Source organism: Zingiber officinale, chromosome 8B (genome assembly GCF_018446385.1).
Source record: "Zingiber officinale cultivar Zhangliang chromosome 8B, Zo_v1.1, whole genome shotgun sequence".
Classification (NCBI taxonomy): Eukaryota; Viridiplantae; Streptophyta; class Magnoliopsida; order Zingiberales; family Zingiberaceae; genus Zingiber; species Zingiber officinale.
This window is the reverse complement of record NC_056001.1, coordinates 102,196,454-102,268,329: the sequence shown is the minus strand read 5'-3', so window position 1 is coordinate 102,268,329 and position 71,876 is coordinate 102,196,454. Positions and strand designations below refer to the sequence as shown.

At 42.5% G+C, this 71,876-nt stretch overlaps 4 protein-coding genes and 1 pseudogene across 4 annotated transcripts; 2 read left to right on the top strand and 3 right to left on the bottom strand.

Moving 5' to 3' along the window:
* Positions 1-608: 608 nt before the first annotated feature.
* On the bottom strand, positions 609-729 carry LOC122018181 (annotated as a pseudogene).
* A 40,575-nt stretch (positions 730-41,304) lies between these two features.
* Positions 41,305-42,283, top strand: LOC122014108 (UDP-glycosyltransferase 82A1-like). The gene has a single exon (XM_042570292.1). It carries the CDS (start codon positions 41,402-41,404, stop codon positions 42,281-42,283), a length of 882 nt encoding a protein of 293 aa, XP_042426226.1. The 5' UTR covers positions 41,305-41,401.
* A 50-nt stretch (positions 42,284-42,333) lies between these two features.
* On the top strand, positions 42,334-46,514 carry LOC122017362 (probable beta-1,3-galactosyltransferase 12). Its single transcript, XM_042574955.1, has 7 exons — positions 42,334-42,825; positions 43,888-44,040; positions 44,124-44,206; positions 44,285-44,384; positions 44,486-44,599; positions 45,660-45,802; positions 46,093-46,514. Exons 1-7 carry the CDS (start codon positions 42,386-42,388, stop codon positions 46,197-46,199), a joined length of 1,140 nt encoding a protein of 379 aa, XP_042430889.1. The 5' UTR covers positions 42,334-42,385; the 3' UTR covers positions 46,200-46,514.
* A 1,456-nt stretch (positions 46,515-47,970) lies between these two features.
* Positions 47,971-50,925, bottom strand: LOC122016115. The gene is made up of 3 exons (XM_042573309.1): positions 50,272-50,925; positions 49,585-49,715; positions 47,971-49,011 (listed from the first exon to the last, which is right to left on the bottom strand). Exons 1-3 carry the CDS (start codon positions 50,467-50,469, stop codon positions 48,279-48,281), a joined length of 1,062 nt encoding a protein of 353 aa, XP_042429243.1. The 5' UTR covers positions 50,470-50,925; the 3' UTR covers positions 47,971-48,278.
* A 659-nt stretch (positions 50,926-51,584) lies between these two features.
* LOC122016116 (dihydroceramide fatty acyl 2-hydroxylase FAH1-like) lies at positions 51,585-54,300 on the bottom strand. Its single transcript, XM_042573310.1, has 8 exons — positions 54,095-54,300; positions 53,279-53,356; positions 52,911-53,003; positions 52,638-52,834; positions 52,433-52,538; positions 52,078-52,224; positions 51,859-51,978; positions 51,585-51,764 (listed from the first exon to the last, which is right to left on the bottom strand). Exons 2-7 carry the CDS (start codon positions 53,327-53,329, stop codon positions 51,859-51,861), a joined length of 714 nt encoding a protein of 237 aa, XP_042429244.1. The 5' UTR covers positions 53,330-53,356; positions 54,095-54,300; the 3' UTR covers positions 51,585-51,764.
* Between the last annotated feature and the right edge of the window lie 17,576 nt (positions 54,301-71,876).

Below are 71,876 nucleotides of genomic sequence, written 5' to 3'. Positions count from 1 at the left end.
ATTCTTTTATTTCTTTGACAACTATCGCACAAAACGTCAAAAGGGGATATTAAGTTGTTGGGTTGATCAACCCCTAATATGCCTTGTTAGTCGGCCGACTAAGTCCCCTTGGTAGCCTGATCGGCTCTTGTTCGTAGGAGCAATTGGGGCGGATACAAGATGGATGTCACTCTAAAGGACCTGGTCTAAACCTATCCTCCATACTTAGATAAAGACCTCCGTTCGATTGGGTGGTGTGTCTAGCATGTCTGATCGGACCTTCATTCCGATCTGCCAGAGCATTCAGTAGGGACCTTTGACTTAGCTTCGGATAGCACTAATATGGCTCGCAACTTCATCGACTTTGAGGGATTTGGGATCCGACTAGACCAATGGTCCAATAGGCTAGGTCGCTCGAGTGAGACAAGCAACCGTGTTAGCTCCGAGTGTTGACTCCTTTTTTATCTTGATTTCCATATCACTTGACCTCCTTGACTTCGACCCGACTTAGGGTGCCCCATCTTATTCGCCGTATCATTAGTCATCGCGCACACGTGTTGTATGTGCTATTATAATACATGAATATGTGTAAATTAGTGCCCCAGGCCGATAAATTGAACCTGAAAAGGGTACGTTAGACTTATGCAGTAGTGCAACGCTCAAGAATCCTAGCAGCAAACTACTATAATAGACTTTTCCTTATAAAACAGATACTACACTTGATCTTAGCTAAAAGGCCGAGAACGATATGCTTTCTAATATCACCTACCTAAGGAATTTATACAAGTTTCTCTGTTTATGGTGTTATCAATTTTAAAATATGAGATTAAAGAGAATCATGGTAATATATATTTTAAATATATAAAAAGATATTAACTTAATTTTATTTTAAATTTCACTAAAATTAATTAGTAAAGTGTCCATATTTTTCATAAAATAGTAAGATAGTAGGATGATATAACTCTTCTTTTGAACTTGTCTCCTATCTAAATAAGCATGATAATAATTATAAAATCATAATTTAATCTAAGTTAAAAATTATGATTTTTTAAAATTTAGAATTTAATAGTGGTGTAACTATGAAATTCATAGTAGTTATTACAACCATATAATAACTAGGGATTTGTTGTATCGATTTAGATAAGAAAAAACAGAGATAATAATAAAAATAAACTCCTATACACCGTGGAGGGTAGTTAGATAATTATCATTCATTTTACTTTGCTCATTAAAATTTATCTGGTATTATAATTGCAATTTTGTAATTCCATATATTTGAATGGGCAAACGTGTTAAAAACGCAAACGCAATCTCAGCCGCCTCCCGTCCGAATTATAAATTGCGGTGGTTCATGTTCTTCCATTTCGATCAATCGATCGAAATCGAGTAAAAATCAAGAAAAAAGGGGGTAAAAATTGGAAATGGGGCGGCACTCAAGATCGCTGATCGTTCTCGTGCCGTTTCCGGCTCAAGGCCACGTCTCCCCCATGCTCCACCTCGCTGTGCACGTGGCTTCGCGGCCACACTGGACACGTCGGACTTCATCCACCGCCGCCTCGTCGCCCGCGCCGATGGAAGTTGCCGGCTGGTCTCAATCCCTAGCGGCCTCGACCCGGCGGATGAAGAAGCCATGCCGGACTTCGCCGCCATCAAGCGAGCAATGGAGGGCTACATGCCGGCGCAACTGGAGCGGCTACGGCAAGCGGAGGCGGCGGAGGTGATGTGCGTGGTGGTCGGGTTGGTGGCCTCGTGGCCGATCCCGGTCGCAAAACGCTGCGGCGTGCCCGTGGCGGGGTTCTGGCCAGAGATGCTCGCCACATTCCGAATCATCGCCGCAGCTGATTCACAGGGGTTTATCCCTGAAAACGGTATTAGTTGTTCTTTTGCGTGTCGATTGAATCAAACAAAAATACCTTAAGTTGATCTCTGATACGGTGCATAGAGATGGAGTCCGATAAAATCAAACAATTAAAAGTCAAGGGGGTGTGGCAGTCAAGGGCAGTCAATAGTCAAGGGGGCATAGCAGTCAAAAGTTAAGAAAGATGTGATAGTCAATAGTAAGGAGAAAGAGAGAGTTAAACCGCCTCACGTCATCAGCCGCATAATTCCTAGTCGGGCACAGACAGGGCAGGTACCCAGATCTGAGACATAAGATGGAGCTCGTACTAGTTCCTGACCTACTCTCAACTGATCGGACTTCCCTAGCTCGGGTCATGTAGCCAGACCTAGTACTTTCATTAAGACAACTCCCAATCGGCCTTTTAGCGATCAAGGTGTGAAAGATGGGTCCCTCACCATAGCTCCCCCTCCTCATCAAGACTCAAGCCGGGTGGGACATCTAAACGATCATCCTGAGCTATCTGTAGCTAAACCCGGGCGAGACGGAAAGCGCTAAGCGACAGCAATAACAGGGAATCGTAACCTCCTGTCAGAGAATAACTGACATACGTCAGGGAATATTCCAGTGGTCTACTACCACCTGCGAATGGAACCTTCCTTCCACCAATAGGAGGCCACCGTACATCCTCTCTCACCCGACAGACCCTGACACCCGACATTCTATGATAGCATGCAGGCTCTGAAGGTACGCAACGTTATATAAAAAGGGAGGCCCTCTTCCTTAGCCAAGTACGCGCACATACGCATTCGTGTTCATGTTAGCAATTCGAGCCGCAAAAATCACTTTTTACGTTGCAGAACCCCCGAAGCTAGCCACGGATCCGTGCGAAGATATATTTAAAATTAAATCATGTACATGTTTCTACACTTAGATCTACATGAAAAGAGAATATACCTTTGTAGCGAAGCCCTTCGCTTATCCCGCTCATCCAAGAGTTGTCGGATCTCGTAGGGTGTCAAGTGTACACCCCTCTATATGTATCCACATGGACAAAAGGTGGAGAAAACCCACTTAGAGTGTGCTAGCACTCTTGGTGGTCACGACAATAGAGGAAGAGAGGGATAAGAGAGTGTAGAGAGGAAGAAGATGATGGATTGAATGAGCACACAATTGCATAAACCCCCCCCCCCCCATCAAGTGGCTGGCCACTTATTGTTTTAAACCTCCATGTAATACCAAGAGTCATGACTCTTGGTCTTCCTCATGAGGTGACACACAATGATGTGGCCTTGATGATGTGGCCTTGATGATGTGGAACACCATCATTAGCCGGCCCATGCCAAGTCACAAATGAGATGGCATTTGGTCAAGTCAAACTTGACCCTTCATCTTCCTTCTCAAGTCAAGTCAAACTTGACTCATTTATCCCCCATAGTTGATCAAATCTAACCATTGATTCAAGTCAATTTGATTTAATAAATCTCTATTCATTGAATTAAATTGATTCAATGAGTCATAATCTAAATTAGACTCATTCAACACATGAATCAAATTGAGTCCAACACAATTAGTCTAATTTGGATTACTCTTAATCCAATTTGATTTATCATATGAACCTAATCCTCTTGGTCCATCATATGAATCTATTCTCCATCTAATTGCCCTTTGTGTGTGACCCTATATGTTCTTGTAACGTTGGCAATGCTCCTAAACCCATTTAGAAGCATAAGTAATGAGCGGTATCTAGCAACACATCATTACTACCCAAGTTACAAGAATGTTGAGATTCAACATCACCTTTGTGACTATTAATTGTGACTCTCACAATATGTGGCAATGTCCTTCTATCCTTGACATCTAAATTGATCAAATGAGTCATAGACCGTGTCATCCTCTAATCAATTTATATCTTGAACTCCAAGTAGACTCACTCTAAACAAATGAGCTCAATATCTCATATTGACTCATTTGGACATGGCCATGCACTTAGTGGTCTCACTCTATCAAGAATCATGATGTCTCTCCCATCATATAGGAGGGATACATCACTCACATCCCTCCGCATAATTTGTTGCATACCCAGTAATCGCCTTTATAGTCCACCCAGTTACGGGTGGCGTTTGACGAAACTAAAGTATGCAACTCATTATGTAGGGAACCATGGTGACTTCAGGTCCAAGGACTGATAGTCATACTAATAGTCACATGAGAAAGTATATGACACTCATATAACGATCCATGATACTTTCTCATGGCGGGTCATTCAGTATACATTCTCCAATGCATATCCATGTATCAACTTGATATCTCTATATCCATGACTTGTGAGATCAAGTCATCGAGTTGATCTACATGCTAGTCTCATCGTATTAAGATTGTCCCTGAATGTTAATACTTGACTAGGAATAATTAAGAGTAATGTTCTCTATATCATCTCACTATCAATTCAACCAATCGATTGATATAGATAAGAACCTTCTACTCAAAGACACTATTATACTTAGTTATTTGGTACCAATATAAGTAAGTATAATAACCATAAAGAAATACCTTTATAAATATATAGGAATATGATACATCGAGTCCATACAACAATTATCATATGATTGACTCTAGGGCTCTAACTAACAATCTCCCACTAGTACTAGTGCCAATCAGTGTAGGCTCTAAGGCCCAATGACCTAGTGTGACCATCATTCTTTCTCTGTACCAAAGCCTTGGTCAAGGGATCAGCCTCTGTGGGTACTCTGCAAATCTTCACATCTCCTCTATCGATGATCTCTCGAATGAGATGGAAGCGTCATAGTATGTGTTTGGTCTGCTGGTGTGAGCGAGGTTCCTTAGCCTACGCAATTACTCCATTGTTGTCACAATAGAGCTCTATAGGATCAGCTATGCTAGGAACCACCCCAAGCTCAGTAATGAACTTGCGGATCTAAACTGCCTCCTTTGCTGCTTCTGATGCAGCAATATACTCGACCTCTGTTGTAGAATCAACAACTGTGTCCTGCTTCGAACTCTTCCAGCTCACAGCACCACCATTCAAGCAAAACACGAACCCAGATTGCGATCTATAATCATCCTGGCCAGTTTAGAAGCTGGCATCACTGTAACCCTTTACAGCTAGCTCGTCATCGCCTCCAAATATCAAGAAATAGTCTTTAGTCCTTCTCAGGTACCGCTATCCAGTGACGCTCACCTAGATCTGACTGGTATCTGCTCGTCATGCTCAAAGCATACGAAACATCAGGACGAGTACATAGCATGACGTACATGATAGATCCTATGGCTGAGGCATAAGGGATCTTATCCATGTAGTCTCTCTCCTCTCTAGAAGAGGGACTTTGAGTCTTCGAAAGACTCACACCATGTGACATCGACAGAAATCCTTTCTTGAAATTCTGCATGGTAAACCGTAGTAATACTGTGTCAATATATGTACTTTGGCTTAGGCCAAGCAATCTCTTAGATCTATCTCTATAGATCTTTATGCCTAGAATATAGGCTGCTTCACATAAGTCCTTCATTGAGAAACAATTCCCCAGCCAAGTCTTTACAGACTGCAGCAAAGGGATGTCATTTCCAATGAGTAGTATGTCATTCATATACAATACAAGGAAAACAACTGTATTCCCAATAACCTTCTTGTAGACACAGGGTTCATCTTCATTCTTGATGAAACCAAACTGTTTGATCGCATCATCGAATCTAAGATTCCAGCTCCGAGAAGCATGCTTTAGTCCATAAATAGACTTATGCAGCTTGCATACTCTGCCAGTATGCTGTGGATCTACAAAACCCTCAGGTTGTGTCATGTACACATCCTCGAGCAAGTTTCCATTCAGAAATGCGGTTTTGATATCCATCTACCAGATCTCATAATCATGGTATGCTGCAATAGCAAGCATGATCCGAATGGACTTAAACATCGCTACTGGAGAAAAGGTTTCATCATAGTCAATACCATGAATTTGCTTGAAACCTTTAGCTACCAAGCGACCCTTATAGGTAATAAGTCCATCCATGTCAGTCTTTCTCTTAAAGACCCACTTACACCCAATGGGTTTGACGCCTTCAGGTGGATCAACCAAAGTCCATACTTGGTTGGTGTACATGGATTCCATCTCAGATCTCATAGCCTCTAGCCATGACTCAAAATCTGGGCTCATCACAGCTTCCTGATAGGTGGTAGGCTCATTCTCAACGAGCATAATGTCATCATGGTCAGACAAGAGAAATGAGTATCTCTCAGGCTGACGACGTACCCTATCAGACCTGCGAAGAGGTAGGTCTACTTGAACTGGTTGTTGTTCCTCAACTCCTTGTGGAACAATCTCATCATCCACAACACTTTGTGGTTCCAGTTCAACTTCCATTAAGGCTTTAGTGCTATTGTCCATATCTTGAACTTCTTTAAGATTGAACGTACTCCCACTAGTTTTTCTAGAAACAAAGTCTCTTTCTAGAAATACTCCAGTCTTAGCCACAAACACTTTGTGTTGACTGGGAATGTAGAAGTAATATCCCTTCGTTTCCTTGGGATATCCTATAAAATAGTACTTATCAGATTTGGGTCCCAATTTATCCGAGACTTGACGTCGAATGTAAGCCTCACAACCCTAAATCCTCATAAAAGACATCTGGGCATCTCTCCCAGTCCATATCCTATATGGTGTCTTTATCACCGCCTTGGATGGGACATGATTAAGTGTGAAGACTGTTGTGTCTAGAGCATATCCCCAAAAAGACATAGGAATATCTGTGTGACTCATCATAGACCGTATCATATCTAATAGGGTACGATTCCTCCTTTCGGATACACTATTCCACTATGGTGTTCCAGGAGGAGTGAGTTGGGATAGAATCCCACACTCAGCTAGATAGTCACGAAACTCATGGCTAAGGTATTCACCACCTCGATCTGATCGAAGTATCTTAATACTCTTGCCTATATAGTTTTGTACCTCATTCTTGAATTCTTTGAACTTTTCAAAGGATTGTGACTTATGTGTTATCAGATACACATAACCATATCTACTGACGTTATCAGTAAATGTAATGAAGTACCTATAACCACCTCTGACAACGACATTGAAAGGGTCACATACATCACTATGTATAAGTCCTAACAAGTCATTCACTTTTTCGCTGTGTCCACTAAAGGGAGTCTTGGTTATCTTGCCTAGTAGACATGACTCGCATGTCTCATATGATTCAAAATCAAATGAGTCCAGCAAACCATCTTTATGAAGTTGGGATAAGCGATTCTCATTTATATGACCTAAGCGACAATGCCAGAGATAAGTTTGGTTTATATAATTTAACTTGAACCTTTTGGTACTTATGTTATAGATGGGGTTCTCTAAGTCTAGAATATAGAGTCCGTTCATCAGAGGTGCACTACAGTAGAACATATCTTTTAAATAAACAGAACAACATTTGTTCTTTATTACAAAAGAAAAGTCTTTCTTATCTAAATAAGAGACTGAAATGATGTTCTTTATAAGAGCAGACACATAACAACATTCATCTAATTCTAGTACAAGCCCAGAGGGCAGAGATAGATAGTAAGTTCCTACAGCAACAGCAGCAACCCGTGCTCCATTGCCTACTCGTAGGTCCACCTCGCCCTTCGTCAATGCTCTGTTATTTCTCAGCGCCTGCACATTAGTACAAATGTGAGAAGCACATCCGGTATCTAATACCCACGATGCAGAAATAGATAGATTAACTTCTATAACATATATACCTAAAGTAGAAGTCTCACTTCTCTTCTTCTTATGATCTTCCAGATATACTTTGTAGTTCCTCTTCCAGTGCCCGGTCTGACCGCAGTGGAAGCAGGTAGCATCCTTGGCAACCCCTCCTTTAGGTTTCATTATCTTGCCTTTGCCCTTGGCTTGGAACTTTCCTTTACCTTTAAGCTTGCCCTTGCCTTTATGCTTTTGCACCATCAAAATGGAGTTGGGCTTTACCTTCCTAAGGTTGAGCTTAGCAGTTCGCAACATGCTAAGCAGCTCAGGCAATGACTTGTCAATTTCGTTCATGTTGTAATTCATGACAAATTGACTGTAGCTCTCTGACAAGGATTGCAAGATCAAGTCAGTGGCCAGCTCTTGGCCAAGTGGGAATCCCAACCTCTGTAGGTTCTCTATGTACCCAATCATCTTGAGCACATATGGACCTACGGGAGTCCCATCTTGCATCTTGCACTGAAACAGTGCCTTGGAGATCTCGAATCTCTCGTGCCTCGCTTGTCCTTGATATAGTTAACGAAGATGTTCAACCATATCATAAGCAGACATCAACTTGTGTTGCTTCTGAAGCTCAGAGTTCATGGTCGTGAGCATGAGGCATGACACATCTAATACATCATCCTGATGCTTCTTATAAGCATCTCGGTCGGCTCGCGTGGCAGTGGCAGGAGATGCCTCCGGAATGAGCTTCTCCAGGACGTACAATTTTTTTTCTTGTGTGAGAACAATTCTCATATTCCTGTACCAGTCCAAGAAATTAGTTCCATTGAGCTTGTCCTTGTCAAGGACAGAACGTAGGGAGAAGGTGTTCGTGTTTGTCGACATGACAATCTACAACAGAAATAATGCAGAAAATAAATATCATATTCCATTTATCATTTAATTAGGCCTTTAACTAAATGATGCTCCCACTGTCTCGTGGGACAAGATCCACATCATACTATGACTTGAATTAGCTTTGGCTAAATCGTCCAAGACTTAGTATGATCAGTAGATAACGAATTATCAATTACATCTTTATGCAACTCTTGCTTATAGGATCAAGATCCTCATTTATAAGAAAACTTGGGTTAGCTTTGGCTAAATCACCCAAGATTTAGTATAAATGTGATTTGTATCCTATCTTCCAACCGTTGGAAAATGCCTATGGTTATACCCGATCAAATTGAGTTAACTAGTTATACTCAATTTAATTGAGTTTGTACTCACCCAAGCTTTGATAGGCGGGACCAAGATTGTCCCTCCGCACCCTACCAAGATAATAAGCGTTGCTCTGCTTTGGCAGATTCAACAACAACAAATGATCGAGGTAGTGATGGGTATCAAAACTTGGTAGGCATCTCGAGTTGACTTGATTAAGATCTAATCTAATCGTTAATGTGTATCATATACGCATCAAGGCACTAATTACCCTACACTAGCATGCATCACATACACACAAGCAAATATATCAAGATATATACATATATTGTGATGAGGTCATGGCCCTACTACGATCTTCTCAAGCCAATGAGAAGATCAGACGGTCAACCTAGGATCAACGGCTTCTTCAAGAACCTCCTTTGACCGACATGTGTTGACAGCACCCTCCTCGTAACTCCTTCTTGAGTGGATCTTCCACCGCCTCATTTTGTACATTAAAAATATGAAACTCGAGTTACATTCGAGTCTAAAATCTAATTACAACAGGAATATAAATAAAGGAGTCACGACGCGCAGGTCGCAAATCACATACAACACGCACAACACAAAAATGGCGCGCAGGCCATATTATGAATTACAACATAATTTTTGTCCAATCAAATTGGGGTTTTTGGGCCATGATCATCACAATATCATACATAATTTTAAATTATATATTTTACATAATTTTCTATAATTTTACTACTATTTTTATGAATTTTATGAGTTACAACTTCCCGGCGGTCCCGATTAGCGATTTTCGGGCGCGATCGCAGGACAATGCCCCTTGCGGGGTTAGGGGCAGCGCCCCTACTCGCGAAATGAATTTTACGAGTGTCCCATCTTGATCTAACAACGCCTTAAGCCGCTGTTCCAAAACAATTTGGGCGAGACATTGCCGTTTCGAAAGGTTTTTCTCAGTAGTTGAAACCTACAAGCGTCCAAACACTTATTGCTTCGCCTCTACGAGAAAAATACTCACAAAATCCATAAAAATAGTAAACTTACAGAAACTTACAGATATGAAATCTTTTCATAAAAATAAAATACAAACAAGTACATGTTTCGCACGTGGCTCTGATACCACTGTTAGCAATTCGAGCCGCAAAAATAACTTTTTGCGTTGCGGAAACCCCGAAGCTAGCCACGGATACGTGCGAAGATATATTTAAAATTAAATCATATACATGTTTCTACACTAGATCTACCTTAGATCTACATGAAAAGAGAGTATACCTTTGTAGCGAAGCCCTTCTCTTATCCTGCTCGTCCAAGAGTTGCCGGATCTCGTAGGGTGTCAAGTGTACACCCCTCTATATGTATCCACACGGACAAAAGGTGGAGAAAAACCACTTAGAGTGTGCTAGCACTCTTGGTGGTCACGACAATGGAGGAAGAGAGGGAGAAGAGAGTGTAGAGAGGAAGAAGATGATGGATTGAATGAGCACACAATTGCATAACCCCCCCCCCCCCCCCCATCAAGTGGTCGGCCACTTATTGTTTTAAACCTCCATGTAATACCAAGAGTCATGGCTCTTGGTCTTCCTCATGAGGTGGCACACAATGATGTGGCCTTGATGATGTGGAACACCATCATTGGCCGGCAAATGCCAAGTCACAAATGAGGTAGCATTTGGTCAAGTCAAACTTGACCCTTCATCTTCCTTCTCAAGTTAAGTCAAACTTGACTCATTTATCTCCCATGGTTAATCAAATCTAACCATTGATTCAAGTCAATTTGATTTAATGAATCTCTATTCATTGAATTAAATTGATTCAATGAGTCATAATCTAAATTAGACTCATTCAACACATGAATCAAATTGAGTCTAACTCAATTAGTCTAATTTGGATTACTCTTAATCCAATTTGGTTCATCATATGAACCTAATCCTCTTGGTCCATCATATGAATCTATTCTCCATCTAATTACCCTTTGTGTGTGACCCTATAGGTTCTTGTAATATTGGTAATGCTCCTAAACCTATTTAGAAGCATAAGTAATGAGCGGTATCTAGCAACACATCATTACTACCCAAGTTACAAGAATGTTGAGATCCAACATCACCTTTGTGACTATTAATTATGACTCTGACAATATGTGATAATGTCCTTCTATCCTTGACATCTAAATTGATCAAATGAGGCATAGACTGTGTCATCCTCTAATCAATTTATATCTTGAACTCCAAGTAGACTCACTCTAAACAATTGAGCTCAATATCTCATATTGACTCATTTGGGCATGACCATGCACTTAGTGGTGTCACTCTATCAAGAATCATGATGTCTCTCCCGTCATATAGGAGGGATAGATCCCATCTACATTACTCACATCCCTCCGCATAATTTGTTACATACCCAGTAATCGCCTTTACAGTCCACCCAGTTACGGGTGACGTTTGACGAAGCCAAAGTATGCAACTCCTTATGTAGGGAACCATGGTGACTTCAGGTCCAAGGACTGATAGTCATACTAATAGTCACATGAGAAAGTATATGACACTCATATAACGATCCATGATACTTTCTCATGGCGGGTCATTCAGTATACATTTTCCAATGCATACCCATGTGTCAACTGGATATCTCTATATCCATGACTTGTGAGATCAAGTCATCGAGTTGATCTACATGCTAGTCTCATTGCATTAACATTGTCCCTGAATGTTAATACTTGACTAGGAATGATTAAGAGTAGTGTTCTCTATATCATCTCACTATCAATTCAACCAATCGATTGATATAGATAAGAACATTCTACTCAAGGATGCTATTATACTTAGTTATTTGGCACCAATACAAATAAGTGTAATAACCATAAAGAAATGTCTTTATAAATATATAGGAATATGATACATTGAGTCCATACAATAATCATCATATGATTGGATCTAGGGCTTTAACTAACAGTTCAACAGTTTTTTTTCATCGCACACTGTTCTTCTGAGGAAAAAGGACTTGACTTGAGCGTCGGAGGGTCTGCGCCGAGGACTTTTTTCCTAGTTTCTAGTCTCTAACATTCTAGGTGCTTGTCTGAGTGTGTCAGAGTTCGCTTGCCACCAAATCTCGTACTATAGATCAGGAAGTTCTACGTAGGGGTTAGCTTTTCGAACGTGTATACGCTGGGTGCATCAAAGTCGCCTCTCTGTCAACACCAACACCATCTCCGCTGGCCTTCGTCTAACACAGATTCCGGACAGGATTAATTTGGCCCCGTCTATGGGAATCTCCTTCATCTGTTCTAGAACGTGACGATGGAGGACACTGGCAAGATCAACGTCACCATGATAGCCAGAGAGTACGAACTGTTCAAGGAAGCCAAGAGGCAAGTGGCTTCTGAAAGACATACCACCGCTTCACAACCACATAAGATGCCTACAGTTTCAAAGGACCAGACCAACACTTCATATAGGGGGTCTAAGAGAAAACAGCCTGAGGATTTCCCCCGAGCTTTCTATCGCGACCCTTACCCAGAGTATTACAACAAGAAAGAACAACACCAGGCCTCTACGGTCGAGAGTTCCCTACCTAGAGATTCGAAGAAGAGGAAGGCCATAGTTGTCAGGGAGTTGCCCGAGGAGTTGCAAGTACCCTTCTCTTTGAGGGTGCTCAAGGAAAAATTGCCGAAGGGGTATAAGCCCCCAGCCATTGGAGAATATGATGGCAGCAAAGATCTAGAAGATCACCTTCGTAAACTTCAGAACATTGCGCTGTTACATCAGTACAATGATGCCATCAAGTGCCAGGTGTTTTTAAACACTCTGTCTGGCCATCATCGACAATAGCCGCGTGGCCAGGGTTTTCGTTGACATTGGAAGCTCTGTCAACGTGTTGTTCAAAAATGTATTCGAGAGCATGCAGATTGAGGCCAGTAAGCTCCAGTCTGTAGCCACCTTGTACGGGTTCACAAGCAATGAAGTATAACCAATGAGTCAAATTAAGATAGTCATATCTTTGGGTAGCGAACCATTGGTGAGGACATGAAGGAGCACTTTCATCGTAGTGGATTCTCCATCCTTCTACAACGTCATCTTAGGGAGACCCTCCCTACACGAATTTCGAGTGACAGTCTCCACCTTTCATCAGAAGATAAAATTCCTTGTGAGAGACCAAGTCGGGGAGGTCAAAGGCGAACAGCTGGTCTCCCACAGGTGTTATGTCGACATGGTGAAGGTTGAGGCCAGCAAACCTCACAGAACCCAGGATGGAAGAATCCATGTCATCCAAGAGGAGCCTCTACCTATAGCCAAAGAACTCATTTCCTAAGAGGAGGTGCAGCTCTATCCTGATCATCTGGAGAGCATCACTCGCATATCAAGTGACCTACCGATCGAAATTAAGACGAATCTGGTCGAATGTCTGACACGCAATAGGGATGTCTTTGCCTAGTCCCCCAAGGAGCTACCGGGAGTCAAGCCCGAGGTAGCTGAGCACAAGCTGCATCTCCTACCTGATTCTCGGCCGGTCAAGCAGAAGAAGCAAAACTTCTCGGTTGAGCAAAATAAGATCATCCAAGCTGAAGTTGATCATCTCTTGAAATTAGGGCACGTTATAAACGTACAATTCTCGCCCTGACTCTCTAACGTGGTCCTAGTGTCCAAGCCTAATAATAAGTGGAGGGTTTGCATCAACTTTTGGGATCTCAACCAGGCCATCCCTAAAGATTGCTATCCATTACCGAGGATCGATCAAATAGTGGACTCAACCTCGGGTTGCGAAAGAATCTACATGCTCGATACTTACCAAGCATACCACCAGATCCCTCTCGCCCAAGAAAATTAGGAGAAAGTTAGCTTCATCACAGCCAATGGCACTTTCTGTTATACGGTATGTCATTCAGTCTACGGAATACAGGAGCTACTTTTCAGAGGATGATGGACAAGATCTTTCAAGAGTAAATCGGACGGAACATGGAGGTCTATGTAGATGACATACTGATCAAGTCTACTATGGCAACAAACTTGATTGCCAATGTAGAGGAGACCTGCGGCATGCTAAGGCAATATGAGCTAAGGTTAAATCCCTTGAAGTGCTTGTTTGGAGCTCAAGGAGGAAAACTCCTGGAATATCTCGTTATCGAGCGGGGGATTGAAGCCAACCCGGAGAAGGTTCAGGCACTCCGAGATATGCAGGTACCTCGGAATATGAAAGAAGCCTATAAGTTGGTGGGTAGAATCACAGTACTCTCCAGGTTCATATCCCGATCTACAGATTGAGTGTTCCCCTTCTTTAAGGTACTTCGAAGAGCTGCTAAGTTTTCAGTGGGATGAAGAATGCAGCAAAGCTTTCGAGGAACTGAAACAACACCTAGTGACCCTGCCTTTATTGTTTAAACCTATTGTTGGGGAGCCACTCTTGGTGTATTTGTCAGCTACCCCTGAGGTCATGGGGGCACTTCTGGTGAAAGAGCAAGATGATATACAATGACCATCATATTTCTTTATCCATCTATTGAAAGGGGCCGAGTCTCGATACACAGCCCTCGAAAAGTTGGTTTACGGGTTGGTTCTCATGGCTCATCGCCTAAGACCTTATTTCCTAGCACACTCAATTACTGTACTGACCAATAGTATCATGGGGAAGGTCCTTACCAACATGGAGATAGCCAGCGTCTCATCAAATAGGCAACTGAGCTGGGAGAATACGATATACATTATCAGCCCCAAACAGCGATCAAAGCACAAGCCATGGCCGACTTTTTGACAGAGATCCATCAACATGATTCTGAGGAAATATAGAAGGTGTACGTAGATGGGTCGTCTACTTAATAAGAAAGTGGAGTGGGGGTATTTCTTATATCTCCTTAAGAAGATATCATACAACTAGCCATTAGGTTAAACTTTAGAGCTACTAACAACAGGGTGGAATATGAGGCGCTTTTGGCTGGACTACAGGCTGCTCAGCATGTAGGAGCCACACAGATAATCATTTACTCAGATTCCCAGTTGGTGGCTCAGCAGGTGGCCTGGAACTTTGAAGTCAACAATGAGAAGCTATAGCTTTACAGAGAAGCGTATGAGAAAATGAAGGAAAGCTTCAAGGAGATCACAGTTGTTGGTGCAATATCCCCTGGGTCAGGTTGACCAGGTTGACTAAGCTTGAGTTGGCTCAAGTTTAAGTCTTGATGTTTGGGTTTTAATGTTTGACAATACATGGATGTTACGATTCCTCAAGTGCACGGATTCGTCGTCAGTAATATATAAGATTGTTGAACCATAGGGACTGTTGATTAAACAATAGAGATGTCACAAAGTGAGTTATCTAGACGGTCGAAAGTTGGCTTTGGCGCTTGCAAACTAACGAGAGTGATTGAAGAGAGAAAGAGAAGGATGAGAGAATCGATCTTGGAGGGAATTGAGCCTTGGGAGATGGATTCTAGGATTTCGGTTTCGTTGTGGTGGAACCTGATGTATCATGTTCTATCTTTTCCTAATTGTCAATCAACATACCTTCACCGAAAGTTAAAGCTACTATCCTTAAGTGCTAAATAGAGAAGATCCTTGTGAAATCCTGTTACGGTTAACCCTTGTCACTAGGGCGCCTCGGTAGATCACAAGAATACAAATCTAATCGGTATCATTAGGGATAGAGATAGGGATTTGGTTTGGTCTCTTACTTCCTTGTGCAGAAGTTGCCTCTCCTTTCAAGGGAATATTCTAGATGTCTGTGAATGGGTTACCTCTATCACTAGGCCCCTCGGGTGTACGATCTAAGATCCTCTCTTTATGAAATTAGCAATTCCTACACAATCGATCAATATGACGAGATAATCTCAGCAAGTCTTATGCATATCAAATAGAAACAAAGTAAGCAAAAATCATCCAATAAGTAAAGGCATAAACATGAGTCTTACATCAAACCCTATCCAAAACTACTACCTACATCCATAAAGAAGGAGATCTACTCTACTGCGAGGGAAGAACAACCCTAAAACATAAAGTAGAGCACAGTTACAACCCTTGATGTGAGAAGAAGGGGAAGAAGAGATGCTTGCCGAGGTTTCCAATGTCTTGGAGATGCCTCCTTGCTCTAGAGATGGATGAAACATCAAGGGATGGTGGTGGATGAAGCTCTAGGGTTTCCCCGAAGGGGAGAACCCATTCCCAATGAGAGGGATGAAGTACCAAACCAAAGATGTTACCAAGAATAGGGTTCTTGACCCTTTTAAAGGCTAGGGCACAGGCGCCGCACGACCCGTGTCACGGCCGTGTGAGATCCGCACGGCCAACACTTTCCTCCCTTTGGGTTGAGTGGCACGGTCGTGCGAGATCGCACGGCCGTGTCTTCCTTCTACTCTGGCCGCGCTGCACGGTCGTGCCAATTGGCACGGACGTGCCTTCCTTTGCCTCTGGCCACTCCGTACGACCGTGCGAATTGGCACGATCGTGTCTCTTTTCTGCTCTAGTTAGATCGCACGGTCATGCGAATTGATACGGTTGTGCCTTCCTTCTACACTGGTTACACCGCACGACCGTGCGAATTGACATGGTCGTGCCTTCCTTCTGCACTGGCCATGTAGAATTGCATCAAGGTCGTGTAGATCATTTTATCACATCTTAACGTGGTATTCTTGAGTTGAGGTATTCATCAAAGTTGTAGACCTTGAAGGTATCTACAAATCAGTATAAAGAACAGCCCAAAACTCTAACCGGACACAAAGTTATGGTCATTTTACATTTGGTCTGCAGTGCTGAAAATTCCACACGGCCGTGTGACATTCACACGGCCTCAACACGCCCCCCACACGGCCTTCGCACGGCCGTGTGGTCTCCGCACGGCTAGAACTTAGAAGAACTTAGTTTTTGCATGCCCGTGACACTTTGGAAGCTCTAGACTTCATTTAAGCTCCGTTTTTGCTCCAAATCACGTCCTATCAATCAAAACAAGCAAAGAATAGATCTCCGAACAAAATATAATGGAAGTATGACATTATAATGAAATATGGTACAATAAACATAGATTATGCTAATGAAATGCAAGTATATGTGCATCAAAGCATGCATAAATGATCATAAGATCTACGCACATCAATGGAGATTACAGATGCAATCGTCCGATTGGCGAGATTGTTGATACAATTCCTCTTTGGTCAAGGATTGACTAGTTTGATGTGAAGAAGAGTCAAGTAGGGCAAGGCTGACCGGATACTTGACTGAGAAAGTCCTAATTGGAGGTTAGGCTAGGAAAAATCTTGGTGAGTGAAGTCAGGTAAAAGACCTAGTAAGTGAAGTTAGGCAGTTGGAAAATCCTGGTGAGTGAAGCCAGGTGAAAGACCTAGTGAGTGAAGCTAGGCAGGTGAAAGTCCCGGTGAGTGAAGCCGGGCAGATGGAAAATCCTAGTGAGTGAAGTCAGGTGAAAATCCTAGTGCATGAGCTAGGTGAAAGTCCTAGTGAGTGAAGTTAGGCAGATAGAAAGACCTAGTGAGTGAAGCCAGACAAGTGGAGATTCAGGTGAGTCAAGGTTGACCGGACATTTGGTGTTGGGAAGTCCAAGTAGGTCAAAGGATTGATCGAATACTTGGCACGAGGAAATCTAGATGGGTCAAGGGTGACCGAGCATCTAGTGGAAGTCCAAGTGGGTCGTGGAGGACCGGACACTTGGAACGAGACGGTAAGTCCAAGTGGGTCAAGATTGACTGGACACATGGCACGAGGAGAAAAGTCCAAGTGGGTCAAAGGATTGACCGAACACTTGGTGAAGAAGTCTCGACAGGTCAAGGTTGACCGGATGCTAGGCATGAGAAGTCTCAACAAGTCACGGTTGATCAGATATTGGATTTGGGAGCCCTAGACTTAACTTAGGCAAGCTAGGTTTGGTCAATTTGATCAAGTGATCAAATTGGATCGATCCCAATCGATCAGTTGATCAATTGGGCATAGTGTTGCGACAAATAGGATCCCAATCGATCAGCTGATCGATTGGGAAGAAATGTCGCGAGCATAGAATGGTCCCCAATTGATTAGTCGATCGATTGGGCATCGCCAATCGATCAGTCGATCGATTGGGCATCGCCAATCGATCAGCCGATTGATTGGGCAGCGCCAATCGATCAGTCGATCGATTGGGCATCGCCAATCGATCAGCCGATTGATTGGGCAGCGCCAATCGATCAGCCGATTGATTGGGCACCGCCAATCGATCAGCCGATCGATTGGGGGTTGGAAATTGTGTTAGACGCGAGAGAGCTGAATTGATCAGTAGATCAATTCATGCCATTTTCTAGAGAGCACAGAAGAAGGCTGAATCGATCAGCCGATCGATTCATCCTCCCCAATCAATCGACCGATCGATTAGGAGACGACCATTGTGTAGGATAAAGCCGTTGGCGAGCGTCTTCCTCTGCAGTTCTTCCTCTCCGCTTCTTGTGATCTCTCTCACAGATTCACGCCAGTTCTTGAAGCTTTCTTGGAGAAAAGTATTGCTGCACTTTCAAAGTCAAGAGGCGCTCCACAAGAAGAAGAAGCAAATTAGGGTTTCATATTGTAAAACTTGTAAGATTTCACTTGTATTTTGCTTTTCTTTCTTCTTGTTATATTGAGAGTTTGTACAAGGCTTCTCTGCCTTCGGTAATTACCGAGAAGAAGTGTTTTCTTAGTGGAAAGTGCTCATGTGTGTGGATCCTTGGACTAGTCACCTCTTCTTGAGGTGGATACGAAGTAAATCCTTTGTGTTAGTGTTTTGAATCTTGTTTTGAGTCTTTCCGCTGCATATCAACAACAATGAAGCGTGACAAGCTATTCAACCCCCCCCCCTCTAGCTACAAATTGACTCTAACAACCTCCACCATTCACATCAATGAGCTTCGATTCTTGGAAATCAAGGATAAAAAATTTTCTTATAATGGACATATAGTAATGGTTTGCTCTAATGGAAGGCTTTGAAGCTCTAACAAATTCAAAGGGCAAGCTCCTCAAGAAGAACAAATGGAGCCAAGAGCAAATTCAAAGATGTAAGGCCAATGATAAAGTGACCAAGCTATTGGTTAATTTATTGTCAAGCAACATTTTGAAGCAAGTGGGAGAATTTGAAGATGCTAAGGAGCTATAAAGCAAATTGGTTAAAATCCATGAAGAACCCTCCACTGCACAAACTCAATAGAAATCCAAAGAGGGTAACTTGTTAGATCAAGACCAAGAAGAAGAGGACTCAAAAGTTGAGAAATGCTCAACATCCAAAGAAGAAGTCCAAGAAGCTTCATCTTCAAAAGAATGCGACGAAAAGGGCAAAGAGGGAGCATACTCTTTGTTCCATGTACAAGATAAAGATGAAGAGGCCTCCACCTCTAGGATTGAGGGGGAGCAACAGTTGATGACACCGGACCAAGAAGAAGGAGAAGCTTCTACTTCCAGGTTAAGTGAAGAAGAAGAAGAAGAAGAAGAAGGGGCATCCTTTAAAAATCAAGAGACATCAAATGGAGGATCAAGTGTCATCCCTACATGTGAAGGTATAATTAGTTCAATTAAAAATAAAAATCATATTATATGCTTTGAGTGTAGGGAACATGGGAAATACAAGAGTAAATGCCCTAAATTGACCAAGAAGAAGGGCCAAGTGGCACCAAAGCCCAAGGAGACCACCCCCACAACAAAGAAGAGCAAGGAGTGCATTGTATGCTTTTCTTACTGTTAGGACCTTCGGATAGCGGCTAGAGAGGGGGGGTGTGAATAGCCGACCCCAAATTCTCGTTTCTTCCTACAATTTGAGTTAGCGCAGCGGAAATAAAAGATAGAAACGAAAATGGAGAAGATCAAACCTCAAACGCGACGATATAACAAGGTTCGGAGATGATACTCCTACTCCTCGGCGTGGCCGTAAGGTGGACGAATCCTATCAATCCGTCGGTGGATGAGACCCCGGAGAACTGGCTAATAAAAACTCCTTCTGGGTGGAGAAACCTCGCCACAATCTCTCTTGCAACAGCAAGATCAGTGTACAAGAAATACAGCAAGAAGCCAAGAACAATATGAATGTAAAAACACTAGTTTGCTTGCCTTCTTGTCGACTGTTGATGAAGCAACAACTTCACGGATGCCAACCACAGCACAGCAGCAACTGTTCAGTTGGAAACTCAGCCGAGGGAAGCTCACACGAAGCTTCAGGGATGAAGAGCTCAGTAAAGCTCAGATCCCAAGGAGGAAGAGTCAAGAACAACTCCCAACAGTAGAGGTCCTCCACCTTATATCAACCTGCGAAGAAGACAAAGAAGAAATCTAGCCGTTGTGACTCAATGGCTAGACCTGGACCGATCAGGCTCCACCTTGATCGGTCCAGGGTGGATTTGATCGGTCAGGGGACCGATCAGGCCCTACGCTGATCGGTCTCCAGACCGATCCCAACTCTCACAGAGAGTTGGTTGCGATCCCTGATCGGTCTGTGGACCGATCATCCTTCTTACTGATCGGTCACCAGACCGATCAGATTACTCACAGAAGGTTTCTGTGTGGTTACTGATCGGTCACCAGACCGATTAGATGACCTAGTGTTTCACTGGATCGGTCAGCAGACCGATCCAATTACCCAGCCTTAAACCTAAAGCCTTCCTGATCTAGAGAACGAGCTACCGAGCCCTCTCTGACCTAGTCCAGAGAACGAGCTACCGAGCCCTCTCCGACTTCCACGTCCGGTCCAGAGAACGAGCTATCGAGCCCTCTCTGACCTAGTCCAGAGAATGAGCTACCGAGCCCTCTCCAACTTCGTCCGGTCCAGAGAACGAGCTACCGAGCCCTCTCTGACCTAGTCCGGAGAACGAGCTACCGAGCCCTCTCCAACTTCGTCCGGTTCAGAGAACGAGCTACTGACCTAGTCCAGAGAACGAGCTACCGAGCCCTCTCCAACTTCGTCCGGTCCAGAGAACGAGCTACCGAGCCCTCTCTGACCTACCATGTCAAGCTTCCATACTTGGACTTTTCCCCGTGCCAAGCTCCCTGCTTGGACTTTTCTCGTGCCAAGCTCCCTGCTTGGACTTTTCCGTGCCAAGTCTCCATACTTGGACTTTTCCCGTGCCAAGCTCCCTGCTTGAACTTTTCCGTGCCAAGCTCCTTACTTGGACTTTTCCGTGCCAAGTCTCCATACTTGGACTTTTCCCGAATCAGGTCAACTCAAGTCTCAAGTCGGGTCAACCAGATCAACCTTGACCAAAGGTTGCACCCACAATCCCCCAAGTTCCTATTCTTGTCAAACATCAAAATACAACTTCTCTATTCTTGTCAAACATCAAAATATACCTCGAGTCAGGTCAACTCGAGTCGGGTCACCCAGGTCAACCTTGACCTAAGGTTGCACCAACACTTACAACCAAAAAGGACATTATCAAAGCCAATGTCCAAAGGGGAAGAAATCGGTCAAGCCTAAAGGAGGAAGCACAAGTCAAGGGGGAGCTCTCAAAAGCAACCCCAAGATATCATTTACTGAACCAACTCCTTTAAATAATGGTAACAAGCATGCTAGTTCTAACTTATATTATTTTAATGCTATTTACAATAAAAATAGGAGGCATGATAGAATTAATGAAAATCATGTGGCTCTTCATGCCAAGACTACCTCACCTAAGGTTAGGAAGGTAGATAAACTAGGCAAGAATACTAAGGACCTTAGTTATAAGCCTAGAAATAGAAATGCTCAAGGATTTAATGATAAATCAAAATCTAGGGATTTATGGAAAGAAAATCAAGTCTTGAGCTTAATGCTTGACAAAATTGAAAAGACCATAAAAAGGATGGAAAGTATCCTTAAGGGGCAAAAAGAGTATAACCTAGGTTTAGGAAACCAAAAGTCATCCAATGCCCATAGAGATTTGGGATATAAACCTAAGGCTAAGAAGGAGGTAGCTTCATATCATAGGGTTTCATATACCTATGAAACTAATCCTAGGTCTAGGAGTCAAGTCAAGGATACAAGGGAAGTTATCCTTAGGAGTATCTTTGCAACAACAAATATGACTAAGACTACTAAGAAGTCAAAGAAAGTCACCAAGAAGGTCACAAGAGAAGCTATCCCTTGAGTTGACCTAGAGAGAGTGACCAAGGCTCTTAATAAGCCTAGAAAGGTCATTAGGAAGGTATCTAGGGAAATTATCCCTAGTGAATACCTAAAACATCCAAGGAGCACCAATAGGTTTTGGGTTCCGATGAGCATATTCTCTACACTATAGATGAGTTTAGAGAGTGTCAACTCTAAATTGGTTAGGGTGATTAACCTAACCTTGATGAAGTTGATACTTGGAGGCATTTTCAAGATTTTTGTTAACCTTTAAAAATGAAGAGGATAAATGGTTACTCTTTGGAATAGTAAAATGTGCCAAAAATTGAGGAATGGGACTTAATTTTAAGTGGCACAAATGAGGAAAACCAAAAGAAATGTCAAGTTGGGTTTTGCCATTTTCTTGAGAAAATGAGGACAAATCTAGGATCAATTTTACGTTTAGCTAAGGATTTAGGATACCTAGATAGAATATCTAGGTATATTTTATTTATGCTAAATTATCATGCTTTGTCTACCCATCATATGTCATGACATCATATTTTGCATTCATGTTTATTATAAAAAAATATAAACATATCATGTCATATCATACATACATCATGTTTCTATAGTATGCTTTCTTTTGAAAATTATTTATTATGATGTATGCCATAAATCATCATGCATTATTTTAACTTTCTTGTGATTAAGGACAATGACATTTACTAACAAGTGATATCCTGGTGGATGTTCATAATTCAAAATACCTAGATAGATATGCATGATCCCTAGTTTAGGGTAAAACCAAAATCTACATCTCACAAAGACTATAAGGTGACTTGTATGTGTTTTAGTACACATTAAATATAAGTGAGATGTTAGGGTGATGAACAAGACTCAAGATATTGATTTAGTGCATCTAGTTGAGTTTTGATTTCATCAAAACACATAGTTATGTGTATTCCAATTATTGGGAAAGCTAATGTACAAGTCATGTGCATTAAGCCCAAAGAACATGGTTGGAATTAGTTTTGAAAATATTTTAAATATACTTTGGAAAACTTTGGTAAAGGCTATCTTTTGATAGTAATCATCATTGAAAAGTTAAACACAAACTTGAAAGAAATATTGAAGTTTTTCCAAGTTTCTAAGTTTGTGTCAATCTTTGAAAATAAAATGTATTTTTTTAGAAAACTATTTTTTCATGATAGTATATACCCTAAATAATGTCTACAACAATGTTCATGATTTTTAGAATTTTTTACAATTTTTGGGGAGTTTCTGAATTTCGTTGAAATTGAATTTTAGGAAATCAGAGCCCCAATCGATCAGCCGATCGATTGGAGGGCCCCAATCAATCAGCCGATCGATTAGGATGTGTTTCCCATGAGCAGTAGCTCACGGAATCGATCAGCCGATCGATCCATTCACTCTTGGATCGATCGGCCAATCGATTTAGAGGCAGTTTCTGCGAATAGAACATCTCTAAATCGATCAGTGGATCGATTGAGCAAGTGTCAATTGATTGAGTCACAACCCAATCGATTGAAAAGGCTGATTTTGGCTGAGAAAGTCTGATTTCAACACTTTAAGCCATATTTAGCCTCTTTAACCACTCCTAAAATCTTGGAATACATTTGTATACATTTAGGGTAGTTTTCATGATGAAAACAAGGAGAAATGGTTAAGGAACACTAGATTGAAGTTTAGGATGAGGTTAGTTTCAACATTGAATCTTTTAAACCTCAAAACTTTAAATTTTTAGGTTTCCTAAAGATTTAGGAACTCCAAGTCATTGTTGGTGCAATGACAGAAGTTTGAAGCATGTTTTTAGGGAGAGCTACTCTTTAAAAACATGGAAATATTTTTTCGAAACCATTGAAGGTGGTAAATCCTTCATTTGGGAAAATGCTCAAGGTTGAGCATTGGGGACAATGGAAGATTGGATATCTTCATTGTAGAAAAGGAGTGTGCTCAAGGATAAGCATTGAATATAATAAAGGGTATGAGACCTTCATTGTGTTATTGTGAATAACATGTGAGGTTGTGAACAACGTTGAGTAACTCTTCAGGGGGAGAGTTTTTGATGGGTGCCAATAGAAGGAGAAATGGAAGGTTTAAGTTAGGTCTTTGCCCCTCAAGGAAAGTTTATGGGAGAATGTAGGGTATAAATTATGCCTTCATTATCCAAAGGGAATTGGCATGAAGAATAAGTTGAGGCTATGAGATTAGCCTAACTTAAAGGTATTGTCAAACATCAAAAAGGGGGAGATTGTTAGTGCAATATCCCCTAGGTCAGGTTGACCAGGTTGACTAAGCTTGAGTTGGCTCAAGCTTGAGTTTTGATGTTTGGATTTTGATGTTTGACAATACATAGAGATTGCAAATGCAATCATCTGATTGGGGTGATTGTTGATACAATTCCCCTTTGGTCAAGAACTGACCAGTTTGATATGAAGAAGAGTCAAGTAGGTTAAGGTTGACCGGATACTTGACTGATAAAGTCCTAACTAAAGGTTAGGCAAGGGAAAATCCTGGTGAGTGAAGTCAGGTGAAAGACCTAGTGAGTGAAGCTAGGCAATTAGAAATTCCTGGTGAGTGAAGCCAGGTGAAAGATCTAATGAGTGAAACTAGGTAGGTGAAAGTCTCGATAAGTGAAGCCGGGCAGATGGAAAATCCTGCTGAGTGAAGCCAAGTGAAAATCCTAGTGAGCGAAGCTAGGTGAAAGTTCTAGTGAGTAAAGCTAGGCAGATAGAAAGACTTGGTGAGTGAAGCCAGGCACGTGGAGATCCAGGTGGATCAAGGTTGATCGGACACCTGGTGTTGGGAGACTTAAGTAGGCCAAAGGATTGACCGGATATTTGGTACGAGGAAATCCATATGGGTCAAGGGTGACCGAACATCTGGTGGAAGTCCAAGTGGGTTATGGAGGACCGAACACTTGGCACGAGGAGAAAAGTCCAAGTGGATCAAAGGATTGACCGGACACTTGATGAAGAAGTCTCGATAGGTCAAAGTTGACTGGATGCTAGGCATGAGGAGTCCCAACAGGTCATGGTTTACCGGATATTGGGTTTGGGAGCCCTAAACTTGACTCGGGTAAGCTAGGGTTAGTCAATTTGATCAAGTGATCAAATTGGACCGAGCCCAATCTATCAGTTTGTCGATTGGGCACAGTGCTATGACAAACAACATTCCAATCAATCAGTTGATCGATTGGGAAGAATTGTTGTGAGCACAGAACGGTCCCCAATCAATCAGCCGATCGATTGGGCACCGCCAATCGATCCGCTGATCGATTGGAGATTGGAAATCACATGTGACGCGAGAGAGCTGAATTGATCGGCAGATCGATTCATGCCACTTTCCAGAGAGCACAGAAAAAGGCTGAATCGATCAACCGATCGATTCAGCCTCCCCAATTGATCGACCGATCGATTGGGAGACGGTCGTTGCGCATGATAAAGTCATTGGTGAGCATCTTCCTCCGCAATTCTTCCTCTCCACTTCTTATGATCTCTCTCATAGATTCACGTCAGTTCTTGAAACTTTCTTGGAGCAAAGTGTTGCTACACTTCCAAGGTCAAGAGACGTTCCACAAGAAGAAGAAGCAAATTAGGGTTTTATATTATAAATCTTGTCAGATTTCATTTGTATTTTGCTTTTCTTTCTTCTTGTTGTATTGAGAGTTTATACAAGGCTTTTCTGCCTTCGGTAGTTACCGAGAATGAGTGTTTTTTTGGTGAAGAGTGCTCGTATGTGTGAACCTTAGACTCGTCACCTCTTCTTGAGGTGGATACCATGTAAATCCTTCGTGTTAGTGTTGTGAGTCTTGTTTCAAGTCTTTCAGCTGCATATCAACAACAACGAAAAAAGCAACAAAGTGCGACGAGCTATTCACCCCCCCTAGCTACAACAGTAACAAAGATTCCCAGGGCAGACAATCAGAGAGCAGATGAATTAGCCAAAATGGCCAGCTCTTTGACTACTTGGGTTATGGATAAGTTGATAGCCTAGAGTTTCCTGATAGTTCAGATCGACCTACAAAACAACTTGGAAGAGACAATCGACTGGAGAGCCCCAATAATCATTTATCTTCAATAAGGTCTCTTACCTGCCAATGCTGAAGTAGCCAGATCAATTAGAAAGAGAGCTCATATGTATACATTGATCGGGGATCAATTATATAAGCGGACATTCTCTTGACCAATACTCAAACGCTTAGGCTTGAACATGGCAGAGTATGCCCTGCAAGAAGTTCACCAGGGATGTTACGGTAATCACGTAGGAGGAAGGACGCTAGCCCGAAAAGTATTGCTGGTCGGATATTTTTAGCCCACTTTGCATAGAGATACCCAACGGTTGGTGGACACTTGCCTCTCTTGCTAAAAGCATCAAAACCTGACCCATCGGCCGATCGAGATTTTAAAGATCTCAATAGTCTCTTGTCCCTTTGACCAATGGGGTATGGATATCGTGGGACCTTTCCCCATAGCTCTTGGGCAAAGGTGATTTTTACTCATCCCGATAGATTACTTCTCCAAGTGAGTGGAGGTAGAGGCCCTAGCCAGGATAATGGAGGGAGCCATTATCCAGTTCCTATGGAAGAATATTTTATGCTGATTTAAAATCCTGCATAAATTGGTCTCAGACAATGGGAGGTAGTTTCAAGGGCATAAGCTCCAGGAATGGTGTCAGGGGTTTGGTATCACCCAGGTCTTCACTTCTGTGTCATATCCTTAGAGCAATGGACAGACCGAGGTCACTAACAGGGAGATAGTCCGGGGCTGAAGGTCACGTTGGATCACGTGGGTGGCAATTGGGTGGAAGAGCTTCCCAGCATCCTTTGGGCATACCGAATGACTCCACGAGAAAGTATAGGGCTCACTCCCTTTCATCTCGTCTACGGTAACGAAGCAGTCATGTCGGTCAAGGTTGGGGTTCCATCCTTCCGGCGGTTACTGTATGGCCTTAAGAATGCCGAGCGGCGGCTTCTAGAGCTAGATCTTATCAATGAACCCTGCGAGAGGATGATCGCTCGATTAATCGCATATCGACAACGGACGCGACAAAACTATGATAAGAAGGTGATCCCCCACTTCTTCGGAGAAGGGGATTTGGTGGAAAAGGATTAGACCGGTAGGGAAGGTAATTAAGCTAGCACCTCAGTGGGATGACTCTTATAAGGTCATTAAAAAATTAGTGTCTAGTGCCTATTACCTATAGGACGCTCAGGGTAGAAAGTTGGAATTCCCATGGAGTGCTAATTACCTTCAACCTTATCATATTTGAAAATGTTACTCTTTGTACTAACAGTTGTTTGAGAGAAAGAGCCTAGATCGGGAAGTAAGCACTACTGGCATGGGCACTAAATGAGCTATCGGATAACCTGGCCTGGATTATGTTTAAATCTTATAGGAGGTCACGAAAACTAAGGCACTCTTGATAAAGTCCTTAAGGGCCTTATCAGGTCCCAATTCCTCTCTCCCAGTGGAAGCCACCAGTTGGACTCCTCTAGACCTAGACTGACAGTTCGGACCTAGTCAAGTAGAGATATGAAAATCTCAATTGTGAGTAGCTTGCGCAACTCTTAGTATAATAAGTGCCACCTTAACTTACGCTCACTCGAGGACCCGAGCTAAAAAGCATCCTTGCGATGAGACCTGACCTAAGGAAAAGTCATGAGGCATGCATAGAAAGTAGGAACGCGAGAGGCAGAAACGAGCTTTCATGAATACATAAATAAGTAATAGATGCACTATACAGAGAATCATTTGAACTCTAAAAAAATATCATCGGGCATTTATTTAATGATTCAATGATCGTCCAGGAAGTCCTCTGGAGGGTCAGACGACAGATACCCTCCTTCCTTAACCTACTGGACTACTCATATTGCCCCATAAGCTAGCGATCGGACGAAGCGATCTCATACTTGGGAATCAAATTCTAGAGAGCACAGGTACTCCTCTCGATTGGTCTGAAGGCAATCGCTCTCCTCCACTTTATAAGATTCCAAGGCAATAGCAGAGTTAGACAGGGCAGAGCGGACTTGAGATAGCTCCATCTGTAAGGAACCCAGTTCTGTGGTCTGGGATTCCAAATCTTTTCGGTAGTCCATCAGGAGCTGGTCTTTGGCATTGAGCTCATTAGTCTAGTGGTTTATCTCTTGCTTGTGCGTGAACTTAAGGTTGTCTAGAGACTCTGTCTGCCAGGCTAGTCCCAACAATGTCTTCTCCTTGAGGGCTAGCTCCTCATGGTACCTAGCGTTGGCTGTCTAGTAGAGGGCTTCAAGTTTTTTCTTACCATCCCGTAGAAGACTAGATTCCAGTAAGGCTTCACTAAGAGTTTGTTCTTGGGCTGCATTTAACTTCTTCAAAGACTCCACTTCCGCCTTAAGTTTGCACACTTCCGGAGTGGAGTCAGAAGGATGGGATTCCAGGTCTTCAATACAATCTTTCAGGATTTTGTTTTGTTGGTACATGTTCATGGACACTTGGCTCAAGTGCAACCCCTCAGCACAAAGCTAGCCATAAAGAAGATCAGTCGAAATCGGAAGGGAAGAGCAATAAAGGAAGGTGAAGGCTTATCGCAATAGAGTTTTCAGAGAATAGGTCTACTTTGTCGGGAAGTGAAAGGGCATCTAGCTGCTCCACAGATTCCTTCCAAGCGTTCGCAGTTTTCCCCACAGCAAAATGGTGCCGGCATAAGGAAGGGGATTTCATGCAGACCCCACTGGGAAGGCATAGTGTCGTGAAAGCGAAATAGTCACACTCTAGAAGAGCTAGGAGTAGTCCCACTGGTAACAGGACGGGTAGAAGTGGAAGATTAAGGAGAGGAAGGCCTAACAGGGGCAGCTGGTGAAGGTCGCCTCTCTAGAGCGCTCTTCCCCTGATCGATCGGGGCTTTCCCTCGGTCAGACACTGTTTTATCTTCCAGAAGAACAGTAGAGCCGCCCGAAGGTCTGGACTCTTAAGCGAGGGTGGACGCAGGATGGGGTGCTGGGTAGCTGGGGAGTCTTCCATAGGCTTGTGCCTCGATCGATGCGCGAGCGGCTGCTCATTTGAATCTGACTCTTCTTCTGTGGTCCGGGGGCAACGAGTGTGAGAAGCAAGTGGAGTTTTTCGAGTAGGAATAGGAGTACAGCAGATGGGCCATGTCGCTTGGGGGTTGGAAGGGCGAGAGGTAGAAGTACCTGGGGCCATCCGGGTAGCCTTCAAAACAGAGTATCGAGCGCTCAATCGGCCAAAATTATTCACCCTCGGTGATTTATTTCCAGAGCACTCAATGGAAGAGGCCTAATCGTAGACGCTCGGGTCAGAATAAGAAGGCATAAGAGACCTAAAGTCGGGATAGTACTTAACTAGAGAGCACGACAGCTCTGATAGCACAAAATTTAGCCCAAATAGATACAGGACATCCTTCGTCAGTAGCACACGCAAATCAAAGTGTCAGGCCACTAGTTGCACTGATGCCTCCATGAATGCGGGGTTTGAGTGATAGTCTCCCAGAAAGGGCACAGAAGGGAGAGTGGTCTGGTACTTGGTTGGCCACTCTATGATAGAGGGAAAGCAAAGGAAAAATACCTATCTTTCCACTCTGGCTCTGAGGAGGGTAAAGGAGTGAAAAAGGTAGTCCTGGAGCGAGCCTAGAAAAGAAAGAGGCCTTCACTGTGGCGACGAGGGGTAAAAAAATAGTAAAATGGGCAAGGAGTCCAGCGGATGTCGCACAAGTTACAAATAAGGATGAACCAGCATAAAATTCGGATGGAATTAGGAGTGAGATAAGAAAGGGAAATGTGGAAATAGCAGCTTACGTCGGAGAAAAAGAGGTGGATGGGAAAACGAAGACCTACTATGATCTGCTCCTTAAAGAAAGCTACATAACCTTGAGGAGGTTGGTAAAAGCGATGGATCTCGGAGGGTATGATAATATGCATGGCAGTGAACACTTCATACGCGAAACGAAGATCGTCTAGATCTATGCCGCTAAAGGTCAACACTCCGGGAGCGTATTTAGACTCTAGCAGGTCCATGAAGAATTTACACAAGGGAGCGAGGAAGGCAAAGGCAAGAAGAGAGGAAAGAAGGGAAGACGCCTCTAGCTATAAGCGACAAGTCCCGAAGAAAAGGCGAAGGGGACTATTTATAGCTAGTAGAAGGGGCGTAAGGTATGGGGCCTCGACATCAGCACCAATCATATGATCATAGTAGAAGTGGATGATGTTAAGAGGTTATGTCAATCGTTGGATCATCATAAAAAATCGCACCAAAGTTTTGAAGAAGGGAAGCAGATAGCCACGTGGTAGAAGGAGAATGGAAGCCTTTATGACATCGAAAATATGCGAGGCTACAGTAATCCTGCTCGGGCAAGTAGGGCGACTCTGGAATCCCAGGACTTCACGACCAGGCGGTCGATTGACAGTGACATAAGGCGACCTGCCCAGGAAAAGAGAGTGACTGATGTTCCTAATTAGGAAATAGTACCTACTCGGGCAGATGGGTCGACCAGGCATCCACTGAGTGGTTAGTCACTTAGCTTATCACTTAGCCATAAAAGGGGTAATGAAAAAGGGCCTTGGGTAGACCTCACAGACATTAAAGCAACACAGTTCACTAACAACATATCCAATACCATAATCATAGTGCAAAGGTTTAATAGAAAATCTAAGACATTACATCATTGAGTAGAGGAAGATAGCTGCAGGATGCGCTAGACTATTCAAAAGTGGGAAAGGCCTCTTCAGGGAGCTCGCTGAGTAGGTTGTTGGTCCCTTGGCCGACCGGCTAAAGGGAGGTGAATAGCCTGCACAAAAATAAATGTAACCTTTTTCGATCTTTTATAGCTTAGTTAAATAAAACACTTGCATAAAAAGAATTAAGAAATTAAATAAAGAAAAAGAGGCACAATCAATTTACTTGGTTACAATTGGAGAGATTGTTAATCCAAGGAAGTTAATAGCTCACTAAAGTCTCCTTCGAGTGGAGAAGCCTCTTACATCAATCATAGATCAAAAATAGAAAGCTAAACTCAAACAAAACTAATCACAAGTGTTGTTTCTCTAATTTCTTGTTCTTCTTAGCTTCTGGGACTAGAGTTGTATTTATAGCCCTGATCGGGGCGCCTGGAAGAGTTCCAAGCACCTGGAGGAGAATAAAACTTTATCTCTGCCATAACGGATCTCGTTTGACTCGATCCGGATAAAGATCACGGTCCGGGCACCCAGAGTCTGGTGAGTCCGGGCGCCCGTACCAAGAAGGTCAACACCCTGTTGACTTTCGATCCCGATCTTCTGCTCCGGTTCCGCTCGCCTTGGTCTGGGTCTTCCGCTCTGGCTCCGCTGACTTGGGTGATCTCGGCCATCCGGAATAGGGCTCACCTGACCCCAACTTCCATCCTTCGAGCAAGCTTCCGCTCAGGCTTCTCGTCCCTCAGAAATACTGCGCGTCTCCTTCTCATCTGCCCGCGTACTTTTTCGCAGCACCTCATCCCTCGAATGCACTGAGCCCATCGGCTCTCTCCCGTACTGTCCTTCTCACTAACTGTGTCTTTTTTTTTACTTCCTATGCTCCTAAGCTCCTACATACTTAGACACAAAGTTAAACGCTAATAGGACCTAACCTGACTTGGTTGATCACATCAAAACTATATTGGGGTATCAACAATCTCCCCCTTTTTGAAGTGATCAAACCCAAGTTAAGTTAGGATAAATAAATAGCAGTTAAAAAAATTATTAGTACAAAAAAAAAAACTTAAGTGCAAAAATTAAAATTGGAAATACTACCCTCCTCTTACACTTAATCCCTCTTTTGATCACATTAAAAATGGGATACCAAAAAAAATTCCACTTAATAATGATAAAAGGTCTAAGGTTTACTAAAAATAAATATGAAAGTTTTAAAAAAAAACTCTTGAGTGTAAAAAAACTTTCTAAGTGTTAAAAAAACTTGCAAGATAAATAATTAAAAGAAAACTTTAAGTTTTTCATGTATATAAGTGATTTTTTTAAATCTATTTTTGGAAAACATTAAAAGCATTTTAATTAAACGTTTATCAGTTAGTCAATTAAATATTCATTTCATTAATTGGCTTTCAGGCTATGGCGAGGCACAAGGCCTTCTTAGTTATTGTAGCAACAACCACTTTCTAGACAAAACCTTTTAAAGAAATTTAAACATTTAATTTTCTCTCTGAAAATCCTATTAAAAAAATTTTAATTTATGTAAAATTTTAGAATCCAATATTGGTTCCTTCCAATTTAATCATAAATTTCTTAGGGATATATTTCGTTGATAATTTTCTAATTTGGCCCTAATGATATCTGAGATGTCAGCTTAGTCCATTATAATTTCCAGTTTGTTGAACATTTGAGCATGCATTATTTTTCAAGTTTTCTACTTATGTTCTCAATTTATCATTTTTCGATTTCAATTTATCAAAATCTTATAATAGACATGATTTAGCTAAAATTAATTTTAACTCTTTATTTTCTTTTTCCAACCTGCAATAATTTTTTGATAATACTTTAACGAACTTGAATAACTTATCAGGAGTAAGAGATAGTACCTGATTTAACTCATCAATCCCGTTATCCATAGCTCTCCCTGAAGTGCTGCTTTCTTCCGATGTCACTCCCCCTTCATCGATGTTTTGAATGTTGATTTCGGACGAGCTTGCTTCGTTTTCATCTTCTTTATGACTTGCCACTAGCACAAGTCCGGCAATGACTTTAATCTATGATTCGGATGACGTTTAATCCCATGTCGCCTTTAGGTTCTTGTACTTGTTTGTTTGGACGAGCTTTTTGTTTTTGCCCTTGTCCTTGTTCTTCAATTTAGGGCAGTTGTCATTTACGTGTCATTCTTCATCGCAGTGGTAGCATCTGATCCTTCTTCTTTTTCTACACTGCAGATGATTAGATTTTCTAGATTTAAATAATTTTTTAAATTTACGTGCCATTAGCGTCATTTCATCATCATCGAGAGAGGATTCTGAATCTTGTTTGTCCATCTTTGCTTTTAAGGCAATGTTGTGTTTCGGCTCCTTCTTCGAATATACACATCTTGTTTCATGGACATCAAAAGTTAAAAATAATTCTTCTAAAGTAACAGATTCTAGATCCTTAGAGATATAATAGGTATCTACTAATGATGCACATTCCGTATTTCTAGGGAATGTATTAAGTGCATACCTTAGTGAATCTCAGTTGCTTACCTTTTCCCCGAGATTTGTGAGTCTGGTGATGAGCTCCTTGATCCTTGAGTGAACGTATGCAACTGTTTCACCTTCATCTAGTTTGATATTGCTGATCTGGTTTATGAGCATATCCCGTCTCATGAGTTTCTCCTCCGAGGTTCCTTCATGTAGTTCTAGGAATTTTTCCCAGAGCTCCTTGGCAGACTCGTAGGCTCCGATTCTGTTGACTTCTTGTGGCGGTAATAAGCTCAGCAGATGGAATTCTACTTTCCTGTTTACCACAAAGTCGGCTTGCTCCTTCTTCGTCCATTGATATTCTTCTTTACCTTCAGGTGCTACAAAATTGAATTTCATTATTAAAAGTAATTCAAAATCAATTTTTAAAAAATACCTCCATTTCTTTTTTCCAGCTCGCGAATTCCCCCTCGAATTTTGGTGGATAGATACTCAGTCTGGCCATCTTATGTGCTTCGTTTGGCAATTAGTCCTCTTGAAGCTGTTGAGCTCTGATACCACTTGTTAGTCCTTTGGGCGACCGGCTAAAGGGGGGTGAATAGCCTGCACAAAAATAAACACAACCTTTCTCGATCTTTTATATCTTAGTTAAATAAAACACTTGCATAAAAAGAATTAAGAAATTAAATAAAGAAAAAGAGGCACAATCGATTTACTTGGTTACAACCGAGGAGGTTGTTAATCCAAAGAAATTAATAGCTCACTAAAGTCTCCTTCGGATGGAGAAACCTCTTACAACATTCACAGCTCAAAAATAGAAAGCTAAACTCAAACATAACTAATCACAAGTGTTGTTTATCTAATTTCTTGTTCTTCTTAGTTTCTGGGACCAAGGTTGTATGTATAGCCCTAGTCGAGGCGCCTGGAAAGGTTCCAGGCACCTAGAGGGGGATAAAACTTTATCCCTGCCGCAACAGATCGCGTTTAATGTGATCCAAATAAAGATCATAGTCCGGGCGCCTGAAGTCTGGTGAGTCCTTGCGCTCGGACTGGGTCTGAGCGCCCTGACCAAGAAGGTCAACAGTTTGTTGACTTTCGATCCCAGTCTTCTGCTCCAGTTCCGCTCGCCTTGGGTCAGGTCTTCCGCTCCGGTTCCGCTCGCTTAGATGATCTCATCCATCCAGAATAAGGTTCACCCGAACCCAACTTCCGGCCTTCGAACAAACTTCCACTCCGGCTTCTCGCCCCTCGAAAACGTCGTGCGCCTCCTTCTCGTCTGCCTGCGTACTCTTCCTCAGCATCTCGTCCCTCGAGCGTACCGATCGGCTCTCTCACGTGTCATCCTTCTCGCTAACTGCATCTTTTCCTCGACTTACTGTGCTCCTAAGCTCCTACACACTTAGACACAGGATTAAACACTAACAGGACCTAACCCGACTTGGTTGATCACATCAAAACTATCTTTGGGTACCAACATAGGTGGGTGCAATCTAAGAAATCTTCAAAAGGATTTGATCGCAACAGACCCTTCTCTTAAAGCTGCAATAGGCCCCCTTCGCCGCCATAGCATAGCATTTGATCGATAAGGCAGTCTACCATAGCCCCAAAATCCTTGGAAGATAAGAAGGAGGTCTTATGGGTTGCGATGCGAGAGTCCTTCCCCACCTGGTAATCCTTCAGCTCTTCTTGGGCCTTGCACCCCTCATCTCGAGCTCCAGCCAACTCTTGGCGAGCAGCCGCCGCCTCAGTTTTAGCTGCCAAAAGTTTTGCTCGCAAAGACTTGAGTATAGCCTGAGTTACATCCACTTGTTTTTGAAGGGCGGCTTCTCGATCAGCGCTAGCGGATAGGTCAGTCATTTTAGCTGCTAGCTTTGTTCGTAGGGAGGCATGCGCCTCCTGAAGGTCCAGTAGTTGAGAGGAGAGGTTGGTAACCTCTGTGTCCTTCGCCTTTAGGACGACCAAGATTTGAACTCGCCTCAAGTCCTCAGACTTAAGCTTAGCAGCGTTGGTCTTTAGGGCGACCTCCAGGGATTTCACCTTATCGAACCCAACACGGGTAAAGTCCCTGGCGATCCGAGTTTGGTTCTCCGCTGTTTGCAAGTGAGATTGTACCAAACTCTTCGGGGTCATGAGATCTAAAATCTGACCCACTATCGTAGGGGACGCCAGTTCTTGAATATGAGCCCTTAAGGACTCATTTTCTTGTCGCAGGCCAACCATAAACTAAGAAATGCTCAGCTCCATAACGTAGGTCTGCAAATAGCACCAGATCAGCAAAAGTTCGAGGAAATGAAAAGGGAGTAGTGAAAACTTACCGACACCATCTGTTGGGAAAATGCATCAGACAAGTCCAACTATGGGCTTTCCAAAATCTGGTTGGTCGTGCTCTTTCACGAGTCGACCAAGGCGCCATGTAGTTGCACCTGGCCGTAGTTGGGGGGAATGCCGGAGGAAGGAGTTGTGCCTAACACTTGGATGGATGGTAGCTAGAAGGAGGAAGTAAATGCATACCACCCCTTCAAGTGATCCTTGGAGTGGGAGGAAGGCGTAGGAGCTACCGATGACGGTTGGTCCATGGACGTTAGAGGTAGAGAGGGTGTGGAAGTCACGAGCTGGCCCCCCAGACAGGAGGATGTCTGGTCCGTGGCTTGAGTAGGGACTAGAGAGGAGGTTGCGGCCTCTGAGGAGACGAGAGTGTTGATCCGGGAAGGAGTTGTAGTCTGGATAGATACCCGCAGAAATGGCGGCCTCTTGGGGGAGGACTGGACTGAAGGAGTCACATGTCACCTCTTGCGTTCAAGGCTCAAGGGACGCTCGGCTGCTGGAGAAGAAGTCCTCTCACTGGACATAGCAGCGGTCGAAGGTCCCACAGAAGGGCAAGATTCTTCTTCAGGAACCTCATGTTCTCCCATTTGTTGGGAGGAGGCTCCTGCTGAAGCACTGACCGAGGGAACCTCCTGGCCAGCCATAATCTCTCTTCTGTGCTTCCGCAAAATGTCACTAGCAAGCGTGGAGGAATCGAGGGCAAAGGCTCTAAACATGATGAATTCTGCAAATGACAAAAAATACCTCAGTTAGTGAAGATAGGAGGGAAGAGTTTCTTGATCTTACTAAAAGGTGCGGTCAAGGGAATCTGGATGGGACTCAAGCCAAAGATGTACAACACACTCTCCAACAGCAAGGAAGGGAGTTGGAGCTGCACCTCAGCCAGTTCTCAGAAGTAGTGAAGTAATCGGGTATGTGTTGATGGTCGCTTAACTCAAAAGGAGGAGGAAGACCTGAGCGCCACTCAATGGGCCAAGCCACAGGATCAGGTAGTTGTACATAGAAAAAATGAGACTTCCAGACTGTATTTGAAGAAGGCATGCCCATGAAGAACTTACACCTGGGTCAAGATTGCACCATAAAAACGCCGGGCTCCTATCATTTGAGGAAATAGAAATGGTGAAAAAGTTGAGGAGTCAAAGGAAGGTCATATAGACGGCATAGAATTACCATCCCACACACATAACAGAAGACATTAGGAGCAAATTGGGACAAGGGGATACAAAAGTACTGACTTAACTCTAAAAAGAAAGAGGGGATAGGGAAACACAGACCCCCAAGAAGTTGATCTCAGAAGAAGGTCACACAACCAGGAGGAGGATGGCAAGGATGATCATCAGACCCAGGAATGTAAAAGGTGTAGTCGTCAGAAAGTTTCAGGCTAGCCTGCACCGACTTAAGATCGCTCCTATCAAAATTGGAGTGGAAGAAGGCATGCCAGGGGACTAAAGTGTCTCTGGCCATAATCTGAAAATTGCATAAGCAAGAGAAAAGGAAAAGGAACACTTACGAAAGAAATGCACGAACACTAAGGCAAGCAAGCAGGGAAGAAGAAGTATTGATGAATAATCATTCGATGCCTTTAGGGCTTTTAAACTAAACCCACTAAGGGGCATAGGGATACGATCCGAACAATCAAAATGGCACTGCGAAGGATAACCGTGAGATTGCCAGAGGGGGAGCACTATTGAGTTTCGTGCGAAAAGTGTGTGTCGACTGTCGTACCAAAGGAAACCAGTCAAACACGTGTCATTTTCCTATGGCATGACATTTATGATGGAAAAGATAGGGAAATCATGAGGCTGATTTGGTGAAACTGGTGTCATGCCTCGAAGACCAAGAATTCCATGCAGTTACCTTGGGAATAGGTGTAGAAGGCAGCGGGAAACATTGATCATAATTTGATGTTTCACCCCAATCTTGAAATCAGAGTAAGATTCAAATTTAGCCAAGGCCCAATGACCGAGCGGGAGCTATGACTACAGGTTACTCCAAAGGCCACAGAAGATAAGTCCATAAGTGACCAACGACCTCTCGGTCGGCGTTCCAGACTCTCACCCCAACGCGAGTTATATGTGAGCATGCTCTCACGACTAACGACCTCTTGGTCGACTTTCCAGACTCTTGCCCTAGCGCAAATTATAAGTGAACATGCTCTCACAACCAACAACCTCTCGGTCAACTTTCCAGACTCTCACCCCAGCGTGAGTTATAAGTGAGCATGCTCTCACGACCAACGACATTTCGGTTGACATTCCAGACTCTTGCCCCAACGTGAGTTATAAGTGAGCATTGTTAGGATCGTTCGTACTCGGCTAGAGAGGGGGGTGTGAATAGCCGACCCCAATCTTTCGCGTTTCTTCCTATGATTAGGTTAGTGCAGCGGAAATACAACGTAGAAAGAAAACAGGAGAAGAAAGACAAACCATATAACGAGGTTCGGAGATGAACTCCTACTCCTCGGCATGTCCGTAAGGAGGACGAAGCCTACCAATCCGTCGGTGGATGAGTCCCCGGAAACCCGGCTAATAGATACTCGTGGGTGGAGAAACCTCGCCACAATAACTCGCAACAGCAAGATAGAATACAAGGAATACAAGAAGTAAATACAATGAATGTAACAATACAAGCTTGCCTTCTTGTCGTCGACTGAAGTCCTGGAAGCAACAACTTCACGGACGAATGCCAACAAGCAGCTCAGCCGAAAGAAGCTCACGCGGGGCTTCGGAAGTGAGCTCAACAAAGCTTGAGCAGCAGAAGAACAGAAGTTCTAAGGAGGAAAAGAAAGAGAGTTACGCACTGAAGATGCCCTCGTCTCCTTATACCGCGAAGAAACAGTGAAGAAACTAGCCGTTGCGTCTAGCGACTAGAACCTGATCGATGCGTGGACCGATCGGGCAACATCTGATGGTGCGGATCGATCGGAAGAACTTCGCTTCCATCCGATCGGTCCATGGACCGATCAGAAGCTACCTGATCGGTCCACGGATCGATTCTCGATCGGTCCGTAGACCGATCGAGCTTCTCTTCTCGCTAGTTTGCCATCTCCTTCGATCGGTCTCGGACCGATCGAGATAACCATCGATAGCATCTCGATCGATCGATCGGTCACCAGACCGATCAGATGAGCCATGTATCATTGGATCGGTCTGCAGCCCGATCCAAACTTCTCAGCCCTAAACCTAAGGCTTCCACACCAACATCCGGTCAACCTTGACCTGTTGGTACATCATGCCTAGCATCCGGTCACTCCTTTGACCTGCTAGCACTCCCCGCTAAGTGTCCGGTCAATCCCTTTGACCCACTTAGACTTTTCCACACCAGATGTCCGATCATCCTTGATCCATCTGGATTTTCCTCTTGCCCGGCTTCACTCACCAGGACTTTTACCTGGCTTCACTCACCAGGATTTCCACACTGCCTAACATCCCAGTTAGGACTTTCCCACTGCCTGGCTTCACTCACCGGGACTTTCCACCTGCCTAACATCCCAGTTAGGACTTTCCCTCGTGCCAAGCTCCCTGCTTGGACTTCTCCGTGCCAAGTCTCCATACTTGGACTTTTCCAGTGCCAAGTCTCCATACTTGGACTTTTCCCGTGCCAAGTCTCCGCACTTGGACTTTTCCAGTGCCAAGTTTCCATACTTGGACTTTTCGCGTGCCAAGCTCCCTGCTTGGACTTTTCCCCGTGCCAAGTCTCCGTACTTGGACTTTTCCAGTGCCAAGTCTCCATACTTGGACTTTTCGCGTGCCAAGCTCCCTGCTTGGGCTTTTCCCGAATCAGGTCAACCAGGTCAACCTTGACCTAAGGTTGCACCTACAATCTCCCAAACACCTATTCTTGTCAAACATCAAGAATACAACTCTCTTCTCGTCAAACATCGTCAAACATCAAAACACAACTCGAGTCAGGTCAACTCGAGTCAGGTCAACCAAGTCAACCTTGACCTAAGGTTGCACCAACAAGCATGCTCTCATGACTAACGACCTCTCAGTTAGCATTCCAGACTCTCATCCCAGCGCGAGTTATAAGTGAGCAGGCTCTCACGACAACGACCTTTCGGTCGACTTTCTAGACTCTCGCCCCAGCGCGAGTTATAAGTGAGCATGCTCTCACGACCAACGTCCTCTCAGTCGGTGTTTTAGACTCTCGCCCCAATGCCAGTTATAAGTGAGCATGCTCTCACGACCAATGCCTCTCGGCCAGCATTCCAGACTCTCACCCCAACACGAGTTATAAGTGAGCATACTCTCACGACCAACGGCCTCTCGGCCAACTTTCCAGACTCTCGTCCTAGCGCGAGTTATAAGTGAGCATGCTCTTACGACCAACGACCTCTCAGTTGGTGTTCTAAACTCTCGCCCCAATGTGAGTTATAAGTGAGCATGCTCTCACGACCAACGGCCTCTCAGCCGATGTTTCAGACTCTCGCCCCAGTGCGAGTTATAAGTGAACATACTCTCATGACCAACGACCTTTCGGTCGGCGTTCCAGACTCTCGCCCTAGCGCGAGTTATAAGTGAGCGTACTCTCAAGACCAACTGCCTCTCGATCGGCATTCCAGACTCTCGTTCTAGCACTAGTTATAAGTGAGTATGCTCTCACGACCAACGACTTCTCGGTCGGCTTTCCAGACTCTCTCTCTAACGTAAGTTATAAGTGAGCATGCTCTCACAACCAACGGCCTCTCGGCTGGCATTCCAGACTCTCGCCCCAGCACGAGTTATAAGTGAACATGCTCTCACAACCAACGACCTCTCGATTGACTTTCTAAACTCTCGCCCTAGTGCGAGTTATAAGTGAACATGCTCTCACGACCAACGACCTCTCGGTTGGCTTTCCAGACTCTCGCCCCAGCGCGAGTTATAAGTAAGCATGCTCTCACGACTAACGATCTCTCGGCCGGCTTTCCAGACTCTCGCCCCAGCGCGAGTTATAAGGGAGCATGCTCTCACAATCAATGACCTCTCAGTCGGGCTACTAACTCCCACCCTGACGCAAGGTTTGAGCTAGCATTGCTCTTGCGAACACTTGCCAACAACCTGAGCATTGGATCGTATTCATCTGCTCCAACATCGCCAGGCCAATGGCAATACTATGACTCGCCACCTTCACTGGGTCAATAGCAGCACGGTGATAAGGATACCGGTTTCAGTCTTTGTAAAGATAATCAGCTACACGAGTATGCTAGGGTCTAGTCAGTTAGACTTGAGAATCTTTCGACTAGACTTAGAGGGGAGGCTTGTGATACGGTGCATAAAGGTGGAGCTTGATAAGGCCATGCAATCAAATGTCAAGGGAACGTGAGGATAGTCAATAGTCAAGGGAACGTGGCAGTCAACAATTAGGAGAAAGAGGGAGTTAGACCGCCTCACGTCATCGGCCGCATAATTCCTGGTCGGGCATAAACAGGGCTGGTACCCAGATCTGAGACATAAGATAGACATCTGAACAATCATCTTGAGCTATCTGTAGCTAAACCCGAGCAAGATAGAAAGCGCTAAGTGACAACAATGTCAGGGAATCGTAATCTTCTGTCAGAGAATAACTGTCAAACGTTAGGGAATATTCCAGTGGTCTGCTACTACCTGCGAATAGAATCTTCCTTCTACCAATAGGAGGTCACCGTACATCCTCTCTCACTCGACAGACCCTGACACCCGACATTCTCTGACAAAATACAGACTCTGAAGGTACACAGCGTCATATAAAAAGAGAGGTCATTTTCCTTAGCAAGGTACGTATACATACACACTCATCTTTAATAGTTCCTTTTCTATCGTACATTGTTCTTATGGGGAAAAAGAACATTACTTGAACATCAGAGGACCTTCACTGAAGATTTTTTCCTAGTTTCATGTCTCTATTATTCTGGGTACTTGTCTATGTATGTGCAAAATTCGTTTGCCACTAGTTCTCGTACTATATATATCGGAAAATTCCAAATAAGGGTTAACTTTTTTGAACAGGTATACATCGGATGCATCAAAGTTATCTTTCTGACAATATCAATGTTATCTCTGTCGACCTCTGACTCAAATTTCGGTTAGAATTAAATTTTATTACAGAAAGTCCTCTGAACAAAGGCTCATTCCGCCCAACAAGCGAAAAACGGCGGTGGCGGAGAAGTCGCTGACGCTGGCAAGCCAAGCCAAGTTGAGCACCAAGGAGCTGCCATGGCTGGTGGGCAACCCTGAGATCGCGATTCATGTTTTGGCTGCGAGTCCTGGAACGTGCCAAATCCGTCCAACATCTCCTGGTCAACTCTTTCCCCCATGAGTCAGGTCAACAACACGAACAGAGGAGCTGCCACCGCCGCCCGCAACCTCTGCCCATTGGGCCGTTGATGCTCGCCCACCGCACCAGCAACCTCAGCATGTGGGAAGAAGACCGAAGCTGCCTGCAGTGGCTGGAGCAGCACCCTCCCGGCTCCATCGTGTACGTGTCGTTCGGCAGCTGGGTGGCGCCGCTCTCGCCGGAACGGGTCGCGGAGTTCGCGCTCGGGCTCGCGGCGGCTGGCCGACCGTTCCTGTGGGCGCTGAGAGAGGACGACGCGTGGCGGTGCGGGGTTTCTGGAGGGTTACCGGGGAATCTTCCTGGGAAAATCGTGGCGTGGGCGCCGCAGAGACCGGCCGTGGGGTGCTACCTCACGCACTGCGGGTGGAACTCGACCTTGGAGGCGATCCAACACGAGAAGTGGCTGCTGTGCTACCCGGTCGCCGGAGACCAGTTCGTGAACGCGGAGTTCATCCTCAAGGGGTGGGGCATCGGCGCCATGCTTGACGGCTCCGCCGGGAGGTCGGCGGTGGAGGACGGCATAAAGAGGGTGATGGCAACCGAGGAGGGCGCCGTGATGCAAGAGAGGCTGGTGCGGTTGAGGAGGAGAGTTATGGGGGAATGTGGAAAGAGTTCCACAGCCATGGAAAATCTACAAGGTTTCTTCGATGGGATGAACGGAGATCAGAGGCAGAAGAAATACCAAAAGGAGGAAGAAATAGAAAAGCATTTACTCTGTTCAGACCTTCATAATTTCAAAATTTCAAAAAGAAGCCTCGACTCATCTGGACCGGATTTAACCGGACCGGTCTAATCAAACCGATCCAGTGCAGGTCTTTGGATTTAGCTGGACCGCTTCACCACCCAGTCGTTCTCTCTCCGACAAGCTGACTGTTTATTCGCGTTAATTACGGAAATGCCACAACACCACCACTCCATTGGCTGCGACTTCGTCGACGACGACGATGAGCACCTGAAGAAGAAGAGGAGGCCACAGTCCAAGGCCTCCGTCTTCCTGCCATCTAACGCTCTCGGCCTCTCCCGCCGCATCCTCGTCCTCATTCTCGTCCTCGCCGCGGCTTGCCTTTTCGTCGGAGTCGCTGGGATCGCATTCTCGGCCTCCGCCCTCCGTCGCCCTCCGCGTATTGCCACTGTATTCCGGTGTGGAAGCTCTCAGGATGCCCTCCGTGCTTTCAGATCCAAGTCCCTCGCCGCCGCCGGCCGGGAGGAGGAGGTCGTGGCGCCGAGGCCGAAGGTGCTCGCAGTGGTCGGCGTCTATACTGGGTTTTCGGCGGTCAATCGCCGCGCTGCGCTACGCAGTATCTGGTTCCCCTCTGATCCGGACGCCTTGTCGCGGTAAGATCCCCTTTTTTTTCCCCTTGGATCTCGGCTTACTCGCTTGAATCTTGATATATGGTGTCTGATCTTGAATCTTGATCTCTTAGATCACTAAGTTATAAGAATGGTTTATAATTGGGATTCTCGTTTGCTTATAATCGACATAGATTGCGATCTAGGATCATGAGTTGATGAACTGCCATGCTTAAATGTGGATTAGGATAGGAGTTTGAGGGATATTGAAGTTTTTTGTTATTTTGAATCCTGAGCTGACGTGATAACAGGTTTGAATGCGATTCAAAGCTATTGTGATCATGGCTTTTTGAGTTATAATTCTGAATCCACTATTTTATCAGATTCCTAAAGTGGGGATTAGAATTTCAATGGCTCCAAAATTTCAATATTTTAGAAATCGATAGGATTGATCAGATATGTGTTGAAAAATTTGGTAAAATCATGTTTCTCCTATGTGTACCAGTCATATGAGAAATTTGGGGATTAGGATTTGTCATGAACTGTCCTCATCCTGTCATTAATTTATTAACTTGGAAAGAATATCTGTTAGAAGATTGAGCTGTAAAAGTGGCATGCTTTCAGAATATCACCAGTTTTGCCAAATAAATCACCTTAAGAAATTACTAAATTATAACAATTTTACAAAAATTGCTATTATCGGTTCATTTTTTTTTCTCAAATGGAACCTAGCTTATATTTCTTAGATAAGTTTTGAGATTATGTAACATATGTGACATACTCGTTGAGGACATTAATACTAGTATGCTACAATAAGCACTAATCTAAGTTTATGGAATACACCCCCCATAGTGTCATGCGATCTGTTGTTGCCTCCTAATTGTGATACATCTCTAACTATTTCCATGTCCTAAAAAGTTGTTGAAACTTGAAAGACAATAATTTTTTTTCTAGGAGATGTTCTGAATCTTTTGGGTTGATAGAGGAGATCTTATAGAGTAGAATTTTAAAGTAATTTAGTCATGTAAAACTAATACATGCCTTAAGATTCTTTTTCTGTCATATTTTATAGTTGTCAACATGTATGAGAAAAAACTCTTGTGGCAGTTTCGATCAAGCTACTGGATTGGCTCTTAGATTTGTGATAGGGCAGACAAAAGATTCAAGGAATATGACAGCTCTGAAAAAGGAAATAGACCAACACCATGACTTTATTCTTATAGATGCTGATGAAGATAACTTGAATTTGCCCCATAAGACGTGAGAAGCCATATCTTTTGGTACATTATTTTGTTTTTGGATTCAGCAAATTTAGGAGAGTTAATATGATTCGTGTTTTCTAGGTTAGAATTTTTCAAAGCAGCTTTCAAACTTTTTGATGCAGAATTTTATGTGAAAGCTGATGATGATATATATCTGCGTCCAGGTAAGCAATATTGTTTCAACTTTCAAGTATTATTGAAGTTATTCCTATTGTCTAACAATTTCCTTTTGTTTTGATCAGACCGACTTGCTACACTTCTTGCCAAGGATCGAGCACATCGTTTTAGTTACATTGGCTGCATGAAAAAGGGCCCGGTTATCACAGACCCAAATATGAAATGGTAGATGCAGCTACAGAATAATTTCTTTCAGTCTCAAACTTTGGTATGTATGCTATGGCTCTTCCCAGATTAATGATGTCCTCTGTTGAAAAAAACTACAGGTATGAAAGTTCTGGCAAGTTGATTGGGAATGAATATTTTCTCCATGCTGATGGCCCAATATATGCTCTTTCTGCTGATACAGTAGCTTTTTTGGCAAATGCCAGGAATGATAGGTTAGTCATTTCATTGTGTCCCTTAGTTAATCTTGATGGAGAATGGTGAACTAACATGCCAAAGTGAGTTTGTTTTTACGTTCTTTCTTGTAAAGTTCTGCCAAAACTGTTAACCAAAGTAAATTTGTTCATACAGCAGATGATTTTGAGTTTTAAGTTATGCAATGTATCACTGCATTTTAAGAGCATCCATGAAATAATATGCCATTGATGAACCACCACATTGGAGTGATTTATTTCATTTTAGAATGAGTCCACATTTTTTAGAAAAATGATATGACCAAGCAGAACTGCTCACAAGGTTTCACTAGTAAACATCTGGAATTACAGCAAAGTCTAATATAGATCCAAATCTTAACCCGGGCAAGTACTACTATTCAACAAACCCACATATGAAAGGAAAAGGATTTCTAAACTGATGCTAAGTGGGTAAATAGACATGTAACTCTAGCTGGAAGTAGAATCCCGCCTGAGACAGATTGGTTGAACAACATAACCACAGCTCCTCCCAATGAAAAAAAAAAACTTTCCTGCTACCTTCCTGTTATATCTGAGATGAGGGGTTTTGACCTGTGTTAGCACTAGCACTCCAAAGCAAACCAACCTTCATCAAAGTACCCATGCTACCACTAGGATTTCTAGCAATCGTATCACATCTTGCCAACTACACTGTGTATAATAGTGTTTCCCTACTTGAGAACTCTCGTTGGGTGACCGCATGGACTAGGAATGCCAGCCCTTGGAGAAAAAGATTTGTCATTGCACCTTAACTTGTCTAGGATAATGCCCCAGCCAAGTTTTACAGCTGTGCAATTGTAAAACAAATGTCACACTGTCTCCAAAGAGGCAATGGAGCAGAGAACACAATTGCAGTCCGGGAGCGTTACCTCTTTTCGTTTCCTTTTTTGTTTAACCTGCAGACTCGCAATTTGATTCATCAAATTGTATCATTTTTACCTCGAAATTTCTTATCACTTTATGTTGCCTTTTTGAAACTTGACTAGCACGATTTGTTTTGCCGCTACTGATTGTATTTTGACTAAACTCAAAAATCTTTCAGTTTGAGGTTTTTCAATAATGAGGATGTCACCATTGGTTCATGGATGCTTGCCATCAACGTCAATCATGAGGATAATAAAGCTCTGTGTGAGCCTATATGCAGTCCCACATCTATTGCTGTCTGGAGCAACCCAAGATGCTTAGGTATGTTAAGTCTACCAGTTTTCACTCATCTGCTTTTGTCACTCTTGGAAGCAATGTGCTGTACTGCATAATATCAAAATATGGAAAGATATTAGCCTGAATGCACACCCAGTACCAATAATCTTTAGAATTTAGATATTGGCATGAAACTATGCACACTTGCTAATCCTATGGCTAGATTTTGCAGTTCTTTGAAAAAGAAAGAGAAATAATAGTATAAGATGACATTGTTTCCAGATTGATTTATGGTGCATGTGAATTATAAGTAACATTTGGGGAAATTATGGCAGATCCCTGCAACCTTAAACACAAATTGATGAAGCTTCACAATATCAGTATGTGCTCAAACAGCTCCACGTTGCCTCCAGAAGATGAAGACGACTACGATGAGCGCTAGTATGTTCACGCTAGCAATTTTTCTAACGATAGTGCTTATCGACAACACAAATACCGCGGAAGCATGACATCGACCTCATTTGTTAATTTGAATACATGATGTAAATGAGTGCTGGCCTCATGGTGGCCATCCCATGGAGTACTTGTAATTTTGTTGTACATTTTTATAATGCATTTTTTCAATATGTTAAGGAGAATGTGGGGCGGCTATAATCCATGAGTCCTTGTAAAGATTGCTTATCTTTTCAAGACTTTTCTAGTGCATTTTGTAACATCACAACAATATTATTGAAAAACAAAATGTGGCACCTTTTTATTAGCTCCTTTATTCAGATTCTTCCTTATCTATTCAATTATTCTTATAACGATAGATCAAATTAGAAAACAAAAATTAATGATGATTGTCTCTTTTACAACATGAAAAATCGACAATTAAAGGGCATGCTTAAAATTAAGGAATTCTTAAAGACGCATCAAAGATACAAAAACGTAATCACTCCTCTAACTTCTTTGTTTTAAAAAAATAGAGTGGTGTTGGTTTTATGGTACTGGTTTTATGATTTTATGTTGAGGAGCTCCTTTATTCAGATTCTTCCTCACCTATTCAATTATTCTTATATCAAATCAGAAAACAAAAATAAATGGTGATTGTCTCTTTTACAATATGAAAAATTGACAACTGACCAAAAAAACATATTTAACATTAAGGAATTCTTAAAAGGTGCACCAAAGGATGCATTTGTTTCTTATCTTACCCCACTCACCGATCAAATTCCACTTTTTCTAGATCATTCGAGGTGTTGATTTTTATAATTTAAAATCATTGTGGTGTTAGTTTTTCAAAAATAGAATCACACTCTTCTGACTTTTTTATTTTAAACAAATAGAGTGGTGCTGATTTTCAAAATATAATGTCACGATGGTGCTGATTTTATAGTTTTTGTTGATTTTTATAATATTAATGTTGGTTTTTAAAATGCAAACAGCCAAAAAGTTAAAATGGGAAACAAATGTATCATTTGAGAAATCTAAAAATTAGATACACCCTTTGAGAATTTTACAATTTTAAGTGCGGTCTTTAGTCAATTGCCGCATGAAAAATAGTTGTAGGGAAAAGCGAATTGACCATTAGATGTTGGAATGCTATTTGCATTTAACACCGTTACTTGTTCCAATGTCCAATTGCAATGAAGTATGTAAGGAGTTCATTAAGCGGCTTATTCTTTCAAGTGATTTGTTGCATAACTAACCAATATTATCTAAGTGATAGTGAACGGAGGTGACATACCAAAAATTTCAGTATATCACGTATACGTATTGAAATATACTGAATTATATTAAAAATCTAGTATATTAAAAATTTCAGTATGATATTATATTATATCAAAAAATTTCGATACGATATCAGTTAGCATTCGACGTATGATACCGATATCAAAATTTAAATGTAAACGTTATAAAATTTATACATATCAAAAATCCATATATATCAAAATTTTAATACAATATCACTATAATTTTTCTGTGTATGAAATTTCGGTACTGATATACTGTATTGAACCAGTTCAAATAGAGAAGTCAAATAATGAGACTAAGACAAAAAAAAAAAAAAAGTGTTTTCAGGAAAACCTCTCCATGGCTCTGAAAGGTGACACAGATAGGTGGATTTGGCTTCTAAACAGTTGAAGAAGCTACAGAATCATCAAGGAAATGCATACTTGTGCAGCATAACAAACACCGATAACATCTCAAGAGATGTCAGTCGAGAAGAATTAAAGTTTCTAAAGGTATATCATATATTTTCTTAGCAAATTAAATCTGTCCTGTAACAGTTGACATTTCCCTCCTTTGAGTACATTTGTACATACAAAAGAATAAATCTGCCAATACTCTAGAAATTAATGTTTTGCACAAAAAACACAACTCCCAATATTCTGAAGCTTTGATACTGAACATTCGCAAGAAAAAAAGGTCATGGTTAACTCTCATGGCAGCAGGAAAGATCTGATCCAACTAACTGCAAGAATGTCGCTAGAAAAACAGGTGTATAGACGAATGATGTATCACTTGAAATAAGCCACTAATCAAGAGCAGCTTTGTTCTTCTTTGCAGTTGTAGGCTTTGGCAAGGCATCAAACAGTGGCCACGCAAGGACTTCTGGTTTCAAAGTCCATTTGCTAGTTGGCCATACAAAAGAGCTACTCTCTGAGTTCTGCAAGTCCGATGTGCTAGATGATTTCCTAACTGAAATTAATCCGTTAACGATGGAGGATTCTCCATCAGGAACAGCATTCGAGTGGCTCATGTCAGTATCAGTGCGGCTACCCAATTTTGGTCTCATTGCCAGACTTTTTCCTTTCCTTCCTTGGAACCCACTACTGTTGTCCTCCAACAATAAGTCAGGAGAGCACAATGATGGGATTGAATCATTCTTTTGACGCCTCCGGATAGATTTCTCAATCTCATTGTTTTCTGTAGCTTCTATAACAGCTTTACTGCCAGTAGTTTCACCTACTTCCATTGGAATTTCATTAACCAAACTTCTAGTCTTCCGGTGCCTACTTGGAATTGGGTCTGAAAGAGGAGGCTTAGTCAGCACCAAGTCATCAGCCAAGCAGTTTCTTCTATATGCTGCCAGATCTCTGCCTTCAACAACTGGACTCTTCTTAGGTGGAGTGGCGAGACCATAGTATGCCTGTAAGCTGCTCATTGCTGGGGAGACTGCACTTGGAGTTTTGTGCTGGATCGAATAGAATAAATCCAACACATCATTACTAGGGTGACGAGGTGGTGTTTGTACTCTGGTTGTTGTTCTAGCATGTTAAGAAAACAATGTAACAATTAATGTTAATCTCAAATTTGAACTTTATACATGCAACAAACACATAATTGTTTGGAAACAAGAGGAAAGGTTACAACCAAATCAAGGTTTCACTAGATTCGTTTTCCATCCAATTAAATGCCAATATTATTAGTTATAAAATACCTATTAGGAAGGTGGTTACTAGTTTACTAGAATGCTTTCACCTCAAATAGTGCACTTCTCATACTCTCTTTGAGTACTTAGCCTAGTTCCTCTGTTTATAATACAGGTGACCCAGTAGTTCATAATGCACATTTTCCATTGACCTTCAAAAAACTATGCAGGTGATCAGTTTTATAAGTTGAGTCAGAATATTATCAAAGAATCCTAGATAATAACCCTTATTAACCAACATCCGATTATCAAAGCATATCACCCAGACCTACAAAAACTTATATCACACAACGTTCAACGATTGGAGAAATAAGTATTGCAAAAAAGGAAACTTCTGGTGCAATCATCGAATCATGCTGCAAAACTTTTGGTTCTCATGAAAATGTACACCTAAATATGCGAAAAGTACCCATTAGCAACCGAAGCATTTGAGAGACAAGGTGCTGGGGGATGCCTTCCAGGCAGAGGAATCTGCAATGTCTTATGAGCAAACATCTCTATATCTGTCATCAACCCATTTAATCTCTTTATGTCTGATATCTAAATGGGAAAAACAGGTTATGTGCATTAGTAACTTAGTCAACAAATATGTTACCAGCATGCAATATTAAAGGAAAGAAACAATTGATTATATAACTTCAAACATCTATCAATTTCAGTCAAGGCCTTACGATATTATATGAATGTTAAAAAAAAAAGGTAGTCTGGTGTACAAAACTCCCGCCAATGAGGGTCCGAGGGAAATGTCGCATCACATTGAGTCTATTGAACGTAGCCTCACCCTACATTGCAAGAGGTTGTTTCTAAGACTCAAACTGTGACCACAAGGTCAAGGCTCCCCTTCTTTACATTATTTAAATGATGCTAATAAAAAATGGGAAATATATAAAACCTGTCATCTAATGCCCGAATAGGATGAAGTAAATCTTGGATCTAAAGCAAACCGTCAAAAGTCCAAACTTTTTCCTAACTAGCACACTGTGTTCAAAATCACACTAACCCTCAACAAAACCCTGAATCAAACAACATGCACGAATGAAGAGCTTAACATATACAAACCGTGAAGAAAGAAATACAAAATCCAGATGCCAATTACCTCGACGCCATACATTATGGCTAGACCAGCAAGAGTATCCATTCTTGATACGCAATGCTCGATATAGTTAACTTTAGAAGAGGAATCAGGCGAAGACGACACGAATGAGGATGTGGCGATCGTATCAACCGTATCGACGACGACGAACGCGCCGTTAGACAACGGTTGAGCGCTACCACGGGGAGGCCCAGCCTTCATCTCAGAAGTCCTAGATCACCCACCCACGCCTGAGCCCCAAAAGGAGCGCAAGCAAGATCCAGTCGTCTCCCACAAAAAAAAAGGAGCTTTACTCCTCTCCTAAGCGCTAACGTTTCTCGCTTCTCTCCTGATCATTTAAATCGACACAAAAGGAATCCCATAGCTCGTCTGCAAAACCGACTCAGCACAGAACTAAGATCCGTAATCTTGACGCCGGAAAACCCTAGATCAGCAGATCTGACGTCCCGGAACTCAACTTCCGCAGAGAATCTGAACGAAATACGACCGCCAGCGGTGGAATCGAAGGCTAGAAGGAGGGAAGCGGAGCGGAAGCACCGAATCGCCTGACCTGGCGAGAAGACGACGGGAGGAGCGGAAGAACAAGAAGGAAGGAAGGAAGTAAGGAGACGGTGTCGGCTAAACCGAGTGGCGAAGACGGTGCTTTGAACAGCAGCGGAACCACACCAAACCAATAAACGTGATTTGTAGGACGTCATTATCGCGTTGGACACTGAAATTAGAATAAGACGACGGAGAAGATTTTTATTTTATTTTTTAATTTGTTATTTTAGAGGAAGAAGTTAGATTTGACATTAATTTTTTATTATTAAATTTATTTTAAAAAAATATTTTACAATAGACTGATCTGATCATTCCAAAAACTAAAGAATAAAATGGATATGCGAGGGCACTCGCATTGTAATTACACTTTAGCTCATTCTGAACAAAGAAGTTGATTTTAAAACCAACTTACTTGGTATAAATTTGCACAAAATTCAAATTTAAAATTAAATTATGAGACATTATTAACAATTTAACATGTGCACAGCATAAAATCTTGGCATCTTGAGACTCGTTGCCTAATCTTCTCTCAAGAAACAAAATTATAGTTGTGCAACCAAGGATCAATTGGAGAAAAGAGTGGAGATTAAAACTATTCAATACTTGTGTTTTAACCCAAGGAGTGAAAGGGCAATGGCTTTGTGAGAATAATATAGTGAATGAAAAGCGCAGATTACTGGATAATCCAGGGCAATTGCTTTGTACAAGTGATGATAATTTTTTCTTTACCTTTGTCTTTTTTTGCAACGGGAAGGATTATAATAAGATTCAACTATTCAAGATCAATACAACTACCAATGCTCACAAGCAAACTGAATACAGAGTTCAAAGTGCACAGTATGTACACGAATGCCATAAGAATGCAAAGCTAGCTTGCGTAGAGATTGATGACAAGTTCATCTTGGGAAACAAAAAAATAATAAAACCACCAGCTGTGAGATTACTAATGGAATCTGCAAGAGAAGTTATGAAGAAAGAAGGTGAATCAATTAGGATGCAAGCATACTAAGTTTGACAGTATCAATTCCTTTTGACATTGTACGTTACCTATGTGGCCTTAGAAGGTGATTTTTGTGTGGGCAATGTACCGAAGATAATGTCCCATAGTGAAGAAGTTATTCCAAAGCCCTTGTTTTGAATCCTGAAGTGATGATTCAGATGATACCGCTGCAATGAAAAAGGAAAACATTTACCAACAAAAATCGTGATTGAATTGGCAAAAGAAAAGGTCAAGGGTTCCCTAGAAACAAATGTGAGCATTCTAACCTTCAAGTGTTTACCAGGCTCGACGGTAGGTTGTCCATGATGCAGGTAGTAGTGAGTGCAGTCATACATAACATAACCCAATAGCCCACCTCCGAATAAGGCAGGAGATATTGTCGGAATGGAGATTAATTTAGCAAGATTCCAGAACTAGAAAAAAAAAATGAAAATAACTTTGAGTCTGCAATGTCATGGTGAAGCCTGTTTAGCAAATTCAATTTCCATGGCGAAACGAAATTTAAAAAGAAAATCAAACAATGGATTCTAGACAATTTAAATTAAGAAAATTAAATAACCACCATGACTTATATTAAAGAAAACATACTTTATGCATACAACAATAACTAAGTAAACTTACTGGTATACATAAAATAGCAGTAGCAGCAGGGGGAAATACTAGCCGCAGCCCATCCATTGGATGTTTGTGGTGGCAACCATGCATAAGATAATGCAGAGTGTTTCCCCTAAATCACAGTTGCAAAAGTTTCATTAATCTTGATTGAGTTACATATCTCTTTAATTGCTCTGAAAATGGTCGTTCTCACGCAATGCTTTTTACCTACCTATAGCTTTTAGTTTTAATGTGGAAAAGGAACCGATGCAAAGTGTACTCAATCAAGGTCCATAGAAGTATTCCAGTCGCTACCACCAAAGCTAACTGAGGGAGTGTTATTCCCCTTTCTATAGACATGGCTAAACACCAACAAACAACTGGCAGCCATATCACTGGAACCGCCCACCATACTGTTCGTGTTAAGAACTGATTAAAGAAAAGCAGATAATCAGAATATATCACTAAATTTTTCGATGCGTAAAACATATGGATGGTGTATTACCTCCAAAATTTCATTTTGAAAAAAACGTGGGCCTTCCTTACTGACTATAGGTTGGTGAACCCATTCTTCATAAGCTTCTCCTAGATGACCAACCTTACAATGTTTGTAACAGTTTAATCAGTGCCAACTTACTAGGCTAACTGCAAAATATGAAGTACCACAGTATAGATAAAGGCATTATTCAGAAAATATTGCATCCTGATGCTATACTCATATGTGAAGAGAAAGAGGAGAATTTACCAAGACTCAGGCTTTGTGGTATCCAACAATAAGTCATAATCCATCAATTTGCTAGTCGCTGACATAATCTACCCTAGCTACCACAAAACTAAAAAACAAAAAAAAAAGGAAGATTTAAAGAATTGCACCTGAAAAACAAGAGGCTTATTCAAATCAACTGTGAACTCCTGTGCAACCATTTTGGTCCTTTAGAATACACAAAGAAACTGCAATATAGAAATAGTAGCATAAGAATAATAAGGCATTCAGTTAAGACGTAATCTAGCCGCATATTAAAAAAGTGAATGACAGAATGACATAACAAGACCGACAACTAATATCAAATTTATACTAATTACTAAAGCTAAAACCTGTTCAAGCATCTTAGTAAACCAAGGTTTTGTGCTGCAATTCCAGTCGCAGATCCTCGAATCTAACTTGATGAATATGATGCATCAAACACTCACAGCTAAGCAAATTTCTGCTTAGGAAAGCTAACCAGATGGACACTCATCACTGATGTTGTTCTAGGCTTGGCATGTTCAACATTATACTTACGTGATAATCACACTCGATAGCAATTTCGATAGCAACAGCGCAACCGACATTTTTCACACGAAGTTTCTCATTTATGCAGCGAAAAATTTGAGACAGCCATAAAATGGAAAATACAGCAACAAAGGGAGCGGAATCGCACCGGTGAGGAACGTAAATGAAAAGATTTTCAGAAAATCTAACCACATTATCAAAGCAAAGAAACAGATCTACTTTACGAAAGCAAACAATGTGGGCTAGAATCATGCCACTCGAACCAGATAAAAAAAAGAGTAGATCGCAACCAAAAGCAAGGAAGAGAAACGGAAAAAGAAAAAGAAAAGAGAGACAAATCCATTGTCGAGACCAAGTGATAAAATTTGGCCTCACAAAGAAGGGAAAAACAGCAGCCATGAATCCACACTACGTACCAAAACAGAGAAGGAGCAAAGTCGAAGCCCTAGAAATCGCCTGCCGAGCTCTCCTTCCTCCTGGCGTGGCCCAGCGAACAAGAGGAGGAGGGGATGAACGGGAACGACGAAAGGGGCGAACGCTGAGTAGTTATATGCATTTTAGTTTCTTTTTTTGGCGAGTCCGCGTCCGGAATTGAATCGACGCCGTCAATTGGAACGTAATGTTCGGAAGCCGCTTGAACCGGTCCATTTCTTTCTCTGCAAGAAGCCGTCCGTCGCCGTCAACGCCATCGTCACGGCAACGAATCGGATACGGTGGATTATTATTGAATGCTGCACATGCGAATGGTGTGACAGGCTGACACAAGGCCAAAGCGGCCCGGTTCAAAAACAACTAATTCAATAATCGTACAATTATTTTTAGGCAAAGTTTGAATTTTAAAGGACATCCTGAATTATATAAATCGGGATATCTCTTTTAAACAAATAAATTGTCCTACCAGCTATTTTATGCTTAAAATATTTATTATCAAACGTTATTAAAGTAACCATCGATGCCTATTACAACGTATAATAACTCTATATGTTACCTATTAACTACTTTAGCATATATATAAATTGAGCTATGTAGTTGCAATAACTATTTTAAAATAGTTTTGATTAATTTAAATTATATATATATATATATTCTATCAATCTTTAAAATTTAATAAAAAAATGAAACGATAATTCATAAATACTTGATATGATTCCATCGTAATGCTATAGTCTCTTACTTATCATCGGAATATCACGCAAACTCAACGGATGTCTTCCATAGGTTTGAGCCGGTAAAACCACATTTTTTCTCAATGGGGGAGAAGAAGCTAGAAGAAGAGAGCTAGGTTCAGTATGCCCTAATGAATATTATCTCTTCCCTTTTATACTTAGCCCAACCTGTGGGGACTATCTACCATAAAAGCTCATGTCTCATTAACAGCTCATCAATGTTAATGAACCGGATTATTGGATTTACACATTAAATTTACATCTATTTAATCCAAACTCTCTTTATATGCTTGGAGCATTAGATCACTTAATTGGGTTTAGTTACTTTAATGGCAATTAGTTCTGCGTGTGTTAATCAAGTGTAAGCTCAACCTTATGGAGATTAAGTCTACTCATGTGAACTCAATTGGATCTAGTCTCCATCCATGTAGACTTAATCCTACAATCTCCCACTTGGGCTATACTTGATTCCTTATATACCATGCACACCTAAGTTGTGCTAAATATGCCAAACTTTATGAGTTAAATACCCCTTTAATTAGTCTCGCCCATTAAATCAATTAGTATAAAACTAAAAAGTCATAGCTACTATAACTGTAACAAGACCCAACAGTAATTATAGTACTAATATCATTAACGACATAGATCAAATATGAATGTGTAGTATAAGAATGACACGAAATATGATCTACAAGTGTCTATTCTCAATAAGTCCTCTTTATGACCCAAACAGATCCAAACCATATTTACCAAAACTTAATGCTAAACTGTAATGGTAAAATCATGATTCAACTTTATGACTATAAATGGAGTCCACATTATATTTACAACAAACAAATACAAAACCACAACAGTAAATATGACATCCATATGTCAAAGAAAATCAAAATCATGCACACATATAAGAAAAATTGTAGTATATACAATGAGCCAAAAATATGTGTTCAAGAACATAGAGCATCATACAAAATATAGATTCCTACACAATGGGTACTTCATCAAAAAGAAGAACTCATATTCAGCACATACTGATAAAACACCTTGGATAGTAAACCCTTAGTGAGTGGATCCGCTAACATAGAATATGTTCTTATGTGCTCTATCATTATTTGACTATTTTAAACGTTTTCTTTAACCGTCAAAAACTTTATGTCGATGTGTTTAGACTTCGATGAACTGTGATTATTCTTGGAATAAAATTCTACAGCTTTGTTATCACAGTTGATCCTCAATAGCATATCAATGCCTCCAATAATCTATAATCCTGTGATAAGGTTCCACATCCATATTTCGTGGTTGGAAGTTTCATAGCAGGCTATGAACTCTACCTCCATGGTAGAAGTGGCTATTAGCGTCTATTTGACGCTTTTCCATTATATAGTCTCTTCTACCAACATGAAGATATAACCTGAAGTGGACCTCCTGCTATCTAAGCATCCAACAAAATCAGAGTTTGAGTATCCAACGATCTCCAGATGACCTGATCTGCGATATTTGAGCATGTAATTCTTCGTTCTTTATAAATACCGCATAATTTTTCTTCGGCTTTCCAATGCGTTGGTCCAGAGTTACTCAAATATCTGTCCAACATCCCCACAATATACGCAAGATCCGAACGCGTACATACTTGAGAATATATCAAACTCTCTACTGCTGATGCATAAGGGAATTGCTGCATTTCCTTCATCTCGGGTTCATGACGTGGGCATTGTTGCAAGCTAAGTTTATCACCCTTTGCCACCGGAGTGTCGCTAGGAGCAAAATTCTACATGTCATACCAAATGAGTACCTTTTCTATGTAGGCCTTTTATGATAATCCAAATGTATACCTTGAACAATCACAAACAATCTGTATGTTTTCTAGCATCATTTACAATGCTTCTAATCGGCCACACAGTGCCCCTTCTTTTGGACCGACACACCATGTGCATGATCAAGAAGTTTAATTTAATTTGTGAGCTTCCTTAAACATATATCCGTCATAAGAATTATTTTCCTTTAGGTCAATCACCCTTAGCATGGACATACATCCCTTTACATTAATACTCCTAGCCTCCCTAATATTTCTCGCTTTGGCGATAGTATAGGTTTGACTAAGTAGCAAGAGCGAAGAAGAATCTAGGAAGAAATTGCTGAAAAGTGAGTTAAATTCAGTTATCAATTGATTGATACCCTTTTAATCGATCAAGAATGGATGTGAATCAATTCACATGTGTGTCAATCAATTGATTAATCAATTGAAAACACATGAATTAATCCACTGATCAATCCAGAAGGCTTCTGTTCGCTTGTTCATCCACCCCAATCAATTAGTTTATTAATTTAATACCAATCGATTCGCCAATAGATTCAGAAACCTTCTGTGGGCAACCTAGTGAACTCTAATCAATTGACTGATTAATTAGTGAATCTCGATCGATTAGCTAATAGATCTAGAAGCTCTCTGTTGGCTTCTAATGATTTTCAATCAATTGGCTAATCGATTGGTAATCCCAATCAGTCGATCAATCTAGAAGTATTTTGTTTGATTCCTGCAACCTTCAATTGATTGATTGATCGATTAGTGATACCAATCAATAAATTGATCGATTCAGAAGCTTTCTGTTTGATTCTTATAACCTTCAATCGATTGACTGATCAATTAGTACTCTCAATCGATCAGCGGATCGATCCAGAAGCTTCCTATTGGATTCTTGTCGTGATCAAACAACCTGAATCGATTGATTCCTCATGCTGATCAATTGATAAATACCAATCAATCAGCAGATCGATTCCAACCCCTTTTGTTTGCAAACTTGAGCATCCCAATTGATCAAGCCTTATGCCAATCGATTGGTATGCACAAATCGATCAACCGATCGATTTGGGAAGCTCCTGTTCATAAATATGCAACACCCAATTGATTGGGAACCTTCCCAATCGATTGATATCAGAAAATGTCCATTTCTGAACGCGATTTTTGCCCTAAAATCACTCCATCAATCTCGTTCTTTGCAGAAAATGTGAAAAACTCAATTCATAGGTTAAATCCTAATCTATCCGAGCTACATTCAATGAATATACATCAATTTCACTCATCCATATGAAATCAAATATAAAAATTGATATATTTGTATCAAAACATTCATAGGTTAAATCCTAATCTATCTAAGCTACATTCAACGAATATACATTAATTTCACTTATCCATATGAAATCAAATATAAAAATTGATATATTTGTATCAAAACATTGAAAAATAATCCTTACGCCTTAAAAACTGATAATAAGTCAATCTTATGCTCTGATACCATTGTAAGATTTGCAATACATCATATATATACTAAAGGATGTATTTGCAATAGGATCTAGCATCTATCAATCTCTAAAGCTCAATAGAAAATGAGAAAATAGCTCATGAATAGCTGACATAATTCCATCGCAATACTATAACCTCTTACTTGTCACCGGAATATCCCGCGAACTCAATGGATGTCTTCCACAGGATTGAGCCAGCAAAACCACATTTCTTCTCAATGGGGGAGAAGAAGTTGGAAGAAGAGAGCTAGGTTCAGCATGCCCTAATGAACCTTATCTCTTTCCTTTTATACTTGACCCAACCTATGGGGAATATCTACCATAATAGCCCATGCCTCATTAACAACCAATCAATATTAATGAACTGGATTATTGAATCTACACATTAAATCCACATCCATTTAATCCAAACCTATTGGTGTAGTGTGGTCGATAAGAGGGGAGTGAATTGCCTAAAAAAATAAATCCCTTTCTCGATCCTTTGATTAGATTATACTAGCACAATAATAATAATGAATTAATTTAACAACTAAATAAAAGAAAGTAAGAGGGAAATTCTATTTATTTGATTACAACCTAAGTGATTGGTAATCTAAGGCGTTGAAGAAAGCTCCACTAGAATTCTCCTTTGTTGTAGGCGGAGAAGTTTCTTACAGAAGTTGATAGATCAAAAGAAAGACTTGGAAAGTGTACAATACTTGTTGTTCAGGTTATTGAATATTTTCTAGGTCCAGGGGTCTTTTTATAGCCCCTGGAAAAAGTTATCCGCAGCTTGAAGGCGCCTCCAAAGAGGTCCAAGGCACCTTCCATCAGATAGAGTTTATCCGCCGAGGATAAAACTTTATCCTCTACTAACAGCTAGTGAAGGCATCTTCAAAGGCTGGAAGGCGCATTCGTACTGTTCATCGAAGGTGCTTTCCAGCCATAGAAGGCGCCTTCCAAGTGGCAGATCAGCTCTTTAGTAGCTGATCTCTTAACTTGAGTGATTCTCCGACTAACCGAAGTTGAGTTCATCCAAACACAACTCCGACCTTCTCCTCAAGCAGGTTTCCTCCTCGGATTCTTGTCCCTCAAACGCCGCACAAGTCTTTCTCGACTACCGATGTACTCTTCGGTAGCATCTCGTCTTTCGAATGCACTGAGCCTGTCGGCTCCTTTCCCGTGTCATCCTTCTCGCTAGTTGTGACTTCTGCTTGACTTCTTGTATTCCTAAACTTCTGCGCACTTAGACACAAGGATTAAATACAATAGGACCTAACTTGACTTGGTTGACCACATCAAAACTATCACGGGGTACTTACAATCTCTCCCTTTTTGATGTGCATCAACCTAAGTTAAAGTTAGGGTTAAACAAAAAATAATAACATGATAAATGAATTTAAACAAGTTAATAAAATTGTATAATGAGTACAAGGATTAAAAATTATCCTAACTCCCCCTTATTCCCTCTTAACTTTACCTATTTCTCCCCCTTTAATCACATCAAAAAAATGGGAAAGATATGAAAACAAAATTGAGAAATTTTCTTGGGGTCATGAAAAGAATATCATGATTTAACACAGTAAAATTAAATATTCCAAAAATAAATCTAAAAGGTTTTTTTAACTTTCAAAATATGATTTTTTTTAATAATTTTGTAGGAAATAAATCAACAAAAAAAATAAAAAAAAAACTTTTTATAGATCATATTTTCATTTTTGCATAGAAAAATTTTAGTAAAAAAGTACTATCGGAAGATTAACAAAATAAATGATTTTATAAAGATGACTAAATTCAATAAATTAAAGCATAGATAAGATTTTGAGTAAAGAATATATAATTAGAAAAGAAGAAAAAGAATACTCAAAACTTACTTTATCCAAAATTAATCTAAAAAGGATTTTAGAACCCAATTTAGGTTCCTTTCAATTGGATCCACTAAAAATTTTAGTGGGACATAATTTCTAGGGATTTTCCTGATCTGTCCCTAGTGATTCATAATGTATCAGTTAATTCTACCATACTTTCTAAACTTTAATTTTTAAAAGTAGTTAGAGCATGCATGGCTATCTTTCAATGTTTCTATTTGTGTTTTCAATTTTTCATTATCTAATTTTAAATTATCAAACAATTCTAGTGGGCATGCATTAGCTAACTATCTTTTCAAATCAATATTTTTTTTTCTAATTTACACATATTTTTAGAAATTATTTTGATAAACTCATAAGATTGTTGAGAAGATAAAGCACGTACCTCACTTACCTCATGCTTTGATTTTCCATCTTCATCACAACTTTCTTCTGAGAATCCTCTCCCTTCATCGATGCTCATTTCTAAGTTGTTTTCATCTTCTCCTTGGTGATCCGTCAATAGAGCTAGTCCGGCGTATTCTTCAATTTCAGACTCCAATGATGTCTCGTCCCATGTTGCTTTTAAGTTTTCGTGCCTCGATTTTATTAGTTCTTTCTTCTTCTCCTTTGTCTTTAGCTTTGGGCAATCATCCTTGATGTGTCATTCTTCGTTGCAATTATAGCATCAGACCTTCCTTTTGTTTCAAAAGTTCTTTTTCATCTATGACTTAAATTTATTAGATTTAATAAGCTTATTAAATGTTCTTACCAATAACGTCGCTTTATCTTCATCGATTGATACTTCAGAGTCTTGATCATCTATTCTTGCCTTTAAGGCAATGTTCTGACTAGGCTCCTTTTTCAATTTTGCATATCTAGATTCATGAAGTTTAAAGTAAAAAAAATAAACTCTCTAAAGTACTTACTTCTAGATCTTTTGAAATATAATAAGAGTCTATTATAGACGTTCAGTCTTGTGTCCTATTAAGGCATTTAAGGCATATCTTAACGAATCTCGATTTGTTACCTATTCTCTGAGATTCATAAGTCTGGTTATTAACTCCTTCATCTTGACGTATAGTTGTGCTACTGACTCTCCTTCTTTTATCCGGAGGTTGGTTAGTTGGTTCTAGAGTAGATCTCGTTTTATGAGCTTGGCTTCGAACGTACCTTCGTGTAGTTCTATGAACTGCTCCCAAAGTTCCTTTGCTGATTCGTAGGCACTGATTCTGCTAACTTCTTGCGGAGGTAGCACGCTCAGCAGATGAAATTTGGCTCGTCCATTTGCTACGAAATCTGCTTGCTCCTTCTTGGTCCATTGATGTTCTTCTTTTTTATTTCCTGGTGGGTCTTTGGGAGCTACAAAACAATATTTAATAATTAAAAGTCTATTTTAAAGAATACCTCCATGTGTTTCTTCCATGTCGTGAATTCTCTGTTGAACTTTGGTGAATAGATGCTCGGTCCGACCATCATCTCAGTGTTTCAGTCGACGGTTAGTCCTTCTAAGGTGTTCTCGATCTGATACCACTTGTTGATGCAGCGGGGTCGGCAAGAGGGGGTGAATTACCTAAAAAAATAAACCTCTTTCTCGATCCTTTGATTAGATTAGACTAGCACAATAATAATAATAAATTAATTGAATAACTAAATAAAAGAAAGTAAGAGGATAATTCTATTTACTTGGTTACAACTTAGATGGTTGTTAATCCAAGTCATTAGAAAAAGCTCCACTAGAATTCTCCTTTGTTGTAGGTAGAGAAGTCTCTTACAAAAGTTGATAGCTCAAAAGAAAGACTAAGAAAGTGTACAATATTTGTTGTTCAAGTTGTTAAATATTTCCTAGGTTCAGGGGTCTTTTTATAGCCCCCAGAAAAAGTTATCCGCAGCTTAAAGGCGCCTCCAAAGAGGTCCAAGGCGCCTTCCATCGGATAGAGCATATCCGCCCAGGATAAAACTTTATCCTTGGCTAACTACTAGAGAAGGCACCTTCAAAGACTAGAAGGCGCCTTCGTATTGTTCGTTGAAGCCATCTTCCAGCCATGGAAGGCGCCTTCCAAGTGGTAGATCAGCTCTTTAGTAGTCGATGTCTTCACTTGGGTGATTCTCGGCTAACCGGAGTTGAACTCACCCGAATCCAACTCCGACCTTCTCCTCGAGCAGGCTTCCTCCCCAACTTAATCCTATAGAAACAACGTGTAATGTGTAGAACCTACATGGTCATTATTGTAGCAAAAAGTGATTATGCTCACCCCGGATGCCCCTCACAGCTCATCCCCCATACACCCATCGGGAATTGACCTCTTATCTATTGTCGCAAAGTTGTCACCCTCTAGCCAACTGGGTGTTGGTGCATTTAGCACCAATGGTCAAATCTAAGTTTTGATAAATGACAAGTGGATTAAAGTTAGATGTGTTGTTGATCTAACTTTGTTACCAAGTGCGCAGGATTGACTAACTTAACGGGTCAAGAGGACCAGACACCAGACAGAAAGTCCAGTCGGGATGTGTGATTCCCGATTGGCAAAGTCTAGATGTGAGATTCTGGTAGGAGGTCGAGATGTGCAATTTTCGATGGATTGAAGTCCGAATGTGCGATTCCGGCAAGAGATCAGGATGTACTATTCCCGATTGGTAAGTTTGGATGTGTGATTTCAACAAGAAGACCTGATGGGTTAGACTAATGTCAAGGAGGTAAGTTGACACTTGGTATGTGAAGGTAAGTCACTGGAGGAGAGTGACTTAGTGAGGACGCATCCTGGTTGAGGGGATAGTAGACATCGGTCCAATTTAGGTCCATTTCGGAAACCTAAATTGAGATCTCGACTAGTTCCTGATCTTAGAATAATAGCAATTAATTATCACTACTTATTTTATTGTGTCAACTTTGTTTTACAGGGTATATTTTATTTGTGTTGCACTAACACATTTTGCAAGGAAAAAGAGAACAAAATACCTCGAGTGAATAGTTATTGAGACTCCTTCCAAGTGACAAAAGGTGCCTTCAGTATAATAGAAGGCGCCTTTGGGAGCTTGGAATACGCTTTCAGTCGGATAAGGCAGAAGGCTTCATCAATGATAAGGAGTAGATTTGTCAAGATAAAAGTTTGTCTATGGAAGGTGCCTTTAGTACTATAGAAGGTGTCTTCCATCCCTTATAAAATAGGCATTCGACCAAGACTTTCATATCATCTCTTATACAAGCATCTATATGTCTGTTTGGTGTTCTAACTACTTCGGCTTCCTAATACTGCTCTGTAACGACCCGGCCCTCTTGACCCATTTGGCGGCCCATTTGGCGACCTCTCATGTCGTCGACCGTCGGCCCTTATGTCGTCGGCCCATTTGACGACCTCTAATGTCGTCGACCGACGACCCTTGGCCGTGCCGTTACTCACTAGGACTTTCCACCCCTGGTCAGTGGATTTTTGCCTTCCCCAGGATTCGAACTCTAAACCTCCAGGCTTCATAAACTTGGTTACCAGTTTATAAACTCTAAACCTCTCCCAGATCATCTCACTTGGTTACCAGGATTCATAAACTCTAATACTTAAGCCTGGATGTTTAGAGTTCGAATCCTAGGGGAGGCAAAAATCCACTGTCAGGGGTGGAAAGTCCTAGTGAGTAACGGCACGGCCAAGGGTCGTCGGTCGACGACATGAGAGGTCGCCAAATGGGCCGACGACATAAGGGCCGACGGTCGACGACCCGAGGGTCACCAAATGGGCCAAGAGGGCCGGGTCGTTACATGCTCTCCTATGATGCTACTATACCCTATCACTACTGAGGAGTCGTCCAACACTAAGCTTGATCTGATCATCTATGAAGGTGTTGGGTAACAAACTTTAATATTGTATTTAAATTATTGCATAAAGGTAAGTGTAGCGTGTTACACTTTTCTGATTCTTCTTTTGTACTCGATCCCCTCTTCCGGTGGTTCCGGAAGAGGCTATTAGTGAATTACCCATCGATAGGTGCACGGGATCTTAGTCTTAGAGTAGGATTCGCCGAAGGCTCCAAACCAAGTAAAATTGCTTACGTTCTTGTACTTTCATATTTTCACTTTTTCCGCTGCGCGTACGTAATTTGTTTTTAAAAGCAAAAGAAAAATTTTGAAAATCACGTGATTCTGGTGGATCGGTACACACGTGAGAGGGGGGTGAATCACGTGATTTTCAAAAACTTGTTCTAACATTTTAAAAACACGAGCACACACAACGGAAAGTACTTACAAATTTGAAAATAACGAACACAAGAAAACACGGTTGGTTTACTTGGTTTAGAGCCTTCGATGACTCCTACTCCAAGACCCAGGTCCCATGGACCTATCGATGGGCAATCCACTAAAAACCTCTTCCGGTACCTCTATAAGAGGAAATCAAGTACAGAAAAATAGAACAAGTGCAACACACTGCACTTGTTCTTTTGTAGTAATTAAGTACAAGTAAATAATTCTGTTACCAACACTTTTGATGTGAATGAGCTCGTGTGTCGGTCTGTCGGTCGTGATCTAAAATCTTCGGAGCAGTAGTCGAGTGCAGCAGCTTCGCAGCAGAGTCGTAGCAAGAGCCCGGAGCAGTCGGAAAGCCTTTTGGATACGTAGAAGCTTGTATGAGTGTTGAATTTAAAGCTTTGGGCGAGCGTCCTTATAAAGGGCTTGGAGGGTGCCTTCCATAGCCATTGAAGGTGCCTCCAACCCAAGAAATCTGATTATGATCATCCCGGCTCTTATCCACGATGAAGTCCAAAGTTCATCCTGCGGAAGGCGCTTTCCAGGCCGTTGAAGGCGTGAACAGTGCGAAGGCGCCTTCCATCAGCATTGAAGGTGCTTTCGGGTACTGTTCATCCGAAGGCTTTTTTGTTCTTTTCTCCTACAAAAAGGTATCAGTCCCCAAAACTAAAACATCTATCCTGCAAAACAAAGTTAGCACGGTTATACTAATGAGTAGTAATTAGTTCCTATTCTCCTAGGACCAGGAACTAGTCAAGGTCTCAGATTAGGGATCCAAAATGGACCTAACCTAGACTGACGCCTACTGCCCCCTCAACCGAGACGCGTCCTCACTTAGTCACTCTCCTCCAGTGACTTAGTTTTACTTACTAGTTTGCCAGTTGTCCGATCCGCAGACCCAACTGGACTTCCTACCAGATATCCGGTCAGCCCGTCGACCTATCTGGACTTCTTGCCAGATATCCGGTCGGCCCGTTGACCTATCTGGACTTCTTACCAGATATTCGATCAGCCCGTTGACCTATTTGAACTTCGTACCAGATATCCGGTCAATCCGTTGACCTATTTGGTTAACTCCTATACACTTGGTAAAGTGGTTAGATCACAACAATACCTAACTTAACTTATTTTATCATTCATCAAAACTTTAGTAAGACCGTTAGTGCAAACTGCACCAACAATCTCCCCCTTTTTTGATGCAATGATAACCTGGGTTAAGTTAGGAAAAAAATATGCAAAGCAAGCATAAGAAATGATTAAGGGAAACAAGAATTGAGACAATTGTTTTTGTTCTCTTGATCATTTTTAGGGTTAGTTGTTTTACTTTTTCTTTATTTTCTAACTTAAACTCTAACCCTCCTCCTTTGACATTCATCAAAAAATATGAGTAGATAAATGAGTCAAGAAATGTGCTAAGTAAATCAGTTAATGAAAGTAATGGACGTTGGCAATATATAAAAAACTTTCAGGATTATGGGGGGAAGAGAGAAAGAATTTTCAACGTTTTGAAACACAAATTATTTGAAAAACTAGATTTGCAATACACAGTTTGTAAAATAGTTTAAAAGAATTTTCTAAGTAAAATAAGATTATTTTTTAACACGGTTTTAAAAGGTTTGTGAAATATTTAAAAAAAACTTTCCAAAGCATTTTGAAAAACATTTTGCAGAGTATGTTGCAAATTTTCAAGATGTATTTAAAAACCAGTGTTAAAACATTTTTCAAAGTTTTAAAGTTTGATACTAGGTTTTAAAAGTGAACATTTACTAAAGTTTAAAGTTTAAATAACTTTTAAGAAACTTTCAAGGTAATTTTCAAATATACTAACTTTTCAAAAAATAGCATTGATCATGTCCGAATGCTGAATCAACGGACGCTGGGCACATGGCGCTCCCCGGCTGCTGACGTGGATCTTCGGCTGGTTGCACGAACCTCCGGCGAACCTGCACAGAAGTCGGGCCGGGAAGAGGTTCCCGGCGGCGACCCTCCGACGCTCAAGTCAGGCAAGCAAGTAGTGAAAAAAGTGGCTCCAAAGGTATCGAACCCCTACCTCCGGCGAAGTATAAGGCTTCTTATATAGGGCTGGAAGAAACTCATGCACACCAATCGAGGTAAACACGTGTTCTTAGCCCATACCTCGGTATGTGTTTGTCAGAGAGCTTACCTGACACCATACTGCTACAGTCCAAGCACGCTCTCGATGGGACAGCAGAACACCTCGTCGCCAGATTAGGAGTATGGCCTAGTCATAGAACTTGACCGCTGTCATAAGATATAAATTGTCCTCTCCCTACCCCATGACGAGGTGCCCGTCCGGCCGGCACTCATCTTACTCCACACCCAAAACCAATCACACCCCGTCCGGCTCTTCGTATGCCTCGGTATGCTGGGTAGATCCTCGGTAAGGTGCTGTGGGGACTGCTAACAGTATGTCACCTTGTCTTCGGCCTTCCGCTCGGCTCTTCGCTACTGTTCAATTGAGCGTCGGAACCCCGACTTCTGTCGGGGCGCCTTTTGCCATCGGTTATTCACCGGTTGGTCGGCCGGGAGGTCGGCCCATCCTTCTCCGGTCGGCCACCTGGCCTTTTGACTCCCACGTGGCATTGACCCCTCAGAATGGGGGTCCCCTGTTCTAACCGCCGGATCACTTGCCTCCCCCTCAAGTCTAGTCGAAGGAGGCGAAGTCCGACTGACTGGACTGCCGATCTGACTGAGTAACGACCGATACATTAGTCCGCTCGGCCAGGCTCAGGGATGCTCATCCGTTCGACGGTATCTTGCCCGTGCCTTGTATTGCCTTGGAATCCATGCCGAATCCTCTTCTCTACTGCCCATCATGTGCGTTGCGTGCGGTACAGGGCACTCATTAAATGTAACCCGTATCTTGCTGACACATGGCAATCTTACTTTTGTCAGGGTATGGCGGTGGCGTCACCTCCGATGGGACAGCCGCCGTTTGAAATGAACGGCTGGATGATGACCTCGTTCTTCACGGCCTGAATCGGACGGCTAAGGCCGTACGGGGCAAACGTTATAAATCTCGCGGCCCCCTCTCTCCGCCGCCTTCTTCTTCATCGACCTTCGACCTCCCGCTGTTGTTTCTGCTCCGGCGATCCTTATTCCCCGCCTGTTTGGTGCGCTCGCCATCTTCTTCCTTTCCTTGATCTTTCTCGTACCCGTAAGCCTTCCTTTTCAGCTCCCCGCCTCCTGTATTGCTTTCTTTTTCATTCTGTTGGCATTTTCTTTTAGTTTTTCTGTCAATATCTCTTCTGTTTCGACCATGGCGAGTACTTCTACACCTACAGTCGGCGCTCCTAGTCTCTGGTATACGACTATGGAGAGCTGATTCGATGAAGAAGACGCATTGCGTCTCATTCGGGCGTATGAAATTCCAGCCGACCATGAGATAGTTGTAGCTACTCCTTCCGATCGGCCTAATGATCCGCCGCCCGGCACCATTTGCTTCTTCTGTGATCAATTTTTGGTCGGGTTGCGCTTTCCTCCACATTCGTTCATCCTCAAAATATGCAACCACTTTCGCCTCCCGCTCGGCCAATTAGTCCCGAACTCAATTAGGTTGCTGAGTGGGGTGATAGTCCTTTTCAAATTGAACGATATCCCCTTGGACCCCCAAATCTTCCACTATTTCTTCTACCCAAAACAATCCGAGTGGGGGACCTTCATATTTCAATCTAGGTCGGGTTTCGTCCTATTTACCAACATGCCGAGCTCCAATAAGCATTGGAAGGAGCATTTCTTTTTTATGCGTCTCCCCGAGCGGCCGGCCTTCCGAACGAAGTGGCAGACGGCGGTGCCGAATCAACCGGGTCTTGGCAAATTCAAGAGCCATCCGGCGTATCTTCATGCGACCAACCAGCTGGTCGGCCAACGTTACGATATTGACAAGTTGCTCCTTCCTGGAGTAATGTATATATATTCGGCTTGTCTCCCATCCAAGCCGATCTGCCTTGCAGCATGAGTAAGCGATTCTTATCCCCCTTTTTCTTTTGTGCTAACTGATTTATTCTTTGTTTCTGCAGCTGAAGTTATGTGGCGTGCTAAGGCAACCGAAAAGCTCAAGCTGAAAGCCTCCAATATTGAGGCGGTGAAGGACAAGGAAGCGGCCGAACGAGGGCTGGTCCTGACTGGCCCTGCAACTGAAGGGAGCGAGGGAACTCAAGTTGCTCCCGAGGCATCGGCCGCCCGCGTCTTCACTGACGAGGCTGCGGCCAATATCACAACATCTGTCCAGGCCGAGGAGGAAGGCCGATCGGCTGACGAGGCACCTTTGTTGACTCGAAAGCGCCGGCGTCTGGAGCAAGCTCCTCAACCGATCTCATCAAATGGGCAGCCTTCTGAGCGGAGTGATGCAGCTCACGCGGTCTCTGAGGCAGTCTCTTCAGAGCACACTTCGACGCAGGTTGGATTACCCCCGACTGTTTCCGAGGCGCAGCCTTCCACCTCCCGGCCTCTGCGTCGCCTCAAGCGACTAGGCGAGCGTCCTGCCCTGACCGGCGAGCCTTCTGGCCAGGCCGCCACGTCTCAGGAGGATCCGAGCGGCCCGAGGGTGATCAAAACAGTTCTCCGATTTCCTTCGGAGGAGTATATATCGGCCGCCGATCGGCCCGCAGTCCCTGAACAACAAATAACCCTCACCGGCCCGCTTGCCAAAGTTTGGGAGGACGCGCGCATACGCGTCGCGCTCATGTCCCCCAGTCAGCTAGGGGACAGTAACCTGCAGCAAGCGACCGGGGTATGCCTTTTTGCTTTACTGATACTTTTTATTTTAGCTTTTAACTTAACTGCCTTTGTTCGCAGAGTTGGGTAGAGCAGATCGCCGTCATTAATCGATTGGCTGAGCTGGAGGACGAAATGAAAAAACTCAAACTTTCGGAGGCAAACCAAGGGCAATCCACGGCTGCTCTGGAGAAAAGCAAAAAGCTTTTGGAAGCCGAACGGAAACGAGCTTCCGATGTGGCAAGCGAGGTCGCTCGGCTGGAAGCTATGGTCAAACAACGGGATAAAGAGATCAAGACGGCGACCTCTCGGAAGCGCAAGGCCATCGACGACATGGATCTAATGAAGGTGGAGATCAGAGGGCTAGAGCAATGCGTCAAGGAGCTGGATGCCCTTCTGGCCACCGAGAAGGAGAGCCGCTCGGCCGATCTGCTCAAATTTGAAGGAGACTTGAAGGATCTCCATGCCGCCAACGATGCTTCCCGAGCCGCGCTTAAAGGGTATCAGGATGGGGAGTCGGCCCGCTCTGACGAAGTGAGGAAGGCATTTGTCCGCTCGGACGACTTCGGAGAGAAATTCACCGACAAGATTTCCCTCACTTTCGAAGAGGCGATCAAGGCGGCGGTGGGTTACTTGAAGACTAAAGGCCACCTTCCCGACGAGCTGACCATCCCCCCAGAGGATCTGGCTACCGTGATGGGCGTCATTCCTGATGCTCTTTTTGATTTTGACGCGTGAGGAGTGTTTTTTATCAACTTTTTTGTATCCTCGCCGTTCGGCAAAAATATTTTTTGTCATCAACTTTTGTCTGTTCGTTGCTGGGTATGAATGAAATTTGTTTTTGCCAAGTATTCCTTGCGAGTTATCCGTTCGATTCGATATGCTAACTCGGATTAGAGCCGACTATTTGCATGTATTTTTCGCCAAGAGCCTGTGCGCTTACCGTTCGGCGTGCGAACCTCGTTCAGTCCCTCGCTCTCTATTCATTAATCCTATTTTACTTTACCTCCTTACTTGGAAGGCCTTGCTGACGAGTGTGCCGCTCAGCCGTATATTGACCTCACAGAGCAAGCTGTTGTCGATCTGCTCTTACCATTGGCCAGTGCCACGCTCATTCTATCCGACCGGGAGGTTTATAGACGCCGGCTCGTCTCTCGATATTTAACGTCGGAGCTCGACGGTCTTCCGCTCGGAGGGTTTATAGACGCCGGCTCGTCTCTCGATATTTAACGTCGGAGCTCGACGGTCTTCCGCTCGGAGGGTTTATAGACGCCGGCTCGTCTCTCGATATTTAACGTCGGCGCTCGACGGTCTTCCGCTCGGAGGGTTTATAGACGCCGACTTGTCTCTCGATATTTAACGTCGGAGCTCGATGGTCTTCCGCTCGGAGGGTTTATAGACGTCGGCTCGTCTCTCGATATTTAACGTCGGAGCTCGACGGCCTTTAAGGCTAACTTGACACAACCGTTTGGCGAAGCTATTTGCCATCCTTCAATTATTTTAGCTTCCTGCATTACAAGGGCATGGGCGACTAGAATATACACGAAAATGAGTTACATCAGTGCACCTTTCACCCAGCTCTATAAGGCTGGAGATGATTCGCGCTCCAAGGTCGGTCCAGCTGCCGCCCGTCTTCATCCTCCAAATAGTAAGGGCCCGAGCGGAGCTTTTCGATGATTTTGAAGGGGCCTGCCCAAGGAGCTTCTAGCTTGCCGACGTCGCCGACCGGCTTTACTTTCTTCCAGACAAGATCGCCAACCTGGAATGATCTGGGGATTACGCGCCGGTTGTAATTCTGCTTCATTCTTTGACGATACGCCATCAGCCGGACGGATGCCTTGGCTCTTTCTTCCTCGACCAAATCCAGCTCCATGTTCCTCCGCTCGGCGTTGTCCTCATCATAATTTTGGATCCGAGCGGACTCAACTCCAACTTCGACAGGAATAACCGCTTCGTCGCCATACACCAAATGGAAGGGTGTGACGCCAGTTCCTTCCTTCGGGGTCGTTCGGATGGCCCATAAGACGCCTGGCACCTCATCCACCCAGCTTCCTCCCATATGATCGAGCCGAGCGCGCAAAATATGAAGAATTTCCCAATTGGCTACTTCGGCTTGACCATTGCTTTGGGGATATGTCACGGACGTGAAGTGTTGCTCGATGCTATAGCTTTTGCACCAATCTTCGAGCAACTTGCCTGTGAATTGCCGCCCATTATCGGAGATAAGTCGACGGGGGATGCCGAACCGACAGATGATGTTCTGCCAAATAAATTTCTTGACCATCTGCTCGGTGATCTTGGTTAGCGACTCGGCCTCCACTCACTTGGAAAAATAATCAACCGCCACCAATAAAAATTTCCGCTGTCCGGTTGCCATAGAAAACGGGCCCACAATATCCATTCCCCATTGGTCGAACTGGCAAGAGACAGTAGCGGCCTTCATTTCTTCCGCCGGTCGGTGAGAGAAATTATGATACCTTTGACAAGAAAGGCACGTCGCGACGGTCCGAGCGGCATTTGCTTGTAAAGTTGGCCAGAAGTATCCGGCCAGCAGTATCTTTTTAGTTAGTGATTGCCCGCCCGGATGACCCCCGCACGATCCTTGATGCACCTCTTGAAGGATGTATGTCGCATCTTCTGAACTCACGCATTTCAGAAGCGGATGGGAGAAAGCCTTCTTGTATAGCTGATCTCCAATGACCGTGAACCGACCGGCTCTCCTCCTTAGTAGCCGGGCCTCATCCCGATCGGACGGCGTAGAACCCGAGCGGAGAAACTCCATGATCGGTGTCCTCCAGTCGCTCAGAAACGTGAGACCCTTCATACGGTCGATGTGCGCCACCAACAATACTTATTCAATCGGCTGCAGAATGGCGACCGGCGTTATTGAGCTCGCGAGTTTGGCTAACTCATCGGTCGCTTGTTTTCCACTCTGGGT

Coding starts and splice junctions, on each gene's coding strand:
- LOC122014108 (XM_042570292.1), top strand. CDS start 41,402: ATGTTTTGGCTGCGAGTCCTGGAACGTGCCAAATCCGTCCAACATCTC.
- LOC122017362 (XM_042574955.1), top strand. CDS start 42,386: ATGCCACAACACCACCACTCCATTGGCTGCGACTTCGTCGACGACGAC. Junction 42,826..43,887: donor GATCCGGACGCCTTGTCGCG/GTAAGATCCCCT, acceptor CTCTTGTGGCAG/TTTCGATCAAGCTACTGGAT. Junction 45,803..46,092: donor GAGCAACCCAAGATGCTTAG/GTATGTTAAGTC, acceptor AAATTATGGCAG/ATCCCTGCAACCTTAAACAC.
- LOC122016115 (XM_042573309.1), bottom strand. CDS start 50,469: ATGAAGGCTGGGCCTCCCCGTGGTAGCGCTCAACCGTTGTCTAACGGC. Junction 49,716..50,271: donor CCATAATGTATGGCGTCGAG/GTAATTGGCATC, acceptor TTTCCCATTTAG/ATATCAGACATAAAGAGATT. Junction 49,012..49,584: donor AATGCTTCGGTTGCTAATGG/GTACTTTTCGCA, acceptor TTAACATGCTAG/AACAACAACCAGAGTACAAA.
- LOC122016116 (XM_042573310.1), bottom strand. CDS start 53,329: ATGGTTGCACAGGAGTTCACAGTTGATTTGAATAAGCCTCTTGTTTTT. Junction 53,004..53,278: donor ATAAGCCTCTTGTTTTTCAG/GTGCAATTCTTT, acceptor AAACATTGTAAG/GTTGGTCATCTAGGAGAAGC. Junction 52,539..52,637: donor ATTAAAACTAAAAGCTATAG/GTAGGTAAAAAG, acceptor ACTGTGATTTAG/GGGAAACACTCTGCATTATC.